The following is a 72,089-nucleotide window of genomic DNA, read 5'->3' on the forward strand; positions in this document are numbered from 1 at the left end:
AATATAAACCTGCAATAACATTACACAAAATAATTGGAGAGAACATTACAAAGAAATGTTCAAATGTGTAAAGCTAAAAACATACAAAGAAAATCACACATTAAGTATCCACCAATTATATCTTAAAACACTTCATGCATTAAAACAATTAGTTATATTGTTGTGTATTAAATTGAACAAACATAACTGATAAGTTATTAAAAAAAGCTATAACATTGTAGAAATTACAAATTTCTAATCATTAGAACATAATTCCAATTAACTTATTTGGTTAGAATAAAAGGAACAAAGCAATCTATAAATAATGCTCGTATTTAACTTGAAATAAGATAATGAAAAATTCAAAAAACACTTATTGCTTAAAAAAAAAATCAAATTATATGTGACATCAAAATGAAAAAATTTGAAACAAACAAACTTTAAGCTAAAAGAACAAAATCCAAACTTAATTTCGTATAAGCTAAACAAAAGAAAAGTATTTTTTAAAGAAACAACATAAAAAAGATTTTGTTAGGGAATAAACACTATAAATTAAACAAACATTCTTTGCGCATACTTTAACCCAACTAAAATCAAATTGAGAAAAAGAAAGAAGAACCAAAATAAACATTAAGAAGTAAAAACAAACAAATTCACAGCAAGCTACATAAATAAATGTGGAAGAAATATTAAAAAAAAAAAAAGATACACCTATTGCAAAATAGAAGCTAAAAATAACATAAAGAAATAACGAAAAATATAGGAAATGAAGTTAAAGGAATCTAGAAATACAAACATGGCTTTTACAATTTATAGCTAAAAGTATATTGTAATAATTTTTTAGCATAAAAAATAGAGTATGAAAAGGCATGCTTATTATATCAACATTGGAAGAAAAGGTAACGAAACATGAAGCTTGGATTTCACTGTTTCTTCAAAACTAAACCATGAACAATTAACTATTTGTCACTATTTCATTTGATTTTAACTATAACAATCTAATGTATAATTAAAAATTTATTAAACAATCAAATTTGTCAAAAAAACAAAGCCGTGAAAAAAATATTATATTAATTAAAAAAATCCAATCATAAAAACCAATAGTTATGAAACAAATTAAATCAATTGTAAACAGAACTCAAAATTAAAAAAAGAGAAAAAGAAACGAACCATAAAAAATAAGAGACAGCATGATGAAACTTAAGTAAGTAAAAAGGTGAAAGAGAAGAGCAAGGCATGGGTTAGCAACATTTATAGCTACTTTCCTCACTCTCATCTAGTTCATCTCTTTAAATAATCTCAAATCATGTAAATAACCTCTATCAACACAACATGATAGAACAAAATTAAAATAAAGTTGTTGGTAGATACTTCTATTTTAAATCTAACACGAAACAAAAAAAAAGACTTTTTCATAAATCTTATGTCACACACCAAATAAAAATAACTATATACATCAATCATATTAAAAACAAAACAACGAACTCAAAACACCAAATACACTTATCATGGTCATCACTATTACATCATAAAAACTATTTGCCTTATGCGTCACTTTAAATTTATGATCTAGCAGTCAAATTTTTTTTGTTTAAAGTCATACTAAGCGTACAATTACATGGAAAAAATTGACATTAACAAATCTCTTAGAAGTAAAAACAATACCACATTATCAAGTTTAATAATAATAAAAAAAAAAATCTCAAGTTCAAACCAATCAACTTGTCTTTTACTTAAAAACACATTTAAACTACTTTGAAAACAACTACATATAACTCAATCTAACAACAACATAAGGCATTATAAGGAAAAAGTATAAATTTTAATTTTTTTGACACTTTTCAAGACAACCATATATAACTTACTTTCAATACAAAAGTGTAAACTTTGATAATTTTTTCTTCTTTTTCATAAATCTTATATGTCAAATACCAAATAAAAATAACTATATACATCAACCATATTAAAAATAAAACAATGAACTCAAACTTTCAAGTATACCTCCAATGATCCACAACATCGCATAACAAAAACTACTTTCCTTTTGCATCACTTTAAACTTACGATCTAACGGTCAGTTTCTTTTTATTTAAAATCATGCAAAATAAAAAATAGAGTTTAACAACAAAAAAATCTACCTATCTCTTAATCGATCTCACATTCAAAGTATTTTCAAGACAAATATATATAACTTACTTTAACAACAACATAAGGCATACACTTGTTAACAAAAACACACTAAGAAAAAAAAGTCAGCACTAAAACAAATGCACCTGTCAATAAAAACATCTTAAGAAAAAAAAAAAAAAAACTTAGTTGTGATGACCACAATCCTCAACAAATAAGGTTGTTCGATTCATTAATTCATTTAATTATACTAAGACATTATAAGAAAAAAATGTAAAAAAAAAAAAAAACACTTAATAGGTGTAACAGAAGAATTAAATATACAATGCAAAAAAGCAAACAACACATACAACTTAACAAACTCAAATACACAATAAATAAAGCAAAACAACACATAAAACAATTCATACTAACCTAAAAATTATATATCCAAAAAACTTCAACAAACCCTGAGACAAAAAAAAAAAGAAGAAAGAATCAATTGAAAACAAAATCATAATTTCATTCAAACAAAATGCAAAACAAAATCTGAATATGAAAAACAAAAAGCAATCACAACAGCAATAAAAAGAAGCATCATCAATTAAAATAACTAAAAATTGATTTTCATCCAACATTAGAACATGCAAAATAAAATCTTCCTAAAAAAAACACATTCACAATAATATGCAAATCTCCCAAAACCCAAACCCTATTCAACAATCAAACTCCATTAAATAAAATTAAAATCTGTTACACCAAAATCATTACAACAAAACTTTAAAAAAAAATAAAAATAAAAAAAATCACATTTAATCAAATAATAAAAAGAAGAAAAAATTTTTACCCAAAAATACCTAAAAAAAAGAAATAACAAAAGAAAAATGAAAAAAGAAACTCATACATTAGAAGCTTGTCTATCATGTTACAATTTCTCTCTTTCAAATAGTAATAGAAACCAAAAAAAAAATTTTGAAAATCGAGATAAAATACACCTATCAAATATAAAAGTACAAAAAATCGACACCTGTCAAAAAAACTTCTTTCTTTTGCTTCTAGTTAAACATAAAACAACTATTAAAAAAAAATTCATGTCAAAGTCATATCCCTTAAGAGATAATTTTTATATATGGTTATATTGAAATTGATATATATCTTGTCATCTGTGATATCTCATACTGGTTTTTTTTTTTTTAATTTAATGAAGTATATGGATGGTCTGTAATCTTTTACCAAGTTTAGTAGTTGAAAATATAGTTAGCTAAAGTGAGTTAGAGTATTTGTTGTTGTAGGATTGTTGATTTCGTGGACATTAACAAGTGATGAAACCACATATATTTCTGTCTATTTATGTTTACTTGATTTCTATTTGGTTTTTCTTCTCGTTCATTGTTGTTTGTTGGATAAATTTTCAACATTTTCTATTTAATTATTTTTAACTAAATATAAATATTCGACTCTTGTAATTAGAGGTATTCATAGGTTAGATCCGATCAGGTTTGGGTCAAATTTATATTTGATATTAATAGTTTATATACTTGCTCAGACCCAATTTAAGCTTGAAATTTTGGATTTCAAAAATTTTTTAAGCTCGGCCCAAATTTTAAAAAATAATCTTAAATCCATCAATTAAATTTAATTTATATAATAAAAAATTTTAAAAAGGTAATTAAATTAAATTTAATGAGATTATATTTAATTCACGTATATATAAAAAAATTAAAATTAAAATTAAATCTAATAAAAATATATAATTTTTATTTTTAATTTTTATATATGTAAATTAATTTTTATATAACTCAAATATATATAAAAATAAAAAAATTATATACATGTGAATTTAGATAAGATAAGATTAAGTCAGGCTCAGAGTTTAAACTTTTTGTCCAATGTCGATTAAAAATTTAAATGAGCTTAAAAATTATAAGCTCATTTAACGAATTTTAATTTTTTGTTCAAACTCTCTTAAAATTTGAACGAACTTTCGAGCTTGAGCGAGTAATCTACTCTTGAATAGGTCTACTTGTAATAAAACAAAATACAAATAAATTAAAAACAAGATGAGTCAATAGATCATAGATAAATCCTTTAAATGTATAGGTTTTGCCGGTGAGATATACCACATCTTTAAAAGAAGACAAACTGTGGATTTTAAACAAAATAAAAAGAAAAGAAAACAGTTGAGTATTACTGCTGATCACATGGATGCCTCCAGCTTGGATCACGGGTCTTTTCCATAGTTATATACTGCTAAAAGTGGTTGGTGCATGGATAGAATATGAGTATCACATATTCATACCATCCGATCAAGGAAAAACATCATCACCATGGATTTGAAGAAATTAAGAGAAGCAAATGGCAGGTTCGGGTGTAGACTAGAGTGATAGCAGTATACAAACTTTTTAGACATATCCATTCAGTTTCCTCAGCCTGTCACAGATTTAAGCCCATTTCTTTTCTTTCAGTTTTTCTTCTTCTGCTTGTATTTGACCATCCAAATCAAGTTGCCAAGATTTTAAAAATGTCAGTCTCACCCACTTGACAACAGTTTGATATGCCAACATGAGATAGCTGCAGATTACAATTAGGATTTATATCTTACAAAGTGATTTAATTACCGAGTTAAGAAAAATCAAAGTCACAAACTCATTAGTTTGGTCATATTCTTGAACTAAAGAAAGTCAAGTTACTTTAAGCTACTAAACAAGTAATATTGGACATAAATCAGAAAAAAAATGGGAGTCTAAGAGCAAAGGATAAGAATATCAAAATCAAGCTACTGATAGGGAATGCTGAAGCAAACCCTGCAGAGGAAAGCAGTACCCTAGCAAAGGCCCTTAGACTAAATTTAGTACCCTGCACAGGAAAACAGATATGTATAGAACCTGTAGAACCAGAACGTTATCCACTTGTAAAATACATCAATACCAGGTAGCTTACACTGATTGAGTTTTGGGTTGAAAGCTCTTTGGCACCATTGTAGCCAGCAAACTTCCCACCTATTCAAATATCACCAATTTTGCATAATTAACAAAGACTAAACAATTTTTTTGAATAATGATTGAGTTCTTGAGACCAAATGTGATACATCGTGATGCAAGAATTAACATGAAACCATGAAGCATTACAACTTTCCCGATTTTAGCATTCTATTACTTTGGCATTTTAGGTAAACCTTTTGGTAAGTGAAAGAAACAGAATAAGAAAGCAAACTTAAGGAGAAGTGGCACTAACAATTTATAGTGAGCCAACCCATAGCTGGTTACAACTTCCAAATCCAAATGGATGCACCTTTAAGATGTTATACCCCAATTTAAAAAAAAAAAAATGATAAGCAACACATTGAAAGCAAGAAAAGAACGTGAGTTGTGTGTGTGTGTGAGAGAGAGAGAGAGTCAATGGAAGCCAAGCCTTACTCCTGCAGTTTCTGTATTTCAATGTTCCCAACTAGAATTGCAAATAAGGACAAAGGAGGCTGAGGAAAACTGGAAGTAGAGCACAAATATGAAATATCCTATGCCGTCCAAACCAATGACTAACCACCATGAGATGACCGCTTAAAATTCTTTTCCTTTCCCTTCCTCTTATTTTATTCCAAGCCACAAGGAATTTCGGAAGGCGTACTACTTGAAATGATGGCATAAAACCTATAATTGGGTCATTAATCGGCTGCGTGCGTTAGTGTTTGCCCCTACTTTTTCTTTTGCTCTGTGTGTGTGGTTTTTAACGACGATTACTAGCAACGATTTTTAGACTTTTTAAGCACTGAAATTTTGCAAACTACTAGGAGTCGAATCAATTAGAACTTTAATCTAATCCAACTAAAAGTGTAAATAACTTTAACTATTTATAAATTATTCAAATTCAATTTTAAAAAATTCCCACTCATTCATTTATTATCGAATAAAAAAAAAACTCAAACTAATTAATAACTAATCAAATTAGGTTCACGTAATTTAATATCCAATTTGAATGACATACAAACCTAATCAAACTTAATCAAATCTTTATTTTTTAATTTAATATATAAATGACATAAATATAATATTTAATATAAATATTTATAATTTTATTGAATATAATTGAGCCGTATAAAAAAATAAAATTTACGATCAATCTCGAATTAAACAGCCAAATACGAACCTGATAATGTATCGACTTGATTACACCTTTATCTACAACGGGATTTAAACCTTCAACAAAGCTATACACGAGAGGAGGCTAAAACCAACCTGAATGTATCACCGTGTAATATGATTACAAACTCGAAGGGCCGATAAATGTACCTAAAATGATGGCAGGACAAAAATTTCAAGTAAACCGTGGAGCACATATATATATATATATATATATATATATATATATATCTCAATTTTGTCTACGATCTATCACAATTTGCAATATGCTCAATGTCCCACTTCAGACAAAAGGGGCACAATGCGAATTATTGCGTTTGAAAGTTTGAACCTTACATTCTCTGCAGTTTCTAAAAATGCTATTGCAGAGAATGCATACGGTGGTCAGAAAATGTATGCCAACCTATTAGGCACCATGTTAAGAAGAGTTAGATGAGGGAAAAACAAAAGAATGGGAAAGAATGACTACAATTTTATCTATGATACAATTTAAGAAGCTGATCTGATACGGTAAGGCGTTGGTCCGGTGGATTGATGGTCACAAACGTTGTTACAAAATGGTTCCCAGTAGCCATATATGCAGGAGAAGACAATAGGCAATGAGGCCTAGCCTTGCTCTTGGACGACTGCTTAGAACTCGGCCACCAGATACCCTGAACCAATTAAGAACAGACGTAAGATCATTAGAAATGAATAAAATACACAGTAAGCAAGCACTTAACATTCCCTCTAGAGAAAGAAAAATTCCCTTTCCCTGATAATTTGAGTAGAGCATTTTACCAAATTCCGTCAACTCGATCTGCAATCAACTTTCCTCGTTTTGGAATGAGGCCAGATGTGTTGAGAGACTTGAATAAATGACCTGTCAAAGGACACTTGCTTAAGTTTTGCAAACTCAGACTTACAGTGATCTGAAGTTACTTCTCTACAAAAATATACTAGTGCCAACCTTTGTCCTCATCAGTTTCCTCATTGTTGATCAGGTGATCAGATTCCAAGTCAATATTAAGTGCAAGATGGTCTGTTGATCCTTTTCGCATAGTTCGCACATGAGCAGCCGGGGGCACAGGAGATATTGTATTTTTTCCAAGTGATCCCTGCATAACATTCAAAAGTAATTAGATTTCGTAGAGCAGAGTTTGCAGGGATGCATTATACATCAGTAGAACCAAACAGATTAAAAAGACCCCCCAAGAATGGTAGTGACTATTGAGAAATCCAGCATTCAGCTTTAAATGAATAAGAGAGAGATGCTTCAAATTTTTGAAAGGAAAGTGTTTCTATTAGGAAGCAACATCATCATAAAGTTAAGAAGTATATTGACAGTATAATGAGTCACGTGATTGTGCATTTAACAGTCCATAATTAGCAACACTTCTTTTTTTTCTTTTCTTTACCAATATATTTGTTACCACAATCTTATTCAAACATTTTGCATGCATGCTTAACGCCAAAGTGATTTCCTTAATCCATCTGTCTCCATATTCACACACAGTTTCATTGGGAAGTCATGCTCAAATCCTCATTAACCGCCATTGTAGCATTCTCAACAAAGGGCATTGAATATCCAAGCATCACTTGAAGATGTTCTAATAATTTCACTTCAAAAGATTCATCACTATATATATATATATATATATATATATATATATATATATATATATATATTATAATCAAGTTAAGAATCAAAGATTAGGTATGTGAAAATTTCATAATTAAGTTCTCTGATATCACCATACAGCCACAAAACATTTAGGTTGAAGAATTAACTGTGTCATAAAGCAATAGGGTACGGCAATAATAAAGCAGATTCATTGACCAAAAATAGATCGTTTACATTGCATTAGAACTAAATACCATCTATGCATTTAAATTTTAAAGCTATCTATAAGAGAAAATCAGAGGTCTAATTAAACTGCCACGCATAATAGTTATATCTTCTAAGCAAAATTATCCTAAACACACTCAATATCTGCATCACAATCTCAACTCAAGCAAGCACCTTAAACCCCAAATCTTTATTTTATATGCATGTTTCCAAAACTTCGTTTTAGACAGTTAGATCTGCACAAAATTGAAGTCACTATAACTCAAATGCTAATTGAACAAAACAAGCTAATAATACACATATCAAATCACAGACAGTTCATAGTGACACCATCAAGTTAATAAGTTAAATTAATTATGGAACTGTGTAAAAAAATTATTTACCGCATCTTCAATTTCAGATATTTCTGACCCAGTGGGTGCAGGAGGTGCTTCAAAGATGCTCCTTTCCTGGACAATCTCAGGCTGAACAGTCCTACCATGAACAGAATCTTCAAGTAACTTAACCTTAGTTGACAATTCATCCGCGACCTTTTGGCTTTCAATTAACTTGGTACCAAGTTCCTGTGCTTTGGATTTTGAATTTTCGGCCTCCAGCAGCAGGGCATTAACACGCTTTTCTAAAACAGGCAAAAATGCTTTCAAACCAACAGAATTTTGGCCTCCAATAAACTCCTTACCTCCCAACACAACAATAATCTTTTCCAAACCAAATGTAGCCTCAGACAGTTCCGTTTTCATCTCTTCCAAAGCTAGCTTATTTCTAACATGTATTCCCATTTCTTCTTTAAGATGTTCAATTTCGCAAATCTGTCTTGAAAGTGTAGACTGTAGTGCTTCCTTCTCATAAGATAGCAAATTTATTTGATTCTGTAAATCAGTGAAACTATCAATAACAGAAAACAGTTTCTTAGCATCAGCCGAGCTATGGGGCTCCAGGTCTTCTGACTCTACAAGAGGAAATTCCATCCCACTTAGCCTGTCGAATAGAGTTCTTAATTGAGATGCAGACAGGAAAGGCTCTTCAGCTTCTGCAACAATAGAAAAACAACTTAATAAAGAGTATTGGCAATTAACAATCAAGTGCATAAGTTTAACAAATTAAGAGGGGAGGCGTTTACCTTTTTCTTTCATCAACAAACTATTGTACAATGACAAAATTTCTGCCTCTTTTTCTTTCCATATGTCCTCTTTGGCTTGATAACCCTCTACCTTGAGCCTCAGTTCTCTGCATGAATCTTCCAATGCTTCTACATCATTCTCCAACTTGAAAATCCTACTTTGATATGCATCTCTTTCTTCAATGGCTTTCTCACAGGCTTTTCTGGTATCTTCCAATTCTTTCCGCAAATCATGAATGACAGTGGCCACTGCTTTGCTTGTAGTTTCAAAAAACTTCACCGAACTTTGAACTTTTCTAGTAGCAGTCAACAATTTCTCTGCTGTCTGAGCATATCTGTTGCCACCAAACTCTTGCTGAGCCATGTCATCCCCAACAGATTCTCCCACTTCTGGTTGCAAACCATGGTTCAATTTTTCAAGCCCAGGAACAGAGATAAGTTCTATAAGATTGTTCTTAACTTCAAGCTGCAGGTCTCCAGTTGCATCTGTACAAGCAGAGAGTAAAATTCCAACATCATTCTGTAACATGGTTATAGCCTTCTCCTTTTCTTGTTCACGGAGTTCCAGGTTTTTGACATTTTGTTTCAAGGATTCCATACTCTCAACCATACTTTCTATCTCATCCTTTGTGGCCTGTAATTTTTTTAATAGGGCTGCTATTGACTCATCTAGGAAGTTTGAAAAACCTTCAAACCTATCTGCTAGGATTTTGTTTCGCAACTGGAACCCTTCTGCAACCCTTCTAAAACAAGAAGAAACATCATCAGCATTTATTGCATTTGCTTCATCATTCTCCATTTCAGTGTTCACAGTATTATCCATATCATCAGAGAATTGTCTTGCCAGATTAGCAATATCCTGTGATAAACGGAAAAAGACAATTAAAAGTAATAATAAATTTCTTCAGTCTTTCAGGAAGGTGAGGAAAGAAATTGATTCAATTTCCAGAGGACAAGCTAAAAGAAAAAGGGAAATTTGGCATCACCTCCATGAGTGGGTAACCTTTCAGCAGTTCCAAATCCTTGTCAAACAATTGCTCCCTTGTGTTTTTAATGGTAAGATCCATGTCTTTAAGGCACTCCAAGTTCCTGTCAAAGCATTGTTTCATTGTGGAGTAAAAACTTTGGTCTTTGGCAAGCGTTTGAAGATTGTTGAGATGACCAATCAACTCACTGGATCTGCTTTTCAATCTGCCACTATTCCCAGCCAACTCTTCCATGCATGCATTCAGCTTGGAATTAAGAGTCGATATCTCCTGATCAGCAGTTCTTTTTTCGCCTTGAAGTGCAGAAAAGTCATTTTCTGCCTTAACCAATGCATCTTCTAGTGATTTTATGGTTGTGCCAGCACCTGCCAGCCTGCTAGCCTGGGTCTCAGTTTCATCTTTTAGTTTCTTCAGTTCATTCTCCAAGTTGCTTATTTCCACTTGTGAATTGTTACTTTGTTCAGTTAGTGAAGCAACAGTCATCTCTGCCCGAGAAAGTCTATTTTCAAGTGACTTTATAGTGTTATATGCCTCTGTGAGTTTGCTAGTCTGAACAGAAACTTCCCCTCTCACTTTCTCCACTTCCATCTCTGAAGCAGTTCTGCTACTTTGAGCCTCTTCTTTCTCACTGATAAGCAATGAAATTTTACTTTCTGCCTGTGACAATGCCTCTTCAAGTGACTTTCTAGCCTCACAAGTCTCAGCAAACTTGTTAGTTTGTGAATGAGATTCTTGGATTGCTTTCTGCAACTCTGTCTGTATATTTTTTTTATCAAATTCCATCTCCCTCTTCTCTTCAGCAAGTTGAGACAAATCATTCTTTGCAACAGCCAATGCATCTTCAAGTAATTTCATAGTTGCTTGGGCCTCGGATGACTTGCCAGCCAGGTTACTAGCCTCTTCCTTTACTTCCCTCAACTCTTGTTCAGTATGTGTCTTGGCAGTCTGAAAATCATCAATACACCTAGCAAGGAAGTTCAGCTTCTCTACAGGCTCTTGAAATGCTGAATCAACTGGAATAACAATGCGATCAATTGATTCAACTACTCTCTGCAATATGCCATTGCTCTCAAATAAGAACTTCTCAAGTTGATCCCTTTCCTCTTTCATAGCTGTAAGGTCACTCTCCAACTTCGGGATGCACTCTAGATCAGTAGATAAAGTACAGATCTGATCCCTGCACTCAGCAACTGTAGATTCTTCCTGTTGTAACTCAAGCCTCAGCTTCTCAATTTCTGAGTTCTTTTCCTCAAGAAGAACTTTCAAGTTTTCCCGATCTTGAACCAATCCCTTTCCCTTCTTAACTGCCATTGATAACTTCTCCCTCAACAGACTAGATTTCTCCTCTGACCGTTCAAGATCTTTTTGCAGAACATCTTTCTCCTCCTTCACCACAAAAAGTTCCCGATAAGTTACTCTGAACTTACTTGACAGATCTTTCAGCTGTGACCTCACCAGAATATCTTCTTCTAGTATTTCCTCACAAAGTGTCAATTCCAGATCCTTAACATACAAGAGACTTTGAAGGTTTTCAAATAGTTCTGCATCCACAAAAGGATTCTCCAAAGATGCACTCATTTGTTCCTTTATCTTCCCAAAGCACCTATCTATTAGCATAGGCAGATTAGAAGAAGTCTCTTCAATCCATTCTTGATCCCCCATCACTATTCCAGAACCCTCTATCAACAATCGGACCATCTCATTTTTTTCTGATGAAAGTTGATGGAGCTTCTCAACTACTTTTTCATATTTACTTGTGATGTTGTCCAACTCCTTTTGAATATAATCCTTCTCTGTTAGTTCGGCTGCAAGTGAAGCACTTAAATGATCCTTGTCCAATGATATCTGATGCGCCTTGCCTGCAATTTCGTCATATTTACTTCTGAGATGATCTAACTCTTCCTTAATGCAATCCTTCTCTTGTTGTACAGTCAAAAGTGAAGCACTCAAATGATCTATCTCATAACGTGCAGCTTCCTTTATCGTGGTGATTTCATTTTGCAACATATTTATTTCATCTTTAGCCTGGAAAAAGGATTCCTTAAGCCAAGCCAAGCAAGAATCTAAATCGGAAAAGGAGACATTTTCGGGTAAATCGATAGCACAAATGGTATCTTTCAATCTGAAGAAGTCCAAGGAAACACCCTTCAGCTCATTTCTTTCATTAGCAAGCCATCTAGCTCTTCCAACTATATCCACTGATTGGAGTTCCTCAGGTACATCAATCTGGGATAGGATGTGTTCAAATGTCTCAAGAATCAAGGTCTTTTGCGAGAGTGATTCTTGTAATGATGCAACCAAATTTTCACTTTTCAACAACTCTTCCTTTTGAAATTCGGCAGCTTCTAGGGAACTAGACTTCTCTTTCAATTCAACTAGACATTTCTCAAGCTCACTTGTTTTATCAGCCAAAGAATGCTTCAGAGCATCCCGCTTCTGAACCAATGCCTTCCCTTTTGTCACAGCCATACTTAGCTTTTCCTTAGTATTAGCACACCTCATCTTTTCCTGCTCAACCTCCGTCTTTGTTTTTCCAAGCTCCAAATTTAGCATCTCCACTGTCGCTTTCTCACTTTCAACTTGTTCAAGCAATTTCCTATTTTCATCTTCCAGAAGACCAATTTTTTCAACCAGCTCCACTTCCTTCCTCCTCAACTCACATAACTCATCACGGGCAGCAACAAATACAGTCCCAAACTCCCGCACACCAAAATCACACTCAGCCTTTGTCAAAGACTGCCTAAGTTGATTAACTTCAGAATGAAACTGGTTATACTTCTCAATTAATGCCAACGCGCTTTTCTCAACAAGGTCAATCTGCTTCCCACCAGAATCACCCAAAAAATCTCCTTGATCAACAACTGACCCAAGAGCAGCCAAAATCCTCTCCATTACAACCTCACATCGCTGGCTATTCTCTACATAAACCTTCTTCTCTTCTTCTGCTACTGAATTCATAACCTTGGCATTCAGCCCTTCAATCTCTTGATCCTTCATAGAAATCCCCCTCGCAAGCGCCTCCATCTCTTCCTGCAAACATTAAAACCCTAAGTAACATTTTAAGAACATAAAAATCATTCAGCAATACGCGCAAAACATCTATACATAACTATTAAACCTTGTGTTTGATTTCGAGTTTCTCTTTTTCGTCAACAGCCTGCTCCAGCAAAGCTCGCAAGCGTTCCACTTCATTGACAAAGTGATTATTATCATTATCTTCATTATTGTATGCACCATTATCCATTGCATCAAACTCTCTAGCTACCGCGTTCGGTTTTTCCTCTAAAACACCATCGTTTTGACGTGCAGTTGGCGTTCCAGCTTCCTTATTATCATTATTCAACTCATCGGAAGCATCCATAAACATATCTTCTTTGCTATCAACACGAGACAACTCAATAGGTTCCGCTTCCTAAATTGATAAAAAAAATTATAATTACAAAAATAAACACCAAATTACAGATTTCCCCCATAAACAAAGACAAAAACCTGAGATTTCAATTTAAAAAAAAAAAAAAAAAAGAAACCTGATTAGTCGAAGATTGAGGGTAAATTGGTCCGTTATCAACAGCTCCAAAATTCTCCGAATCGTGATTTTCAGACATTTCTACTGATCATATAAATTCATAATAATTAGAGAGTGTTTCTTCTTCAATAACAAGAATCAGATCTGCATGAAACATCCAAGCCAAAGAATTAAAAAATGAAAAAAAGAAAAAAACCTAGAAATCAAGCGGATTAATGGATTTGACCTGAATTTAAATTCTACGGTGGATTGAAGTGCTGATGAGATTCTGATTGAGCTTCGATTCCAAGGAGAATTTGTACAGTGCGCACAGCAGAGTCCTACTATTTCTTTATTTTTTTTTATTTCTCTTATTTATTTACTATTTATTGTTTTGATTCTTGGCATTGTTGTGTCCATTTTCATTGGTCAGGGTGACGAGTTCCGCTCCAATGAGATGCCCTCGATGGTTTGTGTTTAGGTGTTTTTTTTTTTTTTTATATAAATGGCGTGTATAATTTTTTTTTTTTATTTGAGTTTGAAAATGTTCGTATATTATGAAAAAAAAATTTTATAAATTTATTTTAGTTTATTTGATTTGCTGCAGTTTTTATAAAAATATTGTTGAAGTAGAGATGCTTTAAAAGTGTTGTAAAAGAGAAGTTTAGCTTTAATTTGTTTTGTGAAAATTGATTTTTAAAAAATATTTACTTTTTTTTTAAATAGAGTTTTTTTTTTTTTGTTGTTTGTTATTAATATAAAAACGCTTAAGACAAAATATTTGTTGCTTATATTAATATTTTAAAATATTTAAAATAGCATTACTCTTTTTAATATATTATTTTTATTATATAATAACAATTAAAATAATAATATTTATTATTAAAATATTAAAAATATTTATGCCATTAAAATAGTTTATATTTTATTTTTAAAATATCTATTATTAAATCATAGCAAAATATTATTTATTTATATTTATTATTAAAATACCAATAAAAATATATTAATAAATAAAATATAAAAACAATATTTTAAATTGAAAATTAATAAGAAATAAATGAAAATATTCATTTTACCAAAATAATAATATTATTATATTATATAATATTAATTATTAAATTAATAATTATTTATTATTAAAATAATTATATGCTACTATTTATAATGAAATATTAAAAATATTTATGTTTAATAATATATAAAATAGAAATATTTAAAATTAAAATACCAAAATATTTTTAATGTTAATATTTTAATTTTTTTATGTAAAAATAAATTAAAATATTTTTATTAATATAATAATATTTTTTATCGATTAAGTCCAATTTAACCTTAAAATATCATGTTAAAAGTCTTACTTAAGTAAAATTATAAAAATATTTTTAAAATTAAAATATTAGATTTTTAATATTAATATATTAATTTTTTTATGTAAAATTAAATAAAATATTTTTTATTAATATACTAATATTTTGAATCAAATCAAATTAAGAGGGATTTCTAATTATAATAAAAAAAATAATGAATTCAATAAAAAATCAACAAAGTAAAAAATATAATGTAAAATAATATAATCTTACTTATAATTTTGTGAATTATTATAAAGTAAATTGAGAATATAAAATATTTTCATTAGATTTTTTAAAGAAATTTTCATTCATCTAAAAGTTTAAATCAACTTTTCGTGTAAACTAAAATTCTTAGAACTTTAATAACTAAATCCTTGAATTCTGCTTTTGCGGTAGATAAATTCTACCAAACACTCATGGATCTAATATAAATAAATTTATTTATATCATTTAAAAGCTATATAGAATAAAACTCAAAAATCTCTTCTAGATGAATAAAAATAATAAGTCACTCATTGATAGATTAAAAATATAATCGATTGAGTTCAAATTGACATAGTATTAAGTTTGAGTTTGAGCTCGACTCTAAATTTAATACTTGAAATTTAACTTAAATTCGATTCAATTTTATTTTTTTAATTTAAACTTAACTTGAGATAGAAATCAAGCTATTCAAATTCATTCAATTAAATAATATTAACATATAAAAATAAACTTAATTTTTATATTTGATAAAATTTTAATTATTTATATTCGAGCTCGAACTTGAATTCGAGATATTTTATCAATTAAAATATATTAAAATATAAAAGATTAATTACACTCACAAATAATTTAAGTCAAATATAAAAATACTTGAATTCGATTAGATCGATAAGTTAGATTATTCGAATTCAGCTCGGGTTGATAATAATTAAAATGGATTTAAATTTTATAAATTTAAATAATTTATAAATATTAATGTATAATTTATATTTTTACGATGTATAGAAGTGCTGAAGTGGTAATTTACGTGAAGATAATATTTACTCACGTATTCACTTTAGGTAAGTTTTTGCTGTGAGAAAGTGGGCTAGGAATTGGAAAGGGAAGCTAAAGTGAGCCCAATAATCCGGGCCAAAGACAGAGGCTGCTCCGGTTGGAAGGTCAGCCCAATCCTTTATGGTCTTCGCAGAACAGTACTTTCGATTCAGTAACGAAAGACAGGACTTGAAGTTTCTTTATTAAAAATTTTAAAAAGTTGGATCCCGCTTAGCAAAAATGTAATAAGAAGTTCTTTTTATAGAAAGTAGATCGCAACCTAAAATAAGAGAAAAAGTCATAATTATTAAGAATAATCAGAATTATTATCATTATTATTATTATAAAAAGATAATTTAAGAATATAACAAAGAATGATAAAAATTTTAAATTATAGATGAAAACATAAATAATATTTGATAGTTAATTAAAGGTTAATAGTTGGCAACATGGCTAGATGTCCGTAAGGAAAACCAAGAGTCATGATCGCAAAACCACAAACTCCTGCATGTAAACCCTTAAGAACTTTACGATCTCCTGAAACCAGTGAGGTCCATACATGACCGTTTCCACAAATACTATCTTAAGGAGGAGGGATAAGTATAAAAACCTTCAAATACACAACCTAAACAGAACGAAAAAAATATATATCCATTTGAATCAACAAAATGATTATTTCCAAGCACTTCTTTCATGTTTTATCTCTTGTTCTCTTCTTATCATTTTCATTTTCTTTTGCACATTTTCACGATGTCACACCTTATAAGGAGTTTGACTCAAAATCTTCTAACTCCTTTTCATCTGCACCTTCTCCATCACCCGCAAGTTTTGACTCTTCCAAGAATGTGAAATCTTATGGACCTTCAGCTTCAGGTCCTGACGGGTCTAGCTTTTATTCAGGTTCTGGTTCTTTTATGAGTTCCGGTTCCTATGAGGGTTCCTGCTCTTACAAGGATTCTAACTCTTTTAAGGGTTCTGCAAATTCTGGTGAATCAGGTTCTCGCAATTGTGAGAGTTCGGGCTCTTCTAAGAATTCAGACTCTTCATCAGGTTCTGGTGCTTCTAGCTCTTCCACAAGTTCTGATTCTTTATCAGGTTCTAACAATTCAAAAGGTTCTGGTTCTTCTAAGACTTCAGGCTTTTCATCAGATTTTGGTGTTTCTAGCTCTTCTACAAGATCAGGTTCTTCATCAGGTTCTAGCAATTTTAAGGGTTTTGGATCTTCAAAGACTTCAGACTCTTCATCAGGTTCTGGTGCTTCTGGCTCTTCCACAAATTCTAGTTTTTTATCAGGTTCAAACAATTTTAAGGGTTCGGATTCTTCTAAGACTTCAGACTTTTCATCAGATTCTGGTACATCAGCCTCTTTTACAGGATCTGATTCATTATCAGGTTCTAGTAATTTAGAGGGTTCTCAATCTTCTAAAACTTCAGACTCTTTATCAAATTCTGATGCCTCCGGCTCTTCCAAAAGGTCAGGTTCTTCGTCAAATTCTGGTGCTTCTGGCTCTTCTACAGACTCTTCAACGAACTCTGTGGGTTCTGCCTCTTCTACTGGTTCTACGGCTTCTGGAGGCTCTTCCACAAGCACTGGTTCTTCTACGAATTATGGTCCTACGGCTTCTGGTCTTACAAATTCAGGCTCTGCCACAGGCACTGGTTCTTTTGCAGCTCCTGATCTTACAAATTCGGGCTCTTCCACAAGCAATGCTGGTGGTCTTAAAAGTTCGGGCTCTTCCACAGGAACCCGTTCTTTTGATGCTTCTGGTTCTACAGCGTTTGGCTCTCCCGCAGGTTTTGGTACGTCTGCGGGTTCTGACTCTTCTATGACTGCTGGTTCCGACTCTTCTACGAGTCCTAATGCTTCTGGAAGTGAAGAAAACAACAACGATATCAACCCCGAAATTAAAATTAGTGGCAGTTTTCCCAAGGTTTTTGCTTTTGGAGACTCGTATACTGACACCGGAAATGCTCAATTGTTAGGCATTGTGAAAAACTTCGTGGGAGCACTTTTGACAAGAGCTTTTCAAGGCATAAACTCTAACTTCAAGTCGGGCAGTGGATCAAGTAATGGTCGCTTGGTTGTTGATTTCCTTTGTGATGCTCTCAACATATCCTCATTGCAACCATATAAAGCCGTTACTGCAAACTTTGATATCAACGGGAACTCCGGAGTGAACTTCGCAGTAGGAGGTGCCACATCACTTTCAGGTGACTTTTTTGCTAATCACAAAATCGGCCACACCTTGTTGTGGAAAGGCATTCCACTAGGTTTCCAAACACAAATAGAATGGTTCAACCAGTTTCTCACGGAAATAGCCTGCAAAGGGATGTCCGAGGAAGAATGCAAGGCAGAAATGGGAACCAACCTCATTTGGCTTGGACAAATGGGCGTAGATGACTTCGCTCGTTCAATAGGGTCTTCCATTTCCTTGCGTTGGCTTACAGATATAACCCTTGGTCATCTCTCAAAAATCCTTACGGTATGTACATGTACGCCTTCAAAGGAAATCTCCTTATACAATTATGAAAACGCTTGAATATATATTAACTTGGAAATTGTTTTCTTGTAAATGTTATAGACTGTGTTGGACAGTGGTGCAAAATTCGTTGTGGTTCAAGGACTGCCACCGGTGGGCTGCTGTCCGTTAGCCAAGTTTTTGATTCCCCAATTTGCCAAGGATGAAATGGGTTGTTCTGCAGTTCTTAACAGAGCGGTCATGGCCCATAATCAGCTCCTCCAGAAGACATTGGAAGAATTTCAGAGAAAGCATGGTTCCGATGTTACAATTGCATATGCTGATTATTACAACGCATTCAAAACAATCATGGGAAACCTTGCAGGGTTTGGGTTTTCAGATGGATCCCAAGCATGCTGTGGCGTTGGAGGTGGATTGCTCAACTTCAACTTGCACAATCTATGCGGTATGCCTGGCACCACTGCCTGCAACAACCCAGCTGGTTTGGTCCACTGGGATGGGCTTCATCTCACAGAAGCAATGCATCGACAAATAACTCGTCTCTTACTCCACAAAGGTTTCTGCAAACCATCTTTTGCTCATATAATTAGTAGGTATAGAAGCTTACTTAAACTCCTCGTTCACTAGAAATTTTCTCCCCCTTTCCCCGCTATCATATGTAAGTTTTATCAATAAATTAGCCTCTCAGGTGTAGGGTGGTAGGCCTACCGTCTACCTGAAGACATCCCGGTTTCAATTTGGTGAACCAAGTGTGATGAATGTTTGATGTACATTTCGACTTATTCATAGCTTTTAATGCTACGGTGGCGGCTTTTTTTGCCCTTCTTTTTTCAATTTTCAATTTTCATGGAGTTTTATTTGTGTTAAGTCGTTGCTTTTGGTACCGAAATCAAACCAAAACCGGCAAGAGAGCGTATCGCATTAATTCTGCTGCAAATGAACCATGCAAATACAAACTTCATAGCACTGGTTTCAACTTTCAATCGATTGATTAGATGCATTTAACAACATGCTGAGAAACCGATGAAGGGTATAAAGGAGCAAATTGCCATCAACTTCAACAGAACCAATTTTCTCTACCAGAATTGTTGTAGTATCTGAATCTTTCTCTAATTCAGGTTATTCTTTCCTCAAGAGTCTTCATCCATTCGTTATCTACATCTAATTAACTCGAAATTAATTCACTTCACCATTCAATTCCAGCATTGCAACCCCACCGGGTATATGCAGAGAAGGTATAACTCTAATAGCACGAGAATGAATAATTTTCTAAGAGTTCTGGGTTTCACAGCCAGATCCTTTTCGTTTCTGAACCATGTCGATATTTTATAGCCTCTATTCGTTTTAAAGTCGGAATATCAAACTACCATGAAGCAAAACACTTGTTTTATACATACTTTTTCAACCAGTCATTTAAGTCTTCCAATAAAAAAAAAAAAAAAAACAAAGTAGACTCGGGATGGCTTTGGCTAATAAATTAGTCCATTTCAAGTGCTTCGCCTATCACTTTCAACAAACAACACAAGGCAATCACAGACTCAAGTTTCAGAAATTACAACTTCCATTAATAATTAATGAGGTTTCTTGCACTGATATTAAATTCCAGGGAGCATAAAATGGAACTGATTCTTTTCAGTAGGAAGCAGAGATAATTTTCTTACCAGACTCTATTTACATTTGATGGTCGGCATTTTCTATCTGTACACCATTTTCTCAACTACTTGAAATCAAATTAGGTACTCATAATATACCAAGAAAAGTGCATCTGGGCAATCTTTTGGAAGGCTGTTGATGTAAAGGTAGAAACGCAACAAGTCCTCCTTGGAAACAGTTTTATTGTCGACCACATCATCATTGCAAGTAAGCACCCATAAATCTTCAGAGTTAACTCTTTTCAAGCTACCACGGCAAAAAGGACAGGACTCTGATTTTGTGTTCCTGTAATTTGGAAAGAAAAACATTACGGGTGAAACCTGAAAGCATGGAAATGTAAGAGGAATAACGAGATTTCCAGTTACCAATTGCGGTAGCATTTGATGCACATTGCATGACAACAATTAGGCAAGACCATTTTGGTGCAAGGCTCTAAGCAAATCCCACATTCATCTTCCCTCTCCAAATCAATATTCCCAAGTCTGTTATCTAATTCAACTCTTTTCTTGGCAGAAATCCCCATTGTAAAATGTGCTTCCCTATCATCATCCAACTCCCCCAAGTTACCATGAAGCCTTTGAAGAGATGGCAATATAACACCTACAATTTAGTTTATTAGCAAAAAGGGACAATGGTAAGGTGAATGAATCATTATAGCAGGAAATTTATGGTTATAAAACCAAGAAATTATGATTATATGCATACCATAAAACTCTCTAATTGTTGCCTTCCTTCCATTTGTAGAAACCTTTGATCTACCATCAGTATAGACCTGTAGAAAACAAGATAGAAACGAACAAAGGGCGCATATAAATATGTATGGGAAAAAAATGTGAACAATACTTTAAGAATCAAAATAAGCCAGGCAAGAAGAATGAACCTTGTATACAAGTATGTGAAAGAGGTTTAGATATCTAGGGAGTAGACATATGCAGGAACAATCCATCCATTGTAACAAAAATAGAAAGAGGGGCGTCAAATGATTGTAAACCAATTTCATTTGAAGATGTGCACCACTCTTGGCCCTTGGAATTGCAGCAGCCCTAAAACCCCAAAAACACAAACACTCTAATTATTATATAGAGATATCTAAATTGCATTCTAACCCAATCATCAAAGAATCATAATGACCTAAAGTTAGACCAAAGGACAAAAGGCCAAACTTCCCAACGTTTTTTTTTTTTTTTTTTGAAGAAAAATCCTATCATAAACATGCAAATATTAATATACCATTAAATAAGTGAAATTTACTTTAGTTCCTATCAGATAAAAAAAAATCAGACTGCCAACAAGTCCAGCAAGTATGCAGAGAGAGATTTTAGCTGGTATAAGAATTGCTAGGCTGACAATTTACAACACAAAACCATGTGCTAGAAATCAGCAATTGGTTATATTACAAATTCCCAGTCAGAGGACAACAATATCATCAGGAAAACCAAAGTTTATCATAAAGAGTAAAGAACATAAACGTCCAAACTGGGTAATTTTCCTTTTCTTTTTTTCACAACTAGCAAAGTAGCTAAAAAATTAAGCTCTCTGATCATGATCGTCATCAGAAACAACAAGAACATATCAACAACCTACTTCAGGGATGGTGAGGTAAGAAGAAAAAAGCGATCAAAATACTAAATTTGCTAGAAAATTAAACACCCAGGAAAGAAAACTTACAAAGCATTTGCATGTTGTATATCGGCCTCTAGTATTTTCAAAGAGTCCTGATAAGAAGACTTTGACAACTGATAATACACCATCACCATCTCTCCTCTTTCTCTTGAAAAAAAAAAAAAAAAAAAAACCAAAGAAACAACTCAGAGAAGCAAAGAAACCTTGACAGGGAACAAGAATCTACAAAGATGAACAACTGGGTCTTCTTTTTTTGAGAACCTAATCCCAAAGGACAACCGAAAGTAAGAGAGAGAATAAAAAAGGCCCTTTTCTTCTCTCTTGTCTTTTCCTTCTCTTTTTATCCTTATTGTGATTATACACGAGGCGGCTCCTATGAAGAAAAAATATATTATACTGTGTCTTTCACCTCTTGGCCAAAATAATTATAGTAATAATTCTTTCTTTGGGTTTGGTTTTGGAATATTTTTAATAATAATATAATCAGATTACAATTAAGATGATGATCTGTACAACTGTTTTTATTTTTTTAAGATAAGATCATAATTATAATCCTTGTGGCAATATCTTAATTCTTATGTTTATTCATTATTTTAGTTTTTATAAATATAATAATCATTCATCTAAAAGGCATAATCAAAGGGTTTGTTTGAATTCATATAAAAAAGGATAGGTCTGTTTAAATAATTTTGGTGACAGTTAGATTTCTGATTCAAAGAAATCTCAAAATCCCAAATTTTACGGTCAAATTATATTTTAGTATGGACTATATATTTAAATTTTCAAAACAAATAGAGTGAGTATTAATATTCTCTGCAAATTATTAATTTTTTAACAAAACATTAAAATTTTAATTTTAATTATCAAATTTTAAATATAAAAAATAAGTTATTTATCTTTTATATATGTTAATATAATGCTGCAATTAGTGGTTTAGATTTACTTAGTGTGTAATTATTAATATTACCGGCTTGCCAATATTTTTGCTTTACTTTAACGCTATCATTTCCATATGGTTCTTTCCGGTTTTCACATTAAAACTTTGGATTTGGTGACTCAAATAAACCCCAAGCTTAGCTGAAAAGGTCAAACTACAGCGCTAGGCCTTGATTACGGGACCACGAATAGTCTTTGTCTTCGATAACCCTTACGTTTTTTTTTTTTTTGGGTACAGTTGCTTGTGGGGCAATCAATCATGTTGCTATTAACTCAAAAGAGTCGTGTATTTCATAGAATCAAATTCAGAAACGCTAAATTTTTAGATGTTCTATTCTCATCTGAGAGGTTTGATTGAGGAGAAAATAAAAATTTTTGTTGAAATTTTATTTTTTGTAATTTTATTTTTTAGTTTAATTTATAGAATGTGATTTTTAAAATTTTTTAAGATTTTCAAAGAAAAAAATAGAATAGAGGAATAAAAACCCTTCTCTATCTAAGGCCTTTTTTAAATTTAAGAGATAAAGTTAAAATTTTGTTAAAAATTAAAAATTTAGTCTTTATTAAAGATATATTATAAAAAAATTTATTCTTATTAATTATTTTATTTCAACAAAGACTATTTTTAAGATTAAAAAATTTTTTATTGAAGATTTATTATAAAAAATTATATGGTTCTTGGGTTTTCGCATAATCAAAATCTTATAAAATATTTTGAAAATATTTAATTAAATATATAAATAATTTATATTTAAAATCCTATAAAATATTAAATAAATAAGTTATTTTATATTTTTTATCTGTTATATCTTATTCATGTGTTATCAAAAATAATACAATAAAAAATTTTATTAAATAATCTTAAATTCCTCTAATTAAATACAAAATTATTAAATTATTTAAATTTTACAAATCTCAAAAATCATTCGTTCCTTTCAAAATTACTTTTTTTTTTTAAATTACTTTTTCTTTTGAAATATAAAAATTCGCAAACTAAACATCTCATAATAATTTTTTTACTAGCTCAGTTGTAGTAATTAGTTCAATAATTTCAGCAGCTTTCACTAGTTTTATTTGATCTTAAAAAGTTGGACTAAAATCCAATTTTCTTTCAAAAAAAAAAAAAATCCTCTATTTCTATCTGGTTTTATATAAGCAGAGTAAAAGACAACATTTCCTGAAAGCAGTAAGCGTGTGTTACAGTTGTTAGATTCCACATATACATGCTAAGTAATAAAAAATGACAGTGATATCACGATACTCAAAAATGTCGCAGCTGTGCTACAAAATTATCTAGCAGATGGGAGTAGCTAGCCGTTTTATAAGTCAGGGCTCTCAATTTCAAGAAAGCTCTCCAGTAAAGTTTTCCTGGAAGATTGCCCTCTGGAACTACCCGGACCTAATTTTAGATTTGCCTTCATACCCTGTTTCTGTCTTGATTGCATTTTGTATAGCCAAAATTATTTCCTGCATCTTGGGGCCGGAGTACCCATGTTGTTCAACACATTGGATAGCCACTTCAGAAATCCTCCAAATTGACTCAATTTTGACATTTCCTACCAGAAAAGGATCTATAATGCTTATCACATTTCCTTTTCCAAGTCAACGATCTTGCCTGTAAAAGAACTAAGCGCTCAGGCTTTATGCTTCAATTCAGCACCACAAATCTAAAAAATAAAAGAAAGCTGCAGACAAGTGTACCCAGTGAACAATGTTCAGTTTAGCGCCAAAGTCTTCTACTGATACCGGCTTCCAGAGATTGGCTCCGGCAGAACAACCCCAAAACTGTATACATCACTGTTTTGAGTCAATTGTTGACTTGCATAATACCTGTTACAGCTTATAAATGATTGGCTAAGCACATGATGAAGAAAAATTTTAATAATTATTCGTGAACGGTAATTATACATAGATTACTCAGGATGGAGGTAGCCAACTGTTCCCCGTGCTGCACTTGATACATAGGTTAAATCTTCTTCAGCTTGCCTTGAAAGTCCGAAATCTGACACTTCTGCTCTCATGCTAATGTCTAGAAGTATGTTGCTTTTTTTTACATCTCTGTGAATGATACTGGGATTGCAGCCAGCGTGCAAGTATTCAAGGCCTACAGAATCCTAAATTAATGTTTATGCTTGAAAACTGTATACTAATGCACCAATAAATCGGAACTTCTATACCAAACCTTTAGGTGCATCTTCTGCAATTTGTAACCGAGAAAGCCAGTCCAAGGGCTTCTGATTGACTGAACCTGCCATCATGTCCATAGATTCTTAATTGTTTTGACCAGACTGAGCTTCTGAAAAAGAGAAAGATGGAAGATAAACAGATTGGTTTCTTGGTAGAGAAGCAGACCATGTAAGTGATCCCTCAAAGTTCCATTGTGCATATATTTGTAATCTAATATCCATTAATGTGCTTCTTCACAGTATCCAATTAGAGGAACCAAGTTTCTGTGATAAATTCTTGATAAGAGGGCAACCTGCAATCATGTTTCAGTCATAACTTAACCATGTAGCGTGAGGTAATTTATATTATTTTACTTTTTAATAGGAGAAGCTTTATTTATATTTAATGCTTTAAATGATTTCCTTAATCATCCTATATTTACACGACTTGCTGATTTAGCATTTCACTTCAGGACAAAAGATCATATCATCAAAAAGTTTTAATTCAATTAGTATTTGCACAACAGCCATCTCTATTAGTTGTCTTTGTTGTAAAACATTTGCAGAAGGAATATTCTTTCAATTCAGGTCTCTAATTTATTGATTAGATCACCTAGGGAAGCCAACTACATTTGGTATAGATGGTTTTGAGGACAAAAAAAAAAAACAAACTATAGATCCTTCCAAGTGGGCTGGCCTCAACAATATTGCAGCAAAGCCATAGAGAAAATTTTAGCAGACAAACTTATTTCATAGAGATGCTCTCACTCTCCTGCCTTTTGTTCTTTCCTCTACTTTATGGCCTAAATGGGAGAATCTTGAGAATTTCCTGCCATTAGACAAGATGTTAAGTTGGGGGCACCTGTTGAAAAACTAAGAATCTAGGAATCCAAACTTCTGGCATTCTCCTAAAAAGAATGCTCTGCTAAAATTCTCAAACTTATATTGCAAATAGGAAATTCAAAGCTTTTCCATATGGTAAAAGGACAATAGTCTATTTTAAGAGTTGGCTTTTTTATCAGCTTCTCACCTACTCTAGGTTTTCTTTTACTGATTTATTATATCTTTGGATTACTGAAGTGGAATTTCTCATATTAGAAAAGGAACTGTAGAACATACTACGGTTTACTATCATGTGAAAATGTAAAGAATGTTAGAAGAATATATCTAAAGAGGAAACTAACTCGGTCACAAATTGCTTATTCAACTGGCTAGATGAATCACCCATTGTCTTGACTGCTACGTCTTTTCCATCTTTCATTTTTTCGTAGTAGAGAGATCGAAAACTTCCTTTGCCAATCTTTTTGGTAAAATAGTTAGCTGCTTCTTCTAGCTCAGACAGTGAGATATAGTATGCCACATCTCCGTCCAGTAAATTACAACCCCGTGCAACTGAATAGGTTGTTGAAAGTTTGGTGATGGAGTGCTGGGAATTACCTGATAAAACGAGTAATTAAGTGCACACACCATTTTCATCACATTTCCGGTGAGACATCTTCCTCCGAAGATTGTGCAACAATATTAAGTTTTCCAAGAAAAGATCTAATACAACTGCTAGCACTCCTATTGAGGTTCCCAGTATCAACTTAAAACGCATTTTCTCTGTGACTCATTATGTAGTCCAGGATTGCCTTCATAGCTGCAACAGAAAACATATAGCTGTTTATAAATTTGCTATGTTGGATCACATAGAACTGCATTATTTTTTTCAGTCTGCCTTTAAAATTTTTTACTTATATAATTATGATTCTGTGATAATAATTCCTAAAAGAGAATGTTAAGGTATTGAATTAGTGATTTCTTTGCCTTAAAGCCTTTCAGCAGCACTGGTGCAGTATTTAGTATCGTATTAAGGAAAGGGCATCATGCTGTCATCATTTGTTGAAGCAATTCAATTCCAAAAGAGTTCAATTCTTTTTGTTTAAAATAGTTTTTAGAAGTTATTTAAATTTTGTGAATTGTTATATTTTTGTGTTGTGATCATAAGCATTACAGAATCTAAAATGCTGATACTGTTAAAATAAATAAATAAAAGAAAAGAAATAATATAAAAAAATTTTGGTTTTAAGACGTGGAGAATACTTTTTTAAAAGTTATTATGCGTTTAAAATACAATAAAACTTTAAACTCTTCAATCAAAAGTAGTGAAATCGGTTATACTGAAAGATTTATTTATAATGAAAGGACAGACATAAATTTTTATTTAAATGGTTATAACTTTTTGTATAATCATGAGCTTTAAGAATAATAATTTATTTATATTTAAATAGTTATAATCATTTGTCTTATGATAATTATTTATGTTCAAACATAATTATTTAAAATATAAATAAAATTAATAAAAAAATTTAATTTTATTCATCAATAATTAAATCTTTCTATCCAATATGAAATGCACCACATTTTAAATTACTAACAATCACCACTAGTTTAGAAAGTTGGTGTTTAATTTTTAACTTTTTATACAATAAATATTATAAATATAAGAATGTATATTTTGATTTAAATATTCAATTAGTGTATATATCTTAGAATTATAACGAAATTAATGGTATTTATAGATTAAACCTTAACTTGTTGTGTTAGAATTGAATATATAGCATACATAATATTTATTTCACTACAAGAAAATAGAATATTAGTGACAATTTTGTAACGGCATTTTACTTACAAACGCCGTTAGCTTCTGTGTTTTTATAAAAGTTAAGACGTTTATTATCAAAACGTCACTATATATTCAAATAGCAGCGTTATTACCTATAAACATCACCTAATACTTGATATTAACGATGTTTCTTGACTAAAATGCATCGAATAATCTTGCTTTAAAAATTTGAGTGAATACTAAAGGTGTTTTTGGCAGATAATGCCTTCAATAATTCCCTCATAAAAAAATATATGCGATTATTGAAGGCATTTTTTACAAGAAACGCCTTTAATAATTTCACCAAAAAATTTCATAGGCTTATTGAAGGCATTTTTTGTCCAAAACGCCTTCAATAAATATCATATCAAAATTTTAGGATCGTACAAATGTTAACCATAAGGTGGTAGATTCGATCCCTCCCTTTAGCCTTTTTTTGGGTTTTTGTAGAGATTATTTGTAATTGATTATTCTAGGCGTTTTCTTGGCAAAAACACCTTCACCAATTGCTTTAAAAAATTTTGGAGAGAATATTGAAGGCGTTTTTGGTAAAGAAACGCCTTTGATAATCGATAGAAAAAATATGGAACCGATTCTTGAAGCATTTTTTGTCGAAATTGCATTTTATAATCCAATCAATAAATTTTTAGTTAGGATTATTAAAGGAAGTTTTTGTCAAAATCGCCTTCAATAATCTATAGACAAAAGTTGAAACAGATTTTTGAAGGTATTTTTGGCTCAAAACGCCTTTAATATTCTAGACGATTAATTTGAATGGTCGAATTATTGAAGGTGATTTTTTTCAGACGCCTTTAACATTTTGTTAGAGATTATTCAAGGCGTTACCGGTAGAAAAACACCTTTAATAATCTATTCAATTAATTTTTAGTTGGTATTATTGGTGGTAGTTTTTTTTAAAACGCCTTTAATAATCCATACAAAAAAGTTGAAACAGATTCTTAAAGGCATTTTTTGCTCAAAACACCTTTAATATTTCATACAATAAAATTTTAGGTGTGATTATTAAAGGCAGTTTTGGTAAGAAACGCCTTCAATAACATTTTGTTAGGGATTATTCAAGATATTTTCTTGTGTAATATGCCCTTAATAATCTATAAAAAAAACATATGAAATGGATTCTTAAAAGCGTTTTTGGGTGAAAGCACCTTCAATAATCCAATAAATAAATTTTTAACAGAAATTATTAAAGGTGATTTTTTTTTCAAAAATACCTTCAATAATCTATACGCAATATTTGGTATGGATTCTTGAAGGTATTTTTTTTCCCAAAACACCTTTAATAATCCACACAATATATTTTTAGGTGGAATTATTGAAGGCGATTTTAGTTAAAAATGCTTTCAATAACATGTTGTTAGAGATAATTCAAGGTATTTTCTTGCTAAAAATGCCTTCATTAATAGCATCAAAACAACATTTTTGATATTGTATATGACAAGTTAGTTGTAAGTTTATACCCAGAAAATATTTAAAGTCAGTTGTATATTTATGCCTAAAAAATATTTGATTTATATATGTGATACTACGAATTACATTTTGAAATTTACATAATGAACATTGTTGTATTTCAATAAATTGATCACACATCCGAAATTAAAATTGATAACGTTGCCATATTAATATACTTTTCTAAAATAATCATCTCAATAATATAGTACACAGTGTATTCATATTAAGTATACCAATAATATTAAACCAATACCCCAATGTACAAACTTAAAGTTTTCATTCAACATGTTATGTTAAACACATTATAACAATTTTTTCTTCATATATTTACATTCAACCAACAATGTCTAACCTCAAGGTTTATCAACATTGATAAATGATAATACATACTCACACCATTCTTTACGGACTTCATCTAGTTCTTTTTCTGTGAAAACTTTCTTTACTCTTTCACTAAAAAAAAATCAGAAGTAAATGTTAATAAATGAGAATATAATATACCTTTTTATTTTTTTGAAGATATAACGAGTTTATGAAATTTATACTAACCTTAAATGGTGTGGTCATAAAATCATTTAACATTATCTCACGCATAAAACGAAAGACATAATATCCACATTCAGTATTACAGAATTGACAAGGCACTTGAAAATTAAATTGAATGGGTTTAGGAAACATTTTTCTACACAAACTCAACATAAAAGAATAAATTTGACATTTACCAGTAATGACACTCATTTTGATTTCTTTGTCTTCTTATCAAATGCAGATATTACCCTAAATTGAAAAGAAAAAAATTACTTAATAAATAAATAAAATTACTTATGAAGAAACAGAAGACATATAATATACTAAAGTGTAATATCTCTTTATAAAAGTTTGAATATCGGGGTTAAGCATCGTCGTTGGGTTAACTGAATTAAGTGAGTATGACGTTAAAGATTTGGTGTCAATGACAATAAGCACCCAATGACAACTACAAAATAATAACAATGATATACTCAAATTACGCATCAGATCAGATTTGGGTAAGGTTGCAATAATTAAAGTTGGAATATAACTTATTGTGCATTATACGGGAGCAAATAATAATCAACCGATCTTTTTATGCATTCAATCACATGATTAGCACGATAAATGATTGTGCCACTCTGCTCACTAATGAAGTTGGGGTCAACGAATCTAAATCTATTAGTCAATTGTCTCCCCTTGAGCTCTCTATATATGAAGCTGCTTGATAACAATCAACACTGCTAGTTAGTATTACACCTAAATATAGATTAATACATATTGAATGTGCATATTTGTATTTATAACCTAACCTCATATAAGCAACAATATCAACAGCCGATAATTCATCCAGTTTACAAAATTCTTTAACCTTCTCTGGACCAATGAAAGAAAATGAGAGTTTATCAAATAATCCTTCCTCAAACTCAATGGTTATAAAGTTTTCTTTGGATAAATGCTTCAGCAAATATTTGGATAACTCATCCATGGTAGCCTGAGCAAGGGTCATACTGTGAGTCCCAACATCCTGCTATAATATTTAATGAAATATAAGTATTAAAACTAAATCAATAAATATAATAAATAAATTAATATTAAAATTATAAACAAAATCATACTTCTTTAGTGGTCGCAGAGGATGGGTTCACTTCCTTACCTGCAATAGAAGCTCGTCCTACGTGAATGATGCCACTAAATTGGCCTACTAGCATGTTATGCTACATTGTTGCCAACATGGACTCCAAAGCAACGAGTCTTTGCTATTGCTTATTGAGGCGTTGCTCCTGCTCATCAATTCGTTACTGTTGTTACTCAATGATTATTTTATATTGTGCATTTCTCATTCGCAGGGTTTTGTGTTAATTACTAAAAAACTTTGTTGACAAGACAAATTTATCAACTCCTCCAACATGATCAACCCTATCTTTAGTGCCTAATGCTAAAGATAAATGATCTTGCCATATTGGGTTTCCAGTTCACTAGATTTGACTTTGGCAATATAATCATCTTGAAAGACAATAATAAGATGGGCTATAACAATAAATCTATACAAGCTAGAATACAGTCATGCATATAACCACAATACCAATCAAACATTATATTAAAAAAATAGTTATACATATAATCTTTTTTACCATTTCTTCGATTACTTCATCTGCAAAGGATCCATCTTTTCGTAGATATTCTTGTTTCCAGACATCCTATTTGGAAATTTCAGTGCTAGAGCTCGCTGATTCTTATTAAATTATCGTAATCCAAAAATCAGAATATATGAAATGAATGTTCATAAATATTCATTAATGATGTTAAAACAAGTGTGCAAATACATACAAGCCATACTTCACATTTGTATATCCCTTTCTTGCTGTCTTATGGTGATATTATTGTTTGGCCCGAATGTTTCATTATTTTTCTTTGATTTTCTATAAAGAAATAAATTACGTCAATCACATATGAAGATCAAATGCTATATTGCATAAAGACTTATAAACAATATTTTTGGTAATGGGTTTACGTACTGAAAAATCTTCTAAAAGCTGATATTGAACAAAATTTATCCAATCTTTAACACTTATCACATTTGCATATGCCGTAGGTGAAACAACCAATACATCACCTAGATTAGCCAAAGGTAAAATATATTGGGTTGTCAATTAGCATTTAAAGTCTCTAAATGCTTTCCCAGCAGATTGTAATACAATCTTTTTACAGTTAATTGGGATGTTGAACATTTTCTAAATTATTTAACACAATTAGTAAGAACAAATTAAATTTCAATTAAATGATCATATAACAAATTTACGAAATAGTTGAATAAACATACCACAATTGACTGTCATATATCATCGTTTAAATCATCAAGAACTCATCACCAATCGATGTACATAATTAAAATCTTACGACGGACAATGGCTCCAATATGAGTAGCCAACTTGACAGCTTCTTCAGACACAGATTACCCATTTTGATTGAAGTCAACGTGAATTTTGTGTCACTCACTTTAATTTGTTTATTTGGGCCACTTTTCTTTCTTTTTTGGCCTACATGTGTGTCTTTTGCATGTTCAATAAAAGGAGAATGATGTTGTTCGGTGTCCATAATACTTGCGATTTTGATCATAATTATACGAATTACACAAAATGACCATCTAAATTTAACACTATACGTAATTAAATACAAGTAATACCATACTCCATACAGAAACACCATTCAGCAAATCAATCAGCAATGTGCTCAAACACTCATTTCAACAAATCACTCAGAAACACCATTCAACATATGATTCAATATACCAATATCATATAATACCATTCAGCAAAACAATATCACACAATAAGGTTCAGCAAACCACATTATTAATAGAAAACTACACAGAAACAACATCGATGCAATGATAAGTGCTGGGATGACTATGCTTATAGTGAAATGAATAAAAATATATATCCATATGTAAATAGTAAGGAATTGAAAAATACTAGCTCTATCAAATAATATAATAATACAGTAAAAAAATTATAAAGATATACCGATTAACAGAGATATGCACGTCGGTGATTTGTTGAAGGTCGATGGAGATGATAGGGATAAAAAAACCAAAAATCTGATAGAAATGTATTTGTGGGTTTGGTTTGGTTTATTAATGCAGCTTTTAATTATTCTCTGTACTAATAGCTTTTTAGTCCTATGTCCAAGATAGGGAATGAATATAAAATTTATTATTGAAGGCATTTTTTACCAAAAGACGCCTTTAGTAATCTAAAAAATAATTTTCAAAGAAAATTATTAAAGGTGTTTTTCCTCAAAAAAATGTTTTTGATAATTCTAAAAAAAATTATTGAAGGTGTTTTCAGTAGACACTCGCCTTTAATAATTATGTATAAAAATTAAAAGAAATTATGAAAGCGTTTCTCTAGAATAAACACTTTCACTAACTGTTTCAAAATTTGAGTTATAAAATATTAAAGGCATTTTTCATTGAAAGACGCTTTTAATAATCCTAAAAATTTTAAGAGAAACTTACTGAAGGCGTTTGTTCTCAAGAAACACCTTTAATAATTATGTACGTAAATTAAAAAAATTAGTAAAGGTATTTTTCTAGAATAAACGTCTTCACTAACCGTCTCAAAATTTAAGTTGTGAAATATTGAAGGTGTTTTTCTCTAGAAGATGCCTTTAATAATCCTAAAAATTTTAAGAAAAAATTATTGAAGGCATTTGTTCTCAAAAAATACCTTCAATAATTATGCACGTAAATTAGTAATCTAAAAAATAATTTTAAAAAAAAAATTATTAAAGACATTCTTTATCAAAAAATACCTTTGATAATTCTTAAAAAATTATTAAAGGTATTTTAAGTAGACAATTGCTTTTAATATTTATGTACAAAAATTAAAAGAAATTAGTGAATGCATTTCTCTAGAATAAAATGCATTCACTAACTGTCTTAAATTTGAGTTGTGAAATATTGAAAGTGATTTTCACTAGAAGACGCCTTTAATAATCCCAAAAATTTTAAGAGAAAATTAGTGAAGACATTTTTCTCGAATAAACACCTTCACTAACCGTCTCAAAATTTGAGTTGTAGAATATTGAAGGCGTTTTTCACTAGAAGACGCCTTCCCAAAAATTTAAGAAGAAATTATTGAAGGCGTTTATTCTAAAAATACGCCTTCAATAATTATGCACATAAATTAGAATGAATTAGTGAAGGTATTTTTTTATAATAAACGCATTGATTAACCGTTTCAAAATTTGAGTTGTAAAATACTGAAGACATTTTTTATTAAAAGACACCTTAAATAATCTCAAAACTTTTAAAAGAAAATTATTGAAGGCATTTGTTCTTAAAAAATGTCTTTAATAATTATGCACGTAAATTAGAAGGAATAAGTGAAGGGATTTTTCTATAATAAATGCCCTCACTAACCGTCTCAAAATTTGAGTTATAAAATATTGAAGGTATTTTTTACTAGAAGACGCTTTTAATAATCTAAAAAATTTAAGAGAAAATTATTGAAGGCATTTATTCTCAAGAAATGCCTTCACTAATCATCTTAAAGTTGAGTAGTGAAACATTGAATGTGTTTTTCAGTAGAAGACACCTTTAATAAATTCTTTCAATAAAACAAATGACTTAATCAAGGTATTTTTCTAGAATAAACGCTTTTAATGACCCCTTCAAATTTTAGAAGTGTAATATTAAAGGCATTTTGTACAGAAGACGCCTTTAATAATCTCAAATAATTTTTAAAAGAAAATTATTAAAGACATTTTGAGTAGAAAATTACCTTAACTAATATTCACAGGAAAAAAAAAGAATTATTGAAGGCGTATTATGTAAAAAATACCTTTAATAAATACACCATAAAAATTAGATGAAATTTCTAAAAGCGTTTTTGGGGCATAAACACCTTTAATAATCTCAAACTAGTCTATTACGACTTTGTTGATAGTGTTTATAATATGTTCAAAAAATATTTAGAAGAAAATTATTAAAGGCATTTTTCTTAGTAAACGCATTCAATAATCTTGTCCAATAAAATTGTTCCCAAATTTAGCGCATCTAATCACCAACTTGAAGCTTCATCTTTATTATTTTACCATTTTTATTTTCAAACCAATTACAATTTACTTTCTCTTTCCTTCAGCTTTTATTATTCCAGCATTGTCTTTTAAAACTCTATTTTGACTATTCATTAGTTATTTACTGATATTTTTACTTAATTTGACTATTCCTTTAGCTTTTGCAATTAGCGATTTTCATTTTGGTTTAAACAATTTTTTCCAAAACACACCTTCTTCAAATACCCATTTATAACCCATCATCCATTTCCCTTTCCCTTTCATTTTCTTCTTTTTTTGGGTTTTCTCTGTACCTGTTTTACCTTATTTTAACCTCAACTACAAAAACTCTTAGGTACTGTCTATGTTAGCAGTAGATTTTAACATTCATAATATAAGGTACCTGATAAAATACTTCACAAAAAAAGGTTTTCATTTTTTGTAAATACTGGTCTTGTTATTATCTTTTGTTTAAAATATAGTAAACTTAAGTATTTGACATGTTTATTTTCATATAAATTATTTATATGCATTTCGTCTGATAATGTAGCAACTACTAAATGGATAAGAGTTGGATTTAAAAGTTAAGATTAAGTTAAGAGTACAGAGAATGGAGTGAAAATTTTTCTTAATTTTGCATTTGAAAATACAAGTGAAGATGATATGATTTTATGTCCATGTGTGAAGTGTAGTAATATAGATTAACAAATGCGTCAAGTTATTTTTGAACATTTAATTTGTATTGGATTTCTCTCGAGATATGTTAATTAGTATTTTCATGAAGAGTCTATGTTGTCAAAATCCATTAGAGTTCCTTTAACTTCAAAGGTTCCCCAACACCAATATAATCTTTTTATAGCAAATGACATTGAAGGTATGTTGCGATATACTTTTAACATTCATAACTAACATTTTCGTAATCTTTCTCCCCAAAATGATGGATTTAATTAGTCCAATGTTGAAATGAATGAATTTGGTGAACCTGGGATAGGTGTAGGTGACCAACAACCTAGAGGAGAAACATTAAAGTTTTATAGGTTGCTTGAAGGTATAAATGAAAAACTTTATGAGAGCTCGAAGCATTCAAGGTTATTTTTTTGTGTTTATTTTTTTCACTTGAAATGCTTATGTGGATGGATGAAAAACTCTCTGACTTTATTATTAGGTTTATGAAAAAAATATTTTTTTTACAAAAATCTCTTAATCTTATAAAGAATCAAAGAAGATGGTCAAGGATTTAGGTCTCGGATATGAGAAAATTCATAGTTGTCCCAATGATTGCATGTTGTATTGGGGTGATAGAAAAAATCAAGAATCTTGTCATATGTGTGGTATTTCTCGTTGGGTGGACAAAAACCTCGATGAAAGGTTGAATGAGGATGGTGATGAGGTTAATGTAAAAAAAAGCCTGTTAAGGTTTTACGTTATTTTTCATTAATACTAAGACTTCAACGACTCTTTATGTCTTTTAAAATTACAAATTTAATGAGGTGGCATTATAAGAAGCAGACAAATGATGGATTATTAAAGCATCTAGTAGATTATTTGGTATGAAAATCATTTTATTCTAAGTTTTTAGACTTTACATTTGATCCTCGAAATGTTATGCTTGGACCAGCATTTGATGGATTCAACCTGTTCAAAATAATGAATACTTCTTATAATACTTGACCAGTTGTATTTATTCCTTACAATTTGTCTCCATAGATTGCTATGAAGCAACAGTCATTTATATTGTCTATGATAATTTTTAGAAAAAAAAATCAGGGCAATGATATGACATCTACTTACAACCTCTTATTAAAGAGTTAAAGTAATTATAGGAAGGAGTCAAGACCTATAATGCATAAAAAAAAACTTCAATATGCATTATGTTTTATTATGGACTATCAATAATTTTTTTACTTATATGAATTTATCTAGTTAGAGTATAAAAGATCATTATGGTTATCCATGTTGTGCTACATAGACATGTTTGAAATGGTTACCTAATGGTAGGAAGTTTTGTTATATAGGACATCATCGATGGTTAGATGATAATCATCGATTTAGATTCCAAAAACATTTTTTTGATGAAACTGAAAAGTTGAGGAGATCACTTTTACCCATTAATAGGTATAATATCTTGTCAAAGTTAAAAGATATCAATTTCACTTATAAAAAAATAACTTTATTAAGGAAAAGAGTAAAGGACATCTTTGAAGGTGTTCGGCTTCATATTATGCAAGTTGATGATACTGATACTGACGTTGGTGATCTTGATGCTCACATTGATGAAAAATATGATAAAGAAAATGACTCTAATGAGTCTGAGTTGTCAAAAAAAAAGTATATTTTTTTAGTTACCTTATTGAGAATATAATTTATTACGTCATAACCTTGATTTGATGCACATAGAGAAGAATGTTTGTAAAAATTTTATCGAGATAATTTTTAATGTGAATAAAAGATCAAAAGATGACTTAAAGAGTCGACTTGACCTAGTTGATATGGGGATTCACCCTGACCTTCATCTGAAGTTACTTCCTAATGGCAAATATCAATTGCCTACTACTTGTTTTGGGATTTCTAAATCTAAAAAAGATGTGTTTTGCAAGATTTTGAAAAATGTCAAAGTTTCAGATGGTTATGCATCAAATATATCAATATATGTGAATCTGAAAGAGTAAAAACTTTTTTCATTGAAGTCACATGATTATCACATTTTGATGCAAGATTTACTTCCAATTGCTTTACATTCATCAATTTCAAAGCAAGTTACTTCTGTGGTAATTGAATTGAGTAACATATTTAAATCTCTATAGAAGAAATGTATGAATGTGGAAGAGCTTGACGAATTTCAAGATTGAACCACAATTACTTTATGCCATTTAGAGAAGATTTTTCCTTCAAACTTCTCACTATTATGATGCATTTGGTTATCCACTTTTTATATGAAGTAAAAGTCAGTGGGTCGATTTATTATCGATGGATGTATCCTATCAAAAAGTATTATTGTTTAATGAATTGATTAGATTTTTATTGATGATCATGCCACTCTAGTTAAAAAGATATATGGCTAATGTTTTATATGATAGGTTTTTGGGGAGCTTAAAATTTTATTGTCGCAACAAACGTTATTCGAAAGGTTCTATTGCTGAAGGATATCTAGCAGAAGAGTGAATGACATTTTTTTCTCGTTATTTGAAAGATGTAAAAACGAGATTTAATAGACCATTGAGAGATGTCAGTATGCAACAACATATCTCTACCTACAGTATCTTTTTCAAAGTTTTGGACAACTAATAGGAAAAGCTGAAATGGTGGAGTTAGATGATAAATCTTAGGCACAAGCACATCGATATATTTTTTTTCATCATGACACTATTGAATTGTTTCGCACGTAAGTTTTTTAGCAAGGAAATTATTCATTACATTAAGCATAATTTATTGTATTTTTTTATTGTTAATACTTTATCATAATGCTTTGTAGTGAGTATAGAAATAATTTGAGAGCTCTTACACATTATCGACGATCAAACCCTCGAGAGCTTGATAAGTTATTCATCGAAAACTTTCATGAATGGTTAGGAGCAACTATAAGTAATACCATACTTCCCTTACGACAAATCTACATAGAATGCTTATGGTATAATTAACATTAATAACATATATATATTTATTCCACTTTTATAGGTTTGGAATGGAAGGCTTGTTAGTGAAAAGGTGAAGTGTCTTTCATAAGGTCCGAACAGGATTGTGAAATGATAAAAAAGTTTCATCATCAATGGATTTAGATTTCACACTAAATATTATGAGAGATTTAGCAGTACACAAAATTCAGAAGTTATTGTTACTTTATCAACTACTAGCTATGCTAGTGCTAGGGACACAAACCTTTAAGAGAGAAATGTTGACTATTATGACATGATTAATGACATCATTGACTTGGATTATTATGGCAAGTGAAAAGTTATCTTATTTCAGTGTGATTGAGCTGATGTGAATAGTACGAGAGGTATTAAGAAAGATCAGCATGGATTTACATTTGTGAATTTTTTTTTATTAATTCACACTGGACAACAACTCATTGATGAACCTTATATTTTTTCATCTCAAGTTAAACAAATTTTTTATTCTGAAGATCCCAAAGAATTGGGTTGGTTTATTGTTCTTCGAAACACACTTAGAGACTTATTTGATATAAGGTTAGATACAAGAGATGATGTTGAACATGAAACTAAATGTTATCTTTTTACAAAACAAAACTTGGATGAAAATATCTATAGTACCTATGCTTAGTGGGTCCGCAAAGATGTTAATGAAGACATTTATAAACCATGATGGATCATCTATAATTTATAATTCGAGTGTTTAAGACATAATATAGTAAATAATTATATATAATTAATATCACATTCGCTATTATATATTTATTGTATTGTAAATCATACATTATCTTTTGATTTGATTAAATCGATTTGTTCTTTTTGTATCGTAGGTTATGATTTCTTAGCTTCTCAATGTCTTTATATATGTTCTAAACTAATATCTTTTATATATTCATTTTTATGATGCAGATAAGCTACAATGTAGAGGAATAGATTAAAAGGAATACATATAAAAGATATTAGTTCAGAACTGTCTGTGGCACTTGTTGATATTGAAAATTGACTAAATCCTTTAGAAGGAAATGAACGTACTATCGGATCTAACTCAGTCACTTCTAACCCTTCAACTAATATTGGATCTGGTAGTATGAGAAGTCTAAGTTTAGATAGTATCTCGTCAATTGATTATGCTTTTAAATTTGAATGCAAGTATCATATACCACATATTTACAAATCAATTATAATGATAAAAGTATTGCTATTTTACAAATTTATTTTTTAATTTTTGTAGTTGATAACAATGGTCAACGGAGGACTAGAGGCCGGACAACTTTGAAGAAATTATTTGTACTACCTTCGGACTAGCATATTATAATGTCTGCAGACTCTAATAAGTAACCAATTAGTGAAAAGGCTCAACTGTTGGCTGGATTTCTAGGCATACTTGCCCGTAATAGAATGAAATTGCCTATTCATTATGAAACATGGTATAAAGTTCCAGTAGAAGTAAAGGCCGATGCTTTAAACTTTATTGAGGTATTAGTATAATTAATTACATATAAAAAAATTAATTATTTTAAATTTAGTTTATTGATTAAAACTTTTTATTTTTGTATTATTACAGTCAAGATTTGTACCTGAAATATCAATTTCATTTGTGCTTAAGTAATTGGGAAAGAAATGGAAAGGTTATAAGCATAATTTGAAGAATAAATATTTCGATAGAAATACAACTGTAGAGGTGATGATGAAATGTGATTAGGTGGCAATATGAACAATTAGTTAGATTTTGATTCTCAAGAAAAAAAGAGGTACTAATATATAACTTTGTATAGTAGAATGAAATAATGAAAGTGTTTTCTGCTTTAAGTTAGTAATATTTATATTTCTATGATATACCCAATTATTTTTTATGAAAAGAAAGAGAACATATTGGAATTGGTAGCAGAAAGCAACAGAAATATAGCACACAAGTGTATTAAAAAGTTTTGCAAGAAAGCAAAAAGAAATAGTAAGTTTTGATAAATATGCAAATTAACATTTATTGTACTATTTTAATAGTTTTGATAGTTTCAATACATGATATTAAACTTATCGAAAGGTTTGAACTTAGTTGAAACGGATGATATGTATGAAAAAGTTATTGTTTACGTCTATTTAGGTAAAATTACAAATTTTGTTGTTATTGTTCAATTTAAATAGTTTAGATAGCTTCAATACTTGATATTAAACTTTTTTGATTGATTGAACTTGGTTTCTAGATTGATATGGGTGAAAAAGTTATCATTTATGTCTATTTGTGAGTATTTTTGCCTTTAAAGGCAATAATACAAATTAAACTTTTGGATGGCTTTCAACAGTTTGAATGGTTTTAATCCATAATATTAAACTTGTTCAAATAATTGAATTTAGTTACCATGATTGAAATGTGTGAAAGGCCAAAATGCTTTTATTTACGTTTGCGTCTGTTTAAGACTATGATGTTATAAAGGGGCCAAAATATAAATACATGATATTAACATTATTCAAAATTTTTGAACTTGATTGACAGGCATGATATGCGTGAATAAGTTGCAGTTGATATGTATCCTATCAAATAACAAATGTTTTTGTATAGGAGATTGAGATGGGTGGTCAAATTAGATGTGTGAAACTTTTTTGCTTAACACACACAAAAGACGGATCTTACATGAATGTCGAAACACAAAAAATTATGATAATTTGTAATATCTATTTTAACAGAAAGTAAATATTTATTCTTTTTAACATATTATCAATTAATCATTAACTTTGATAATTGTATATGACTATTTTACAGGAGAAAGCAAAAGAGAAAATGGTTGTTGAGATTGAAGTAGCATCTGATGGTTCTCTCAACATACAAGAATTAAAAAATTAGATATTCATAGAAGTTGCTGGAAAAGAAAGGCATAGATGGGTTCGAGACATTAGATTGGGTCCAACACCATCTACCTACTATGGACGAAGCTCTCAACAATTTACATTCTCAGCAAATCAGTCTTCGTGAGATATTTTGATATTGAAAGAGGAGTTACAAACATGCAACAACGTTTCTAGCAAAAGGAAGCAGAAAGAGAACAGGAGCATGTCAAAATTGAGGAAGAACATGCTAGAATAGAGTAAGAGCATGTAAAATTTCAGCAGTTGCATGATCGATTTGATCATCTTATGAATTTTGTGCAACAATAATTTTCATAAACTGATCTCGGTGGTCTTCCAACTCAAAATATTTAAACATTTAGTATCAAAATTTAGTAAATATTTAAATTTTTTAATATCAAAATAGCTTACAATGAAGTGTTAAAAATTGTATGCTATTATTCAGTAAGTTCTTGAACACACTAGTGACCAAGGTGAAAATATTCTTTCATCTATTTACAGCTTTCAAAATGTATGCAGTCATCAATTTTATACATTTTAATTTTTATTTTATTAATGTGTTAAAAAATTTTGAATGTTATTAAACTAATTATTAAATTTTGTGTTAATTAGATGCATATTTGAATATTAATTAAGTTTATATTAATTTCAGTATCTGAATTTAAGCTTGTTTATGAAAATAATAAATATTAACAAAAACTTTTTATTTAAATTTTTTTTTTAATTTTACGGTGTCTGTATTCAAGAATATCGCTAAATGAATAATTTAGTGGCGTTTACTCCATAAAACGCAACTAAAAGTAGCAGCGTTATTGCTAAAATCGTGATAAATTAATGACGTTTTTCTGAAACAAATGCCACCAAAGTAACGGTATTTTTCTGATAAAAATACTATTAAATTAATGGCGTGTCAAAAATACAAATGCTACTAATATAGCAATGTTTTATAGATACAAATGCCTCTAATGTAGTGGCATTTTTTTATATACAAATGTCGTTAATATAGAGGCATTTTTCATATATAAATGCCGCTAATGTAATGGCGTTTTATAGAAAATGTCGTTATTTTTCGTGACGCATGTATAGCCAACACTCTAATTGACGTTTTTCACAAACGTTGTAAATCTTTTAGTGACATTTATAAATGCCGTTAAATGTAAAAATAAAAAAAGTCACTAAAAACCAAAACCCCTATAGTGTTTATTCTTCTGTCAGAAGTTTATAACTACTTTTAATACTATTATAGCCATGTGCTTATCCTATTCATAAACATTTACAAGAAAAATCCCAATTCTTTTTGTTGAAGTGGTTCTACTTCTATGTTTATATAAGTAGAGTTTTCATTATAACTCAATTACTTTAGACATTTAAAAGTCCATTAAGAGTATAAAAACTCATCATTTTCATGCAATGGATTACACTAGTTTCTAAAATTTAAATGGATTTTACTAGTACTTAATAGACGCATAATAATAATAATTTGTTTTTACTCATTAAACTTTGTAATTAGATGTTACTAATTCAAAGTTGGGTTCCCATTATTAGTGTCTAATAGTAAGGGTTTAAATCCATTCTACTTATAGTACTACTAACCAAATATCTTGGAATTCAATTTTCTTTTATGGTAGTTACCTCACTTAAGATTGAATCTCTAATATAATAACTTTAGGCTAATATGTCCAAACTTTTCATTTTGCATATTATTTATATGCTCTAGACACTGTTGTCTCGTTCTTATCATTTTAAGAAATAGTTAGTTTTGGTTATGGCCATAACTCTATTCATTAATTTTAACCATTATATTTTCATACTTTTATACATTTTTAAATAATTATACTTCTAGTACAATTAGATAAACTCAATGAATAAACCAAATAATTTTAGTCCTTTTAAGATTTTCTAAGGACCTTTTTATAATTTTACATTAAGTGTCTAAACTTATTAGCTTGTATAATTTGCTCATAAAATTATACTAAAATCTTGAAATACTATGGTCGTAATTTTTATTTCTTTTTATTCTTATCAGCCTTACCATGTGCAAGTATGCATTCTTTTATTAAAGAATGTCTCATTCAATTATTCAAGATATTATATATACTTAATCAAGTTGCCATTTCATTTATCTTTTCACTATTTGGTGTTTTTTTTTTCTTAAGTAGGAGGCTTCCAAACCAACTCTTAGCGAATGATAACTAGCAAATATCTTAATATTTTTATAAAAGTTTCAAAACTTTTATATTTTAACTCAATATAAAAATTTATATCAATAAGTAGATTTCAAATATAATATACTTCTATAGTTTCCTTTTAAAACTTTTATGTCAATTCATAAATATTTATATGAATCTATTTCATCATGGACACTATTAATAATTTTTTATTACCATGAACAAAACCATTTCCATCACCCAAATGGATCAAATAGCATTCTTTTTGCTATTATAAAAGTTTTCATATTCATAAAATCTTTGAATCACTTATGACTTCCAAAGTAAATATACTTTAAAATTTTCACTATATAAAATCATAGATGATAAATCATTTGTACAATCAATGAATTAGACCATATACATAACAAAAAATTACCATAATGTGATCAAGATTGTAACATCAATTTTGGTTTATGGCTATTTCAAGCTAACCATAATAATCCACATCATACTTACAAATCATATAGATTTGGCTATTGAAGTTATCTCATTTATAATGATAACTTTTTGTGAAAACCAACTATCACAAATGTTATCATGAGTTTTCAATGCATATAGTAATTACTTAATGGCCAACTCCAAGTTCATGACAATTGAAACCTTTAAACTTGATTTCAAATTTTTATGAGAATTTTATTTCTCCACCATTATGCAGCCTATATATTTATGTTATTTACTACTTTTAATTGGTCATAACATTTTCGAATATATAATAAATTCAAACTTTACTCATAGGACTAATATGCCTATTTACAATAAGAGTTTATAGTATATTTAACTCTAATTTCAACTACTTTCACAATCATTTTGTGACCAAGATGTTCATATCTAGATCATCATATTAATGCAAGTCACGAAACATAAATCCAAAGAATCATTTTCATAAATTAGTATAAATAATAATTATAATATGAGTTTTACTCATATTTCATGCAAAAATTTGTGATGAATTTCATTGGTTAAATCATTGATTGGCTAACTCTAAGGTTTACAACTTTCACAAACCAATATTGTTATCTAAGCCCATATGTTAATATGGTATATAACTAGCAACATCTTTGCCGTTGTCATGAAACTATTGGAAACCTTGGAAACTTGTTCATTTTTCATTTTAATAGCTTGCAAAAGGCCATTTTTTTCGGGTACAAGAAGTAAAAATATCTTTATTGTGTTTAACTAATAATGTATTAACTGGATGATGGCATTCTATCTCTATAGTTCATATCTTTCCTATACATATAAAGAAGAAAATTCCATCCCATTCAATTCATTTTCGTAATATATGGCAAATTATACCAATATTCTTCATGCATCACAAAATGGAATTAAACACATGTATGTATTGGTGCCTTAGAAACATTGAATATGCATATTCTTTTCTAATTTATAAACATGCCTAATTAGACATTGATGGACATCCTTCAAAATGTTAGTAACCATCAAATACTTCAATATTTTTTAATGAAATGCCTTTTCGTTTAGTCAATATCTCATATGCGAAAAGCAACAATATTTTTTGTAATAATTGATTAACTCTTTGACAGTTATTTATGATTTTCACTTTGTGATTGTTCACAATAAAATTTTATTTTGTAAAATTACTTCTAGTGTAATGTACCTAGCATGCAAAATACATGTCACACTACCCATGTTTCTGATAATAATAATTATTTAGTTTATTATCTACCAATTAATCCATGAAAACATCATATCTCAATAATAATTATTCATCTACGTCAATTTAATATTTTGGTTTACATGAAAATTGAACAATAGTTGAATTTGAACAAATAATAAATTTTTTAAAAAATATATCAATCTTTAATTTATAAACGATCAACAAATATAGAACCATATAAATAGCTTGACTCAACTTATTATCTCAATTTTGGTGCCATGATTTAATAATAAAACTAATTTTATAGCCAAATCTTATTTTTTGTATATATTCTCTACTTGCATCTAATTTCTCATGGTAAACCCTTTACCCATTTCTGATTATTTTCGTAAAAAATCAAGAGACGATTGCCTGTTCTATATATAACCAAGACATGACAATTAAACAATTGGCCATTTCATTAGAAGCCAATTTAATTCACTACTTAATAATAAGTGATAATTCTTTTGGTCATAAATCAATTCATGTCTTTCTCTTTGATGTTTTCAGGCTATTTTTCATTCCAATCTTTATAAGCATCTATTTTTCAAATAAATATAATACAATTTATTTAATCTAATTGTGGAGTTAATTTTCGTATATGTATAAACTTATGCAATGCAATCAATATTTTGTATATTGTGTTTTAACTTTACACACTAATGAAATAAATTGTTAACGTATTTATTTCATTCAGTTAATCTTTTTACTAGCAGTTATATAAAAAATAAAATATATACCTCTAATGAAGATCTGTATGAAAATTAACATTTTGGTCTATAGAAACAATAATCCTTTGACACCTTGAGCCTTCTCTAATATTGATCTCTAAATCATACCAATTTCTTTTCCTTGTATCTACCTCATACAAAATATAAATTTTTCATAATTACCTTTAAATTGTTAGAAAAATAAATAAGAAAAGGGAAATAATAGAAAAGAATTTTGGCTTTAAGGCGTGAAAAACACTTTCTTAAAAGCAATTATGCCTTTAGGATACAATAAAATCTCAAACTCTCCAATTAAAAGTAGTAAAAATGATTATACTGAAAGATCTATTTATAATAAATGAATAGACATAGACTTTTATTCAAATGGTTATGACCTTTTGTATAATCATGACATTTACGAATAACAATCTATTTATATTTAAATAGTTATAACAATTTATCATATGATAATTATTTCTGTTCAAACATAATTATTTAAAATATAAATAAAATCAAAATTAATTTTATTCATCAATAATTAAATATTTCTATATAATGTGGGATGCACCACATTTTAAATTACCAACTTATACTTTTTTATTGGCTTATCATCAAGCTCAAATTTATTGTTGTTGACGCAGATGTAACATAGCACAAGGAACATTTAATTCTTTGCAACTACAAAAACCACTTTGCTAGACCTTAAGATGGCATGTATAACTGCAACATACTCACTTGAAACTTATTTTCTTGCTTAGCCGTTTTGGAGGTATTTCCCCCAAAAAAAGAGTTTTTCTGTATGTACCTGCAACATATAGACTCCCCTATTACTGAAGCTTTAAAATAGTATATCAGGAAAGCAAGTCTAAACTATTCACTTTTATTAGCATTTTGTTTAAGCCAAACTATCTACTTCTCTTAAATGATGCAGAAATAATAGTTAGGAAATCAAGATTTTTGTTAGAAAAAATAAATAAGATAAGAGAAATAATAGAAAAGAATTTTAGCTTTGAGGCGTAAATAACATTTTTTTAAAGGTAATTATGCCTTTAGGATACAACAAAACCTCAAACTTTTTAATAAAAAGCAGTAAAAATGGTTATATTGAAATATTTATTTATAATGTATAAACAGACATAAACTTCTATTCAAATGGTTATGACCTTCTGTATAACCATAACCTTTGTGAATAATAATCTATTTATATTCAAATAGTTATGACCATTTGTCATATAGTAATTGTTTCTATTCAAACATAGTTATTTAAAATATAAAGAAAATTAATACAAAAATTAATTTTATTCATCAATAATTAAATCTTTCTATCCAATGTGGGATGCATCACATTCTAAACTACCAATAATCCCTTACTAGTTTGGAATGTTGGTGCTTAAGTTTTATCTTTCACACAAATAAATATTATGAATATAAGAAAGTATCTCTCGATTTAAACATTTAATTAGTGTATATATCTTAGAATTCTAACGAAGTTGATGTATAAATGATATTCAAAATGAAAAGTTTGAACATATTAGCCTAAAATGATTATATTAGAGATTGAATCACAAGTGAGGGTAATTACCATAAAAAAAATTGAATTATAAGATATTTGGTTAGTAGTACTACAAGTAGAATGGATTTAAACCCTTACTATTAGACACCAATAATGGTAACCCAACTTTGAATTAGTAACCTTTATTTACAAAGTTTAATGGGTAAAAACAAGTTACTATTATGTGTTTGTTAAACACTAGTAAAATCCATTCAAATTTTAGAAACTAGTACGATCCATTGCGTGGAAAAGAATGAGTTTTTATACTCTTAATGGAGTTTTAAATGTCTAAAGCAATTGAGACATAATGGAAACTCTACCTATATAAACATAAAAGTGGTGTCATTTCAATAAGAAAAATTAGGGGCTCTCTTATAAATGTTTATAAATAAGATAAGCACATAGCCATAATAGTGCTAAAAGCGGTAATAAACCTCTGACAGAAGAATAAATAAGTATTATGTGTGTTATATCTTCAATTTTAACATTAGAAGCTGACATTTAATATGTGGACATGCTTCATACATTGTTGCCTTATTTTTATCATTTTAAGAAATAATTGATTTTAGTTGTGGCCATAACACTATATTTTTTAATTTCAACATTTTTTCCATACTTTTATACATTTTTAATACAATTATACTTTTAGTATAACTGGATAAACTCAATGAATAAACCAAACGATTTTAATCCTTTTAAGATTTTAAGGACATTTTTATGACTTTACTTTAATATGTGTTTAAACTTATTTAGCTTGTATAATTTGTTCATAAAATTATAATAAAATCTTACAACACTATGGTGGCAATTTTTATTTCTTTTGATTCTTATCACCCTCACCATATGCAAGTATGCATTGTTTTATTAAAGAATATCTGATTCAGTTATCAAGAAATCATATATACTTAATCAAGTTGCCATTTCATTTATCTTTTCACTATTTAGTGATTTTTTTTTAAGTAGGAGGCCTCCAAATCCACCCTTAATGAAAGATAACTAGATTGATATCTTAATATTTCAATAAAAATTTTAAAACTTTTATATTTTAACTCAATATAAAAGTTTACATCAATAAGCAGATTTCAAATATAATCATGCTTTTATAGTCTCTTTTTAAGACTTTTATGTCAATTCATAAATATTTATATGAATCTATTTCATTATGGACACTATTAATAATTTTTTGTTACCATGAACAAAACCATTTTCATCACCCAAATGGATTAAATAGCATTATTTTTGCTATTATAAAAGCTTTCAACTTCACAAAATCTTTGAATCACTCATGACTTTCAAAGTAAATATATTTTGAAATTTTCATTATATTGTCACTTAGGTAGAAAGAATTCTTAGGTCTCCCAGTAAGGATGCATTTGGAAGAACTTTCAAATTTAGAGATGCACCTTGTATGGTAACACAGTCCACAGCACTCAAGTAAACTAGAATTTCATAAGTTGTCTATGCAACAGTTATAAACATCTTTTCCAAAGAAACTATAGTAAGGATATTGTCCATATACCTTCATAGATAAATTGATGGGAGACCTTGGTGCACTAAAGTTTCTCTATGGTGTCTTTAGACATGATAATCTTGAAGAAAACCATTCATAAGTAGGTAAAAATGAGCCATACCCACCGAATGTTCTTTACATTTTAAAAGGGAAAAATTTTGGTAACATTTGCTCCCAACATTATCCCCATGGTCAAGCAAAGCATTCTTATAGGAATTTACTACACTTTGTTCCCAACCATTTTCAACTAAACTACTCTACTTAACCTATTTCTTTTTTTTACCACTATTTCTGTTCCTTTTGAATATTGACTTTAAAGAATCATCCTTTGTAGAGTCAGAGGAAAATAACCTACCTCTTGATGTATTTTCATTACCTTCCACATAAACATCACATGCCCTTGTAGTGGCTTTTATAGAGTCAGCAACATTCATTGAATTAGATAGAGCTGTCTTCTAAAACTACCAATTAAAGGAATGCCACTATTTGCAGCATCATTTTTTCGTGGACCATTCTTTATGGTTGATGTAAGCTTTTTTGGATAGGAGGTCCTCATGAGAGATGAAAAAATGAATTCAACTGGTAAACCCCTTGCTTCTTCAAAGTTTGTTCTGATTTTACGAAAACCAGAAACCATTGAAAAGTTAAAAGTTGTTGCCATCAAAATTTATCCAATTTCATTATTCCTTCTCGATGAACCAAGGCCATCCAAAGATTTTTTTTTTTTTAGATTAGGACTTTTCTTGAGTTTACTTAGTTATTGGTTCCTATCAATATTTCTAACTTTTTTAATGCCACAAATAGAATCATTCATACTTTTTTTGTTTGATGTACCATCACCATCATTTCTATGAGACTGCTTTCCCTCAATCTCTAAAACTCGTAACTTTTTTTCATTCCTATATCCACTCTCACTACTTTCTTCTTTCATAAATATATCATGCCCATTTTGATTGTCCTGTTTATCCTTCAATTTTTTTCTTCACAGAAGCCCTTTTATCACATATTCTTATGTTTAATAACCTACCATCTGATGAGGCCTCAATTTGATCTATAAGTTTCTCCACACAAACCGCTGATGCTTCTTTCATACCATGCTTTACATCCCCAGAATTAGAGCACTCATTATAATTTTGCACACTTCTTCCATTTGCTTAAGTTAGCAAGCTAGTGCTTGAACTAAAACCCACCCTTTTGGGGTTTAAGTTAGAACTGTGATACTTATTAGTAGTGCATATAACTTTTGTTTTGGTTTTTTTTAAACCTTCATATGCATATAAACCAGACTCCATCGTTTTTTTTTTTGCTTGCTTGGTTGCACTTCCAATTGGATGTTTTTCTTTCTGTTCGAAGGTGGATTTATTCTTGAGATTTGATTTAACAAAGAATTGTGTCATGTCACTTAAGCTCTTATTTTTCAAAGATTCACTATAAGAAAATAGAAGATTAGTGGCAGTTTTGTAGTGGTGTTTCACTTACAAACGTCAACGTCGCTAGCTTTCGTGTTTTTATAAAACTTAAGGCGTTTATTATCAAAACGCCACTAAATATTTAAATAGTATCATTGTTACTTATAAACACCATTAAAGACAAAAATTAGTGGTGTTTATCGACTAAAACGTCTTAAATAATCTTTTCTAAAAAATTATAGTGATTATTGAAAGTATTTTTTTACAGAAAATACCATGAATAATCTCTTTATAAAAAATGGATAGAGGATAATTGAAGGCGTTTTTGGTAGACAACACTTTAAATAATCCTTTCATAAAAAATAACAACGATTATTGAAGGCATTTTTTACAAAAAAAAAAATACCTTTAATAATTCTCTTAAAAAATTGTAGAGGATTATTAAATGTATTTTTGATCAAAAATACCTTTAATAAATCTCCTTATCAATAAATCTATTAAAAATTGAGTAGCCTTGTCAATTAGAGTATACGATCATTAAACATAAAGTTATAGGTTCGATCCCTCCCTTAAGCATTTTTTAGATTTTTTAAAAGATTATTAAAGGTATTTTTGACTAGAAACGTATTCAATAAATTGCCTCTAATTTTTTAGGAGAATTATTGAATGTGTTTCTGGCTAGAAACTCTTTCAATAATCCTTAGAAAAACCTAAAAAATGCTAAAGAAATGAATCGAACTTATAACCTTATGATTAATGACTATATGCTTTAACCGATAATACTACTCCATTTTTGGCAGATTATTGACAAGAAGATTTATTAAAGGTGTTTTGTACAAAAAAAATGCTTTCAATAATCCTCTACAATTTTTTAGAGAAATTATTGAAGGTATTTCTGACAGAAAAATACCTTCCATAATCACCTATATTTTTTATGAGCAGATTATTCAATGTATTTTTTGCTTAAAATGCCTTCAATAATCTCTCATAAAAAATTGAAGGGAATTATTGAAAGCGTTTTGTGAATCCCTTCATAAAAAATGAAAAAGATTATTGAAGGCATTTTTTTACAGAAAATGCCTTCAATAATCTCCTCTAAAAAATTGGAATGGATTATTGAATGTGTTGTTGGTAAAAAAATACCTTCAATAATCTCCTTATCAAAATTTAAGGGAATTATTGAAGGTATTTTTTATAGAAAATACCTTTAATAACCCTCTTTAAAAAATTTAAAAGGATTATTGAAGGTATTTTTTGTCTGAGATGCCTTCAATTATCGTTTTTGCAAATAATGATATTTTTTTTAAGTAAACACCGCTATCGTGAAAAAATGGTGTGGCTAAAATTTTTTCCTAAAATTGAAACCCCCTCTTTCTTCTCTATAATTTCCTTTCTTTCCCTAACTTTTTTTTTTGGAAGAGAATAGTGAGAAAGAAAATTCAAATCAAGAAGATTGACAATGTAGCAACGAGGCAAGTGACTTTCTTAAAGAGGAAATGAGGACTTTTCAAAAAAGTTCATGAGCTTTCCATTATTTGTGATGCTGAGATAGCTCTTCTAGTTTTTTCAATCGCTGGAAAGCTTTTTGAGTATTCTAGCACAAGGTTGCTCTCACTTATCTCATATCTATATGTGAATGCTTTACTTTGATTCTTGCTCTATCTCTGTTGGTTTAATATAGAAATCATTGCCTGTTGTTTGATTTAATATGTTGAATGTACTTGGGTGAATGTGAGAGAAAGTGAAAAATGTAATTGTTTTGAAAAAGATCCTTTAAATCAAGAGAACTGTATAAAAGTATAAATTCATGATAACTGAATGTACTTGAATCTTGTATTTTATTACAAAAAGAACTTTTTTTGATAATTTGTCAGAAGCTGAGGGGTTTTGGGGTGGAAGGCCATGGCTTCACATAGATATCTGTATGATATTTGTTGATGCTTGTTCATACTTTTCTTAACCTTGTTTAAGCCATATTTTATGACTAGTCAGCTGTCTTATAAGAAGTTTGTGCTTTCCATATATATTTGCTAGTGCAACTAAGAGCACAAACTGATATTTTACCTTTCATTTTTCTTGTTAGAATTTGATTTGCTATCATTTTTATTTTCTCTCCAACCAAACAGCTTTTAATTTTAGTTTTTTTAATTGAATCTTGTTACAATTTTAGGTTCCTACACTCTTTTTGAATGTTCTTTAAGGTTTTTATAATGAAATTTACAAATTCTCATGATTTCCTTTTCAAATTCTATAAAATTCACATTGAACTCAAATCTGGTTTCAAAATTGCACACCTAACCTATCTTCAGTCTTTTGATCAAAATTCAGTGAATTCTAGCTTGATTTACTTCAAATTTTTTCCTAGATTCCTAGTTCATATAGCTATATTTCAGTAAAAATTCAGCCTCAAATTCAATCTGAACAAATACAATTAATTCTTTAAATTTAAGGCTAAATCCAGAAGGCAGAAATGATCAATGCATGAGAACTTGATAAATGATGATCATCTCTCCTTCTAGGTGTTCGATTTGATTCTCTCATACTTTACATTCTTAGTTTTACATGTATATTCATTATTTTTTAATTGATTGCATTTATTTTCATGAATTCATTTGGTGTTTGGATAGATTTAGTTGTTAATGCTTTGTTTTTCTCTATTTTGAATATCACTTGAGTTGCTAGTTCATTAAGCTAGTATTTCTCTATTTTGCTACCATTTTCTTGTTGAATTTTGTAGCAAACTTGATTGATGAATTGTTTCTTAGCTCATTTCAAGTTCATTTTCATTATAAGCTTCTAGACCTAATTTTTTCTTTCATTAACTTAGTGAATTTTCGTTGAATTTCACTTTATATTTTAGTTGTTTCTAGTTAATTCTTGTATTTTCTTGCACTTTTTGTTCTTCAAATCAGTTTCCTTTTGGTTCCTTAATTGATCTTTTCAATTCCAGTTTATTATCACTTGTTTTAGCATCAATTAGATGTAGATCAATTAATTCATGTTTGGTTATAAGTTAGTTGTTAGTTGCAGTTTTGTGTTTTTTCATTACAATGTGCAATTTTTCTTCAACTTTTGCTTTTCAAATTGATTTCTCATGATTTTTTTTATGGATCTTTGAAATTCCAGCTTGTTTTGAAGAAAATTTAAAGGAACAAAAAGAAAAATTTAGATTTAATATACCGGTTTTGAGATGTATTCTATTTCAATTATATGTGTGTGTTTAAGGTTGGAGTTAGATTTGTTTTGAACCAATTGCTTTAAAGTTTGGGCTACTACACTTGTAATGTTGATAACTTATTTGTAGAAGAATTTTCTTTATTTAATGTATCCTGAAGTTGATATGTGTTAAGATACTCTTACTTGTTTATTTGAATAAAGATCTAAATGTGACCAAAAGGTTATTTTATCCCAAAAGTCAAGGAATTTGGGCTTTTTCCATAAATTGGTATGATTGAAAAAAGGTAAAAAAAAGATGTTCTAGCTTCAAGCTTTTAATGTCAAAACAAGAAATTAAGTTAATTATTTTAGTATGACCCATTATAAAAAATTTAGTTTCAAGATTTAATCTAATTATTTTGTCACACTTATAAATCACAGTCATCTTGCTATAAACTATTGAGTTTGGGAGTTATATGCAACATGCCCTTTGTGTTTATATGTCTTTCAATCAAAAACTTTGTTGTTGATGTCATCCCCTTGAATCTTATTCTTTTTCTGCTTTTGTATCATAAAATAACATGGCTAGCATATTTTACATGTGTATGCCAATTGGATATGCACTCGAATGTGTTTACAGTGGAATACTAAGTTTTTTTTTCTAGCTTTTTTATAGGTATTTGTTAAATTGATCTCCTTAATTCCTTCCTAGTTTAAGAATAAAAGAACCATCCTTATTTCAAATATGCCAAGTTTTACTACTATCCATATTTTATGATGCTCTATACTCTGCCCATACTTTAATCTGAGATAACTAGCTAACAGGTTGGCAGTCGTTTAAATTGGCATTTTGCATTTTGGGTGGAAACCATTATAATCCTTCCATTTGCTATTCTGGATTTTATTATGAAGCCTTTGCAGTTGAAAGGTGCATACTGTAGACCTATCAACTTGGATTGGTCCTCTATACTTTTTCTAATTACTTTCTAATGATTCCATGATACAGTTTTTGTTGCTACTAAGTCTAAAAAAGCATTTATCTCTATAGACACAACTGTACCATCAGTTTAAGGTGCAACATAATTGATTTATCCATTACACAATTTGCATTTCCCTCTTGAAACTTTGTTTCGTGGTCATTTTACTTTGAAGGATTGGTTTATTTCTTTCTTGAAGCATTTGAATCCATTTATTTCTATGAATTTATTTATGAGCTGAAAATATTATTTGAAATGGTTTATCTTATAAACTTCATGGAATCAAATAATCTTTATCTTTTTCCAATGCAATCAAACATGAATTTGATTGAAGATCTATCTCTCAGCCTTTCGTATATTCTCTTTCCCTCAAATTATATGACACTGCATTTCAAGTCTAGCAATTTCATAATGAAATATGCAAAATGGAAGAACTATAATTATGAAAGGCATTTTCGTGAAATGCACTCAGAGAGGGAGTGTACATCCTTTTAACTTATGCATTTATCTTGATCATTGGCCAAAAAATATACCTTTGTTTGTTGCTTTAGTTAAATCTATTTCTCTGTTATTTTTGCATGTATGTAACAATAAGATCTTGTGTATCTTCCCTGATTTTATCTTGCATTACAAATTTTGTTATGGAGATACTTTTTATAGCTTACCTAGTGACATTTTATGGAGAAGATAAATGAAATGTACAGTGATGCATTTCTAACAACAAATTTTGAGGTTCCTGGAGAAATGTTCTCTTTAGCAATGAAAGCCAAAAGGAGGAATAGGTGTTGTAGGCTCCATTCAAAGCAAGTGCGACTCCTTCCATGTAGTCCGTTGATGGGCAAGAGGAAAACAAATGCAAAGTGGAATGTTATTGTATGTATTAAACTTTGTGTTACATGTATATTGAAACAAATCATGTATTTAAATATTTATAATATTCAGTTTATGAATTTAAATTCAATTTTATTTCTTTTAACAATTTTTATTTAATTATAATAAATATTAAAAGAAAATTAAAAAAGGTAAAACTTTCGATTTAGCGGCATTTGTATTTAAAAATGCCACTAAATGTTGAATTTAGTGATATTTGTATCAAAAAATACTGTTAAATTTAGTGGCATTTTTACTACAAATGCCGTTATTTTCAGTATTTAGTGACATTTTTAAATACAAATACAATTAATTTAGCGACATTTTTTATACAAACGCCATCAAAGTAACGGTATTTTTCTGATAAAAATGTCACTAAATTAACAGTGTCTTAAATATACAAATTTAGCTAAAATAGCGATATTTTTTAGATACAAACGTCGTTAATATAGCAGTGTTTTATAGAAAATGCCGTTATCTTTCTAACGCGTGTATAATCAACACTCTAACTGGTATTTTTCATAAATGCCATAATTTTTTTAGTGATGTTTATAAACACCGTTAAACTTTAAAAAAAATGCCATTAAAAACCTAAACCCTTGTAGTGATTCTTGCTATAATTTTATTTTAGTGTTTGACATCTGACTCAGGCCACTGCTACCTGCCTTCTGTACTTCCTTCGGGCCATGTTTCTTCTTCCCTCTAATATGTGAGGCTTGAGAACTGAAACTAGAATTGTTCTGATCAAGATGCTGAAGATGAGCGAAAGTTACTAATGACGTAGTTCCATTTGCATGATTTTGTGGGTTGTTTTGATTTTCAGCAACTGAAACCTAGTATAATGCATTGAGAGCTTTTGTTGTCTTCTCCTTACCAATGTCACACTGGTTCATTCTAGGCGGCCAGTTAAGCATGCTACACAACCACTTCTCAGGGAGTTGTTCTGTTCTAGTATCAAAAGGCAAAAGTCGCCACTTGTGACAACGATCGCACTGAACCCAATTTTCTTGTATGGCTACAGAAGCAGTTGTTGCTGGTACTGGTGGTACTGTCTGAGAGGCAAGTATCTTATCGTTGACGTGAGGAACCACACCTAGAGCATCCATTCCCAACAGCTGGTTATCAACTATTCTACCACTAAATGTTTCCTTCAATTTATCCAAATAGCCATTCTGCTCCATCTCAAAATTCATTGGACCAGAATCTTTTTTTTTATTCTAAAAATGCCTCATTGACAGCTCCATTTGGTAACTTTTCTGTTCGAAATTTGTTTCCAATGCATCTCTATGATTATCTCAGACCTTATTAATATCCTTCTGCAATTTATGAATCTTTTTTTTTAAGAAGAAAAAACCCTGACTAAAACTAGTAGTATCTTTAGATGTTGCACCCACATCGAGTCTCAAACTTTCTTTCATCGAATTAGCAGTTAGCCCAGTATTTTTGCTACCTTTGGACTTCTTGCCCTTAAATAATGTCTTTTCCTTCTTGAAGGGAGCATTTGTTTTATTCTATGCACGAAATGTAGCTATTTGCCTAACCTTTTTTTTTAATTTTTCTTATGCGAAATATAAATTTTTCATAATTACTTTTAAATTGATAAAAAAAATAAATAAGATAAGAGAAATAATAAAAAATAATTTTAATTTCGAGGCATGAGGAGCACTTTTTTAAAGGTAATCATATTTTTATGATACAACAAAGTTTCAAACTCTCTAATTAAAAGCAGTGAAAATGATTATAATGAAATATTTATTTATAATGTATGAACAGACATAAATTTTTATTCAAATGATTATGATCTTCTATATAATCATGACCTTTATGAATAATAATCTATTTATATTCAAATAGTTATGATCATTTATCATATGATAATTGTTTTTGTTCAAATATAATTATTTAAAATATAAATAAAATTAATACAAAAATTAATTTTATTTATCAATAATTAAATCTTTCTATTCAATGTGAGATACACCACATTCTAAACTACCAACAATTTCTACATACAATTCTTGCAAGTTAGGCAAACGACCAGGGTAGGAAGGTAGTGGACCTGTAAGTTTATTGTTCTCCATATGTCTGCATGCACGTTAAAGGATGCAAGTTAGGAACCAGTCACTTTTCATTGGAAGCTCACAATAGAAAAAGTACCACAGTGAAATGCCAATCCTGCATTCCTAATCAAATTTAGTGCAAATGTACACCATAAAGTGAAGAGCTTACACAATTTTTAGATTGATAAGCCTACTCATATCAGGGAGTGGCCCTTTTAAGGAGTTGGAGTCCAGCCACCTAATGGAGATGAGAGCTTTTCAGTGGATTGTAACAGGATAAATTTTAGAAAATTAAGTCTCAGATGTTGAAAAATAACACTTACAACTCTGTCAATCCCTCCATCTGATTAAACTCCAAGGGAATTTGGCCATTCAGATTCTGTCCTGACAGCACACCGTTCCTTAGGTTAGTATAATTAATTTCTTCATAACATAACTCTTACATTGATTATTTTAGTCTTCTGGCTTCTGCACTTTCCATGTTTAACATGCAAAGTATTTTTTGTACCAGCATATCTAGTCAACTTTATCAACAGGAAAACATGATGAATTATCATCAAATCATGGTAAGTATGAGAAACCAGAAATGGTTGTGGAAATGCCGGTATCTCTAGTTCAAAAATCCTTCAAATTCTCTGAAGAATAGAATGACCATTGACCAGTCTAACAACAACAAACAAGGTTGTTTTGATAATCAAATGTATGCAGTAAAGAGTACTAAGTTCTGAAGCAAAAAAGAAATTTACGAACTTTGAATGCATTACATTTTTGTTATTCTTGGTGCTGTTGTTGAACTACAATTTACCGATTCCCGATAAGCTGGAACACAAGGATCACCTCCTTCATTGCCCAAACGCTTTCAGCAGACATATAGTGAATGGCATTGAGAGTTGTCACTGACAATTGAAGAAATAATGAGTCAATAGATCATTTTGTGAAGCAAATTCCTTGAATATACATGCTAATTTGCAATATGATCAAATTGTGATTTTCCATTGCCCAATTAATCTCTCCTCTATACAGCTGGCAACAGCTAGAAAAATTTTTATAAAATCAAAACAACTGAACGTCATCTTACCATCTCACCTATCAGTCTTTGCAGCAACCTGCTGGTATTTACTTATCTCAATTGCATTAAGGAGTGGTCCTCTGGTAGAATCATTAGTGTTGGAAAAGATGAATGATAGAACGAAATTCAGAGTAACATTCATGTAGCTGGGTTCATAAAGTATGTAGCTTCCATTGGCATTCTCAGATATATTTACCAAAGAATTGCTATAATAAGAAATTCAGGCTTGTGCAGCCTGAATTTCTGGGTTTCATTTGGAGCAAAGTCTTCAATTTCTGCTAAGTATGCATAGGCTTGATCGTTGGCAGGGAAACCTTCCAGGTTCAATCTGTAACTGAGCTCTCCTTCAGTGCCAACAACTGCTGTTTGCATTACTTTAACAGGTGGATATTCTCTAGTCCTTGTATCGATGTTTTTTGATGTCCTGATTCTTTCCGTTCCAGGGGCCATTCCCACAAGTAAATTTTGTCACCTATCAAGATCAGATTCCCAAATTCTGTCATAAGGATCATCTAGGTACCTGAAAATGCAAAGTCAGTTTCTATACATAAGCACTAATGCCATCAAGTGGCTCTATATATTTGCAGTAAAACCAGCCTTGACGCAAAGCAGTTCAGAATGTTAAAATTGACGAGCACCAATTCGTTCTGTTTAGCCTGTATATCTAACTATTTCTTTTGTTTTTTCTGCCTATCTTGCATTAAGAACCTGCAAACCAGAACTAAAAATGTTTCTCAACAAACAATTGTCAGATACCAAGGCGGCGGATACTTATCTCATTGCATCCTTAGTTAAAGCACCAAAGTTCACTCTAGCAGCAATGTTTAAGTAGCAATTATCCTCATAAATTGCGGCATACATAGAAAGATTCGAGGGCGGAGCTCAAGAGTGGATATGAGAGGATAAACAGTTGTTGCACAGCATATGCAAACATCAATAGAATTTGAAGGAGCCCTGATGATCATTTCATTCACATATATTCTTGAGGCATCCTGAATTATAACAGTTGCCCACGCAGTTACATTTAAGTAGAGCTCAAATTTAGGATATGGATCTTCATTTTCAGGGCTGTCATACTGAAATGTTGCACGAACTAGGTACCGCCTTCTCTCCTTGGTACTTAAAATGTAACAGTACTTGTTGTCTGATGGAAAGTCTCTTCGATTTCTATACTGCATCCAGTTTCCATTACGATTTTCTAGTTGAGCTACTTTGCCATGTTTCATGATGTCCATATCTGAACTCCATCCTAATCCAGTACTCGAGTCAGTGTAGTTACTTGTGCTTCCACAATCAATACTGATAAACTCTGCTGGGCACAATCAAATTATGATAATAGCATCATACACACACAGCAATTGCAAATTTGAGTTCATTTTGACATCTTTTCTCAGATTTTTTGCCTAGTTCTAAACTCATATTACATAACGGATGACTTTCTAGAATATGAATGCAATGCTTGCTTTAGCCTCTATTGAATTCATAGTATTACAGAAAGTTAAATGAACAAAACAATCCTGGAATTCCATTAATACAGAGGTTTAGTAACAAAACATATCTGTAACTTGGACACAGCAGAGTATATGAAGTAGAGATATAGTGTAACTGTTTAAATAAAGCCATTTAAGATCAAGAAAGCAAAAGTGATTCTTTTGATCATTTATTTGTAGGCTTTTAACTTTTTCACTAAATCATAAAACAAAGAAAATGTGGGTTTGAGTTCAGCATATAACCCTTCTTCACTCCTTTTTACCTGATTGATGAGTTTGTGCAATGTTCATTCATGTCTGTTTCTTTTGCCTTTTCTTATATTTTCTTTGATTTTGGAATCTCCTTTTCCTAAGAAATAAAGATTTCATGCTTACTTTCGATTAAAAAAAAAAAAAGGTAGTCCATAAATATAAAGAAAGAGTATAACATAAGCTCAACCAGAATAAAGGTTGGTAGAAAAATCAACCATGTTGCTATTGAACATTAATCTCTTTGTATTCTCAGAAAGAAATATCAAACTACTCTGCTGGATAATTTATTGCAAAATATTGACATATGAGGTTCAACATTGACCATTTCCTCATATGAAAATCAAATAAACGAAATTCAATTGAATGGCATCTGTCATTGGACAGAATAAAATTAAATTAAACTGTTATCTCAATTGGTAAAATTTAACCATGGAATTTTATCTCCCCAATAAAAAGTTAATATTGTTTTTCTACAAATGATGTGTAATTTGAATAACAAAAATGAATATAAATATTGAGAATTGAATCTTGAATTTATTAAATATTATTTTTAAAAATTTCGATAAATATCTGAATTAAATTTTGGATTATTAGATATTGTATATAACCAGGACAAATCCAAATGTTTAACTAGGATGTCCATAAACATTTTAAAATTTGAAATATAAAAAAATTAAATCTTTTTTTAAATATTTTCAAAAGTTTCCCTTATACACTGTATAATAAAATTAATATATTTATTGATAATTTTTTATATTATCATAAGTGGCATTTCCAATTTGTACCTTCAGCCCCATTTGTAGTTTTCATGTTCCTTTGTGGCCCAACTTGTCTCCTCTCCAGCTTTTCAGGCTTTGTGAAAAGCATGAAAGACAAAAAGCTCTTTGCATGCAAACATAATTTCTAAGATGGGTCCCCATTTCCATCACAATTTGTATGCTTATTTATATTTATAAATTTTACAGAATAAAGCAAACATTAATGTTGAAAGCGACTGGTGCTGGTGTAGGTAAATAATAGAGGAAGTGAAGTGTCTAATGTTGTTGCAAAAACTTTAATGAAGTAAAAGTAAGTCAAAGACGTTTTAATTGCAATCGCAATGTCCAAGGGCCCCACAAATCATAAATAAGACATAATATTATATTATATATATAAAAATTTAGTAAGATTTATTTACGTAGATATTTAAATAAATAACATATATTATTAATATATAAGATAATTTTAAATAATTTTATTTAATTAATTATTTAATTTTTAAAAATTAAAGTTTTACAATTTATATTTATCCAAAATTTTCAAAGTATATAAATTTTATCTTAATTTAAACTTGAAAAATATATCTCATACCCCATCTCTATCCATATATATGAAAGATAAAATTCAAATAATTTTAGAATGTTAAATTTTCATGAACCATAAAAAATTATATACTATCTAAATTAATATTTTACATAAATTTAAATACATAAAGTTTGTGATTAAATCAATGTTGTTTATTAATTTTTTTGTCTTTATTTTTCAATGATTTTTTTAAACATTATTTTCTTATGATTTAAAATAAAAGAGAAAGATATGTTGTCTCAATTTAAAATTAAACATTAATAACTACATTTTTAAAAATTTAGAATTTTATAAAATTAAATAATTATCAAATATATATTTATAATTTTTTTCTCACAATCAATATTTTTTTCTTTATAAAAGATTGAACAATTAGAGTTTTGTCACAAAAATTTGACATGATAAAATTTTAAAATAAAATATAAAAAAATCTTTCATGATATATCACATGTATAAATTTTAAATTTCATACCAAAATAATATAAAATTTTAAGAATATATGTAATTATACATAAGATATTGACTTTCTTATTGAGATTTGTATAAAATTTTATTTTTATAATTCAAAACTTTCATAATATTTATTTAAATTCTTTTATAATAATGTATATATAGATGATTTTTGTAATTTAAATTATAAATTATAGATAATTAGAAATAATTTTGTTTATTTATATATAATATAAAAATTAATATGAATTAAAAATTTAAATTATGAGACATATATTAAAATTCCGTATATTGTATGGATAAAAAAACTAGTGAACTAATTAATTTAATTAACTAGTAGCCAAATTTCACATCATGATGTGGATGCTGGATGCCTATGGTTTGGACTGCGTTGTCTTTGTCCAAAAAAAAAAAGTTGGTCTAGGTGATTCAAGTTCGGCATTTATGAGGTAATTGTTTTATAGTTACAGTTGGCAGCAGGGTGGGGCGGTCAGATTTTTGTTTTTTTTTTGTCTCTAATTCGAAGCTTCAATAATTTTATCTAATATTTGACCCACTTTCACTTATAGGTTTTAATTGAAAAATTCAATCTTAACCCGTTAAGAATATTATTTCTTCAAATTTAATCCGATTTAATTCGAATTTAATCTATTATTAATTTAAATTTATTAAAAATTTAATAAATCATAATCTAAAAATATAACAACCAATAACAAATTTAACCAATTTTTAATTAAAAAAATTTATTTAAGGTATTTTTAGTCAAAAAATATATTAAATAATTCTTTAAAAAAATTAAATGAGATTATTCAACACTTTTGTGGTAAAAAGAGCCTTCAATAATCTCTTTCAATTTTTATGAGGGATTATTGAAAGCATTTATGGTAAAAAATACTTTAAATAATTTTTAAACCTTAAATTCTAAACCCTAAACTCATAAAAATTTAAAAAAATTATTCAAAGCATTTTTATCCAAAAAACACTTTAAATAATCTCTTACAAAAAAATGAATAGGATTATTGAAAGCGTTTCTGATAAAAAATACCTTGAATAATTTTTAAACTCATATAAAAAGATTATTCAAGATATTTTTGTCTAAAAAACGTCTTCAATGATCTCTTACAAAATATTGAATGGGGTTATTAAAAGTGTTTCTGGCTAAAAAACTTTGAATAATCCCCTCCAAGGTTATTCAAGATGTTTCTATTAAAAACATCTTGAATAATCCTCTATCATCTTTTTTTTTTTTAAATATTTAAAGTATTTTTTTACCAAAAATACCTTCAATAATTCACTTCAAAATTTCTAAGGTGATTATTCAATGCATTTTTTGTTAAAAATGCTTTCAATAACTCTAATAAAATTTTTGTAGGAGATTATTCAAAACATTTTATAGACAAAAACGTATTGAATAATCTCCAATAAAAGAATTGGACAGGATTATTTAAGGCGTTTTTGACTAGAAATGACTTAAATAACTCCATTAAATTTTTTGTAAGGAATTATTCAATATGTTTTTGACTAAAAACACCTTAAATAATCTTAAAAAAATGACAATGGATTATTGAATGTATTGAATAATCTCTCACAAAAAATTTAATAGAGGTTATTCAAAGCGTTTTTGTCAAAAAAACGCTTTCAATAATCTTCTTATAAAAATTTTTAATGATTATTCAAAGTATTTTTGACTAAAAATGCATTGAATAACTCCATTCAATTTTTTTGTAAGAGATTATTGAAGATTTTTTTCATGTCAAACGTCATCTATAAATCAAATTTTTTATCAATAGAAACGTACAACTGACTTGCATTTGTTTCCAAACATGATTTTCAAAATGATAACAGTTATTTCATAATTTTTTAGTCAAGTCAAATTTGAAAATAACACTATTTTTTTCTTAGAATCATAGAATACTACAGGGAAAAGTGAGTTTTTTATTTCGAAACTTTAGGTATTGTTGAAAATCTATAAGTTTTTCACAAAATCAGATTATCTTGAACTAGTTAGAATCAAATACTTAACAGTAAGATTTCAAGAAAAAATGTATAGATTCTCCCAAATCAAACGTTCTATTAGTAAATTAAAACTCACAAATTCTCACCATAAATGATAAAATTATGAAATATATAAAACTTAATAAACTAAAATTTAAACATAAAATAAGCATAAGTTAATAACTAAACATAATATATGATATAAAATAAATATCAATGGTATTTTGGTAAATACTTTGGGTCGAGTTTCATATAAACCTGACCTTGACCCGAAACTGCTATTCAAAAATATAAAACCAACCTGATCCAACCCGACATAAAACTTATTTTTTCAAAAAAAAAAATTTGATCTTAGATGATTAGATCGAATCGGATCGAAACCTAACGATTTTGGATTGATTTGCTATCTCTATTTATGGCCACTTAGATGTGCAAGAGTTGGAACCGGATTAGATTAAGCTAATTAATATTTTCATGTTTTTGTTTAAAGTTCGGCTTATCTATTTAAGTTCATTAAATTTGTTGGTTAATTAAAATAATATTAAAATATTAAAAATTATATTAATATTAATGTTTTTAAATATATTTTAAAATTGCATTTAAATAAAAAAATTTTCAATAATATAATAATTCAAACATACTTAAAAATTCTTGTCTAACGCCCGATCAGCTGATCCAATTTATAGGCTTGAGCAAGTAGTTTGATTCATGGACATATCTATTCGTCTGAGGTGGTAATGGTACCGTCCAATATTTATTTGAAAGGGGCATTTTGATTATTTAGATTGAGAATAAAATTGATTAAGTTAAAATTGAATTCAAAAAATTCTTTCAATTCATTTAAATTTTATTTAATTCGATTTATCGTGAAAAGTTAACAATTCAAAATTTTCAAATTCAGACTCCAATTATATATTTTTTATTCATTGAGTAAGGGATAGAAAATAAAAATGGTGAAATTTAAACTTTTACCTTACATATTTTTTTAAAATTTATTAATTACTAAATTAAAAAACTGAAGACAAGTCCAAAATCATTTGAAATTTTTAAAAGATTAAATTAAAATAACGTTAAATTTAAATCGATTTAATTTAAAACTTTATAATTTAAACCAATGTTATCGATATATCAGTTAGTTTGTATTGATTTTAAGGAAAATCGATCCGTTTAGATGCCCGGCTCATTAACTCTGATAATATGTACTAGTTAAAGTGGGTTTTTTTTTTTTTTTTTGAAAGAAGCACTAAGACTAGAATTTAATATATAATATTTACTATTAAATTTTCTAAATCAGGTCAAGATAGGTAACACAAATATAAATAAGTTTGTTTAGATTCGATTTAACTTAAAATACAAGTTTCATTTTGTTGCATAAATTTAAGCCATTTTAAAAAGATTATATATGACTTCCTTATATTTTAATTTATTATACATTAAAAAATAAAAATAATTTTTACGATAAATATTAATTATTATGATAAAATAAATAATTAATAAAATAAAACTTAAAAAATATTTTGTTAATTTAATTTGGTATTTGAATGTTGTTAATATTAATATATATATATATATAAATATAAGATATAAATGTATACATTATTTATTTATTTTATAATATAAATATAAATATAAATATAAAATATAATAATTATTTAGATTGAATCAAACTTGAACTTTCAATTTTATGTTCAAGGCCTAGGTCGTTTTTTAAACTGACTCAAAATTTAAGCTTAAACCTATTTAATGAACCTAAAATTCATATCCAAGCTTCTCTGAAATTTTAAGCTCAGTTTAACCCTTAAAAAAGTATAAATTTCGTGGAATCCCGCCCACCTGTGATTTTGATTAATGAATTTCATGAAGGGGAAATTTTTCCACAAATGGAAATTGGTTAGAAGAGATAGATGGGGAGGATTGAGAACCTAAAAGGCCTAAATGCTGATAGATGTGGGCTCCATGGACCCAAAGACCAAACTTTGAATCACCAATACTACCATTAAAGACCAATTCCTTAATGGGGAATTACCAGTTTCATAATTCATTCTCCACTGCCATAATGGAGAAACAAAGAACGGGAAAAAGGGAAAATTCATTTCATTCTATATGTATATATATTTCAGTAAGTCATTTTCATATCAAAAGAAAATCAACTAAGAGTGACACTCACGTGCTGAACGCTGACTGATCATCATCTCATCGTTGTGGGTTTCAGGTTTTATTAAGATTTGTTTTTCCTATGAGCTCTAGGCCAGAGGGCTGGGCCATGTGCCTCTGCCTTTGACCTCAACATAACGGGGCAATTGTATTCCTAGACCAAAACAAAGGATGGACCTGCATGATTGAGTTCGTTGAGCCTGCAATTTTTCTATATTTTTCATCTTGTCCCCGTCAACATGAGCTATCTTTTTGTTCTTACTAAATAATACTTATTTAATCTCTACCAGCTTTATTTATTTATTTTTTTTTGTTTTCTATTTCTTAGTAATAATATGATAATAAATAAGAAATAATTATTAGGAGGACCCAACTCGTAGGCAAAGTCAGACTTGGGGGAGGGGGATAAGGCCAGGCCAGCCCCCAAAGTGCGGTTGAGAAAATAATGAAGGCAAAGAAAAGATTCATTAGATGGTGAAGGTATCCCTTTCTTTATCTTGAAATGTGAAAGGTTTGAATGCAAAGCAAGCTCTCTCTCTCTCTTTTTAAAAGTATTCTACGTTAGTCCTGTCCACCAAATTCCATTATTCCTTCAACAAATCAAAAAACCACTCCACCACAAAAGGCCAGTCCTTTTTATCATTCTTGCTCCCAACCCCCCCCCCCCCCCCCCCCCTTTTTGTTTTTCCTCTTTTATCTCTTAACACAAAAAGGGGAGAATCAATGTTGCAAAAACAGCCCAGTAAATCATCTTTTAGGGAATCTCTCAAAGCTCTTGAAGCTGATATTCAGCATGCTAATAGCCTGTAAGTCTTTCTTTTTTTTTTTTTATGGAGTTGCAATTACAAATTCATAACCTTTATCCACAATTGACATATTGTGGATCATCAAGTCGATTTCTTTACAAGCCATTTGCATTCTTGGTTTGTCCTGAAATGCTGAAAACTGTTTTTCTTTCTGCCTAGTTTCTGTTTCTGGGCATTCCACTTGCCTGCTAATATCTGTTTAGATATGATGCTTTGGTTGAATTTTATTATCGAAAGGCCAACTCTATTGAAGTTGGATATCACTTCTGGTTTGTGGAGATAGGTATCTTTAATAGATGTTGATGTAGACTAGTTCTTGTTGATAGTTCCAGTGGGAAGGAACAGAATTGCTTTGGCTTTTGGTATCAGCATTTTACCTCGAAGAATTCTGTTATTCATTACTTGTTTTTATTAAGGTCTTTACGGTTAGCCATCAAGAGTATTGTCGTCTATCCGTATCTGCCTTTTTCTCTAAGCACATATAGAACATGAAAATTGTACTGTCACAATTCGTGTCACATGTCAAACACAAATAACTTTTTTTTACCGAAACCATATTTCATTTTTGCTAAAATTTTATACATTTTGGCTTTTGTTTCATTTTTCATATCGTCTTGTCGTTTTCATATTAAGTTGTTGTATCGTATTTAAAATTGCCGGTCTAAATAAGAGCTTTTTAATGTAAATTTTGGTTGTGATTTTTTGGTGTAAAATTTGCAGGGCAGCTGGTCTCCCAAGAGATTATGGTGGGAATTATTACCAAATGAGATTATCTTATAGCCCTTTTGCACCCTTCATTCTGTTTTTGATTGAATGGATGGATTATAGTTGTACAGATACCCTTCCTAGTTATTTAGGCCTTCTCCACATTCTTGTATACAAGGTGAGTTAGTATTCTGTTTCAGCCTGTTTTTTCAGTTTGCAACATTTTAAGCAGAAAAAGGAATTAATTCATTGAGGTTTTATTTTTATTTTTGTCAATTTGAGTTTTGAGTTTGTTATTTAAACAAAGTTCCATGATGCTGCCCAGGCATATGTTGATGGAATGCCGGCTTTATCTTCCAAAGATCGAAAAGCCACTCTAAGGGAATTTTATGGTATGTTTTCTCTGGTGTTTCTTGATAACAGAATTCCAATTTGGTTTTTCAGCTTTCATTTTACTTCCTCATGTTCCACTGCACTTACTGGACACCATTTGCAGCTGTTATCTACCCTTTGCTCAGACAACTTGGGGATGAGTTCATTGAATTGGAAGACAATAAGAAAGGCCGAAGTACAGAAGTATTGAGTAGAAAGAGAGTTGAAGACCGCAAGAGGGTCTCTGATAAAGATTTAGAGAGAGATGATGAATGTGGAATATGCATGGAGAATTGCACAAAGATGGTTCTGCCTAACTGTGTGCATGCCTTATGCATAAGCTGCTTCCATGACTGGTATCCCTGGTTCCCCATTTTGCTTTTCATTTTGTTTTTTCTTAGATTATTTATGATTAAACATTTTACTTAACCTTGATTGTTGATTCTAATATTCCTATTGATTTGGAATTGCAGGAATGTCCGTTCTCAATCCTGTCCTTTCTGTCGTGGTAGTTTAAAGAGAGTGAGTTCTAAAGATCTGTGGGTTCTCACAAGTGGCAATGATATAATTGACGTGGTTACTCTTGCAAAAGAGAACTTGTGGCGCCTATGCCTCTACATTGAAAACCTGCCTTTTGTAATGCCTGAGACACATCCATATGTATCTGATTACATGATCTGACAACGAGGTGAAGAGTGTAGTATTGAACCACAGAAAGAAAAAGCCATCGTTCCACATTGTACATACAACTTGGTATGAAGAAGCCTGAGCTTATCTATTGAACTCTTGACCGCCTGTTCAATGGCAGCTGTATATAGTAATTAACTGAGCTGCTGCCTACATGTCACGAGGATTTCGGAAGTAGGAAGCAGGTTACTTTGAAGATTGGTGAAATTTGGTATAGAACAGCCTGGATAAAAGCAGTGAGGCAGGGATTACAAATCTGAATACATATATTTAGCAAGATAATAGATGCAAACTAAAAATAAACAGGTATTCTTGGCATTCAACTCAGCTTTTTAAGAACCTGAGTGTTGGAATGGAAACATAAAGAGATTTACTATCACATGGAATCTTCAGTTTCTGCTTACTGTCATCTGATCTATGATGAATATCATGGATCAAATTAATCTGTCTTGGAACTTGCTCCTCATCAATGAATTCCTATAAAAAAAATTGCCTCTGAATCTGACTGGATTGATCTATCATAATTTCTTAACTTTAATAACAACTTGCATCCTTAAAAGTACTTTGATTGTTAGATAATTATGAATCCAGGGTTCCAAGTTAAGATTTTGCTGGTGTCAATTTTGTTAAAGTGAATTAATCAACAGTTACCTACACTTTAACAGCAAGTAAAAGCTAATGCTTATACTGTAATCTCTGTTGTTCTACACTTCTTTTATACTGTCAATTTTACGTTACTTTGCCTGCATCTCCAAGATACCGCTGAGAACTGCATTATGTACTTGCTTTGATTCTATGTAACTCTTACGGATGTAAGAAATGAGTTTCCTCCCAGAAGACATCACAATAAGCATAGTCTATGGTAACTTATTTTAACTTGGGAAATTGCCAAACGCCAACCTTGCTATTGTTAAGAAACAAGCCAAGTTCAAGCATGTGTCACTGCCTGAGACTCAAGTTCTAGCCCTTGGATTGGACTCATCTACGCTTTGTGACACATTTAAATGCTGGACTAGAATGAATTCCCCAAAGCCATATTTTCATCTATTTTAGAAGATATGTTTCAAGTAACTAATACTTTTTTAATGAAATTATGTTCAATTAATAGTTCTTATAGGTTACTGATCAATATTTAGCAAGTTTTACAGCCATTAATCATCTTCTGAATTCCAAAAATAATAATAGTGATCTACTTAAATACCCCTATAAATTTTTAAATTAATAAATTTATCTTTAAATATATAATTTTTATTAATTTGTATAAATTTAATTTAAATAAACTAAAATTAAAAAATAGAGTTTATGAGAAATTAAACTATTTAAAATTTTAAAATATTAATTCTAAAAATGTCAAAAATAATTGACTAAAATATTTTTAGTAAATATTTTTATAAACTTTAATTTAAATAAATTTTTTTATTGTTAGACTTTTTTTATAATTAGACTAAAAAATGTTAAAGTGATTGACTAAACCCTTAATAAAATTTTAATTTCAAAAATATTAAAAGTGATTGATTAAAATACCATTAGTAATTTTTTTATAAATTTTAATTTAAATGACTTTATTTTTATTATTAAACTTCTTTTTTTAGTAAGTAGAATGATTTTTCACATCAAATGAAAATACAAATAGAACAATATCAAAGGTTAATGAGTATGAGAATAAAACAATTATATAAAATTTGCTTCTTTAGTTGTTGTAAAAACAATTGTATATGCAGAATATGTTGATAACTAAATTCATTAAAAATAATCACAATTAAGTCATTTAAGCATTTTCTATTTTTTGTCTTTCAATTTTTTATGTTAATATATTAACTCCATATATATGATAATAATTTTATTATTTATATATTTTATGAGTTGATCATTTTATCATTGATAACATAATTAAATCTTTTTATTCCCTTGAAATAATTCTTTAATATATCATTCTTGCATTTTAGTATGATCTTTATAATTAATTTCTCTTTCGTATTTTTTCTTTAGAATTTTATAATTATTATTCTCATAAACAAAAACAAATATCATATCAAATGCAAATCAATTGTACCCTTCACCAACAAGTAACACTATGTGATTCATTAAACACTTTAATTAGACTTTTCATATGTAAAATTAGATTATTTAGAAGATGACGGAGCTACCAATAGCTTAGGATTGAATTCTATCAAATTGCTATAATAATTGTTCACTTTGATTGAAACAATAATTAATTTAATTTTCTCTTAACTTTTATCTTATATTGTATATGATTAATTTATATCTCAAGATTATCTAATCTTTCTCAATTATATTAAATTGCTTTTTTTTTTGTCATCCAAGTGGTTGAATGATCTAATGTGAATTATTTTAAATAAAAAATTATCAAGTGAAGTAAAATTAATTATTTTTAGTGAAATACTTTAAAGGGTGACAAAATTCATTAAAATTATCTTTTAAATGTGTTTATACTAAAATTACATTCATTCATGAAAATTTATGTTGTTAATACTAAAAAATCATTATAAATTATATAAGTATTATATAACAAGTTTGTTTTTCTTAAAATTAAAATTTTCTTAATAAAACATGACAAGTACCGAGATTATGAATTTATTTTATTTTATTTTTTTTAAATTATGTATTTTAATATTTTTATAAGATACAAATTTTTGTATAATAATTTTTTTTAAATAAATGAAAAATTAGGCTTTTAATTGATAGAATGTACAATTATATTCAATTGATGGAAGCATCAATGAAAATTATTATAAATAGAAAAATGAGATGAAAGTTTGATTAGTTATGCATAACTCTATTTTTTTCCATATGATAAAGAAGGTTAATGCTATATAATATTCAATGAAAAATATACAAATGTATTGGTTTCAAATTTATTTAGGATTAATATGAAACTCTTTTATTTGGAAAAACATTGTATACTCATTTATTTTCTCTTTTATGTCAATTGAAAAATATTTATTGCTATATTAAAATTTTTAAAATTATCATATTAGGTAATATTTGTTCAAAAGAATTGAAATTCATTGAATTAATTACCACTATTACATTTAATATAAAAATATTATTATAAATTATAATTTAACTAAACTTAAAAGTGATTTAAAAACATTCATTAGCAAAATTCATTTGATAAATTTTTATTTAATTGTATATTTAGTATTTCAATCATTTTGAATTTTAACTTTCATAATTTCAAGTTGGATTTTAGATTTAGAATCAGCTACCAATTAAGTTGAGTTAAGTTTTATCCTCTACTTTTATTCATAGTGTATTTAATTATTTACTTGTGCAACTGAGCAAATTTGACTTAATAATTGGTGCATGATTCTCTTTATTTAAAAAACTAGATTCAAATCATCCTAAATCCAAATGAAAAAAATATACTTAATTACCTATAATTATAATTTCATTTTAGAAATACTTTTAAAATTAATTAACTAATTCAACCACAAAGATAATAAAAATAAGACATTAAAGATGAAGGAAAGAAACTTAAATAAAAAACTTTTAAATTATTATAAGAGATGAATAAAAAATATTAGATTTTGATTGAGTTACTATTTCAATTACGATTTTAGTTATG

General features: G+C 29.3%; 4 protein-coding genes and 2 pseudogenes across 6 annotated transcripts; 2 read left to right on the forward strand and 4 right to left on the reverse strand.

Annotated features, from left to right (window-relative positions):
- Window positions 1–6,177: 6,177 nt before the first annotated feature.
- LOC111317950 (trans-Golgi network-localized SYP41-interacting protein 1-like) lies at window positions 6,178–14,087 on the reverse strand. 3 transcript variants are annotated; one of them, XM_089752677.1, is made up of 9 exons: window positions 13,908–14,087; window positions 13,683–13,762; window positions 13,274–13,567; window positions 10,156–13,185; window positions 9,170–10,028; window positions 8,433–9,079; window positions 7,171–7,318; window positions 7,002–7,083; window positions 6,178–6,874 (listed from the first exon to the last, which is right to left on the reverse strand). In XM_089752677.1, the coding sequence occupies exons 2-9, from the start codon at window positions 13,758–13,760 to the stop codon at window positions 6,772–6,774; spliced, it is 5,241 nt and encodes a 1,746-aa protein (XP_089608803.1). In that variant the 5' UTR covers window positions 13,761–13,762; window positions 13,908–14,087; the 3' UTR covers window positions 6,178–6,771. The 3 variants fall into 3 exon arrangements, with proteins under 3 accessions (XP_089608803.1, XP_022776229.2, XP_089608809.1); XM_022920494.2 differs by having other exon boundaries at window positions 13,683–13,825; XM_089752683.1 differs by lacking the exons at window positions 13,683–13,762; window positions 13,908–14,087 and having other exon boundaries at window positions 13,266–13,404.
- Window positions 14,088–16,663: 2,576 nt separating this feature from the next.
- LOC111317682 (uncharacterized) lies at window positions 16,664–19,337 on the forward strand. Its single transcript, XM_022920118.2, has 2 exons — window positions 16,664–18,515; window positions 18,615–19,337. Exons 1-2 carry the CDS (start codon window positions 16,701–16,703, stop codon window positions 19,137–19,139), a joined length of 2,340 nt encoding a protein of 779 aa, XP_022775853.2. The 5' UTR covers window positions 16,664–16,700; the 3' UTR covers window positions 19,140–19,337.
- Window positions 19,338–20,055: 718 nt separating this feature from the next.
- LOC111317952 (E3 ubiquitin-protein ligase AIRP2-like) lies at window positions 20,056–22,186 on the reverse strand. The gene is made up of 5 exons (XM_022920495.2): window positions 21,834–22,186; window positions 21,046–21,208; window positions 20,871–20,937; window positions 20,531–20,765; window positions 20,056–20,450 (listed from the first exon to the last, which is right to left on the reverse strand). Exons 1-5 carry the CDS (start codon window positions 21,920–21,922, stop codon window positions 20,240–20,242), a joined length of 765 nt encoding a protein of 254 aa, XP_022776230.2. The 5' UTR covers window positions 21,923–22,186; the 3' UTR covers window positions 20,056–20,239.
- Window positions 22,187–24,013: 1,827 nt separating this feature from the next.
- On the reverse strand, window positions 24,014–59,471 carry LOC111317684 (putative LRR receptor-like serine/threonine-protein kinase At1g67720; annotated as a pseudogene).
- LOC149520146 (uncharacterized) lies at window positions 49,135–56,800 on the reverse strand (annotated as a pseudogene).
- Window positions 59,472–66,617: 7,146 nt separating the features above from the next.
- On the forward strand, window positions 66,618–69,280 carry LOC111317461 (E3 ubiquitin-protein ligase AIRP2-like). The gene is made up of 5 exons (XM_022919883.2): window positions 66,618–66,736; window positions 67,457–67,619; window positions 67,767–67,833; window positions 67,938–68,169; window positions 68,287–69,280. Exons 1-5 carry the CDS (start codon window positions 66,654–66,656, stop codon window positions 68,492–68,494), a joined length of 753 nt encoding a protein of 250 aa, XP_022775618.2. The 5' UTR covers window positions 66,618–66,653; the 3' UTR covers window positions 68,495–69,280.
- Window positions 69,281–72,089: the final 2,809 nt, after the last annotated feature.

Source organism: Durio zibethinus, chromosome 2 (genome assembly GCF_047325235.1).
Source record: "Durio zibethinus cultivar Kanyao isolate XHJ-2024 chromosome 2, ASM4732523v1, whole genome shotgun sequence".
NCBI lineage: Eukaryota > Viridiplantae > Streptophyta > Magnoliopsida > Malvales > Malvaceae > Durio > Durio zibethinus.

Excerpts from the sequence above, each read along its gene's own strand:
- LOC111317950 (XM_089752677.1), bottom strand. The coding sequence starts at position 13,760 with ATGTCTGAAAATCACGATTCGGAGAATTTTGGAGCTGTTGATAACGGA. Across the intron at positions 13,568-13,682 it reads CTCAATCTTCGACTAATCAG|GAAGCGGAACCTATTGAGTT; the intron begins GTTTCTTTTTTT and ends TTATCAATTTAG. Across the intron at positions 6,875-7,001 it reads GATCGAGTTGACGGAATTTG|GGTATCTGGTGGCCGAGTTC; the intron begins GTAAAATGCTCT and ends TAATTGGTTCAG.
- LOC111317682 (XM_022920118.2), top strand. The coding sequence starts at position 16,701 with ATGATTATTTCCAAGCACTTCTTTCATGTTTTATCTCTTGTTCTCTTC. Across the intron at positions 18,516-18,614 it reads ATCTCTCAAAAATCCTTACG|ACTGTGTTGGACAGTGGTGC; the intron begins GTATGTACATGT and ends TAAATGTTATAG.
- LOC111317461 (XM_022919883.2), top strand. The coding sequence starts at position 66,654 with ATGTTGCAAAAACAGCCCAGTAAATCATCTTTTAGGGAATCTCTCAAA. Across the intron at positions 66,737-67,456 it reads ATTCAGCATGCTAATAGCCT|GGCAGCTGGTCTCCCAAGAG; the intron begins GTAAGTCTTTCT and ends TAAAATTTGCAG. Across the intron at positions 67,834-67,937 it reads CACTCTAAGGGAATTTTATG|CTGTTATCTACCCTTTGCTC; the intron begins GTATGTTTTCTC and ends CACCATTTGCAG.
- LOC111317952 (XM_022920495.2), bottom strand. The coding sequence starts at position 21,922 with ATGGTGATGGTGTATTATCAGTTGTCAAAGTCTTCTTATCAGGACTCT. Across the intron at positions 20,766-20,870 it reads AACAATTAGAGAGTTTTATG|GTGTTATATTGCCATCTCTT; the intron begins GTATGCATATAA and ends ACTAAATTGTAG. Across the intron at positions 20,451-20,530 it reads ATCAAATGCTACCGCAATTG|GAACACAAAATCAGAGTCCT; the intron begins GTAACTGGAAAT and ends TCCAAATTACAG.